Source organism: Amblyomma maculatum, chromosome 11, assembly GCF_055883805.1.
Source record: "Amblyomma maculatum isolate TAMU_Amacu chromosome 11, ASM5588380v1, whole genome shotgun sequence".
In the NCBI taxonomy this organism is placed as follows: domain Eukaryota; kingdom Metazoa; phylum Arthropoda; class Arachnida; order Ixodida; family Ixodidae; genus Amblyomma; species Amblyomma maculatum.
Genome location: NC_139354.1, coordinates 37,170,537 through 37,242,625, shown reverse-complemented (window position 1 = coordinate 37,242,625; position 72,089 = coordinate 37,170,537). Strand labels below are relative to the sequence as shown.

General features: G+C 44.5%; 2 protein-coding genes across 2 annotated transcripts; one reads left to right on the top strand and one right to left on the bottom strand.

The window, feature by feature from the left end:
* Nucleotides 1–18,733: 18,733 nt before the first annotated feature.
* On the bottom strand, nt 18,734–25,002 carry LOC146173519 (TNF receptor-associated factor 3-like). Its single transcript, XM_084584796.1, has 2 exons — nt 24,566–25,002; nt 18,734–20,061 (listed from the first exon to the last, which is right to left on the bottom strand). The coding sequence occupies exons 1-2, from the start codon at nt 24,848–24,850 to the stop codon at nt 18,904–18,906; spliced, it is 1,443 nt and encodes a 480-aa protein (XP_084440922.1). The 5' UTR covers nt 24,851–25,002; the 3' UTR covers nt 18,734–18,903.
* A 30,986-nt stretch (nt 25,003–55,988) lies between these two features.
* On the top strand, nt 55,989–68,031 carry LOC146173518 (endothelin-converting enzyme 1-like). The gene is made up of 3 exons (XM_084585214.1): nt 55,989–56,381; nt 60,390–61,082; nt 67,063–68,031. Exons 1-3 carry the CDS (start codon nt 55,989–55,991, stop codon nt 68,029–68,031), a joined length of 2,055 nt encoding a protein of 684 aa, XP_084441340.1.
* The last annotated feature ends 4,058 nt before the right edge of the window (nt 68,032–72,089 follow it).

Below are 72,089 nucleotides of genomic sequence, written 5' to 3'. Positions count from 1 at the left end.
ATATCCGTCAAACTGTCGGCTAGAACATCACCCAGGTTTTTCATGCAGTTCCTATCCTTGATGAGGCTAATTACTGTTAATTGTGCGTCAGTAAACCATAGGAACATCTAAAGGTGTTTCGTTTCCTTTTCGCTATGACCAGCGAGTGCGCTTTATCTGCAATGTATCAGCGGTCAAGAACGTACGAATATCCGTCAAACTGTCGGCTAGAACATCACCCAGGTTTTTCATGCAGTTCCTATCCTTGATGAGGCTAATTACTGTTAATTGTGCGTCAGTAAACCATAGGAACCTCTAAGGGTGTTTCGTTTCCTTTTCGCTATGACCAGCGAGTGCGCTTTATCTGCAATGTATCAGCGGTCAAGAACGTACGAATATCCGTCAAACTGTCGGCTAGAACATCACCCAGGCTTTTCATGCAGTTCCTATCCTTGATGAGGCTAATTACTGTTAATTGTGCGTCAGTAAACCATAGGAACATCTAAAGGTGTTTCGTTTCCTTTTCGCTATGACCAGCGAGTGCGCTTTATCTGCAATGTATCAACGGGCAAGACCGTACGAATATCCGTCAAACTGTCGGCTAGAACATCACCCAGGTTTTTCATGCAGTTCCTATCCTTGATGAGGCTAATTACTGTTAATTGTGCGTCAGTAAACCATAGGAACCTCTAAGGGTGTTTCGTTTCCTTTTCGCTATGACCAGCGAGTGCGCTTTATCTGCAATGTATCAGCGGTCAAGAACGTACGAATATCCGTCAAACTGTCGGCTAGAACATCACCCAGGTTTTTCATGCAGTTCCTATCCTTGATGAGGCTAATTACTGTTAATTGTGCGTCAGTAAACCATAGGAACATCTAAAGGTGTTTCGTTTCCTTTTCGCTATGACCAGCGAGTGCGCTTTATCTGCAATGTATCAGCGGTCAAGAACGTACGAATATCCGTCAAACTGTCGGCTAGAACATCACCCAGGTTTTTCATGCAGTTCCTATCCTTGATGAGGCTAATTACTGTTAATTGTGCGTCAGTAAACCATAGGAACCTCTAAGGGTGTTTCGTTTCCTTTTCGCTATGACCAGCGAGTGCGCTTTATCTGCAATGTATCAGCGGTCAAGAACGTACGAATATCCGTCAAACTGTCGGCTAGAACATCACCCAGGTTTTTCATGCAGTTCCTATCCTTGATGAGGCTAATTACTGTTAATTGTGCGTCAGTAAACCATAGGAACATCTAAAGGTGTTTCGTTTCCTTTTCGCTATGACCAGCGAGTGCGCTTTATCTGCAATGTATCAGCGGTCAAGAACGTACGAATATCCGTCAAACTGTCGGCTAGAACATCACCCAGGTTTTTCATGCAGTTCCTATCCTTGATGAGGCTAATTACTGTTAATTGTGCGTCAGTAAACCATAGGAACATCTAAAGGTGTTTCGTTTCCTTTTCGCTATGACCAGCGAGTGCGCTTTATCTGCAATGTATCAGCGGTCAAGAACGTACGAATATCCGTCAAACTGTCGGCTAGAACATCACCCAGGTTTTTCATGCAGTTCCTATCCTTGATGAGGCTAATTACTGTTAATTGTGCGTCAGTAAACCATAGGAACCTCTAAGGGTGTTTCGTTTCCTTTTCGCTATGACCAGCGAGTGCGCTTTATCTGCAATGTATCAGCGGTCAAGAACGTACGAATATCCGTCAAACTGTCGGCTAGAACATCACCCAGGTTTTTCATGCAGTTCCTATCCTTGATGAGGCTAATTACTGTTAATTGTGCGTCAGTAAACCATAGGAACATCTAAAGGTGTTTCGTTTCCTTTTCGCTATGACCAGCGAGTGCGCTTTATCTGCAATGTATCAGCGGTCAAGAACGTACGAATATCCGTCAAACTGTCGGCTAGAACATCACCCAGGTTTTTCATGCAGTTCCTATCCTTGATGAGGCTAATTACTGTTAATTGTGCGTCAGTAAACCATAGGAACATCTAAAGGTGTTTCGTTTCCTTTTCGCTATGACCAGCGAGTGCGCTTTATCTGCAATGTATCAGCGGTCAAGAACGTACGAATATCCGTCAAACTGTCGGCTAGAACATCACCCAGGTTTTTCATGCAGTTCCTATCCTTGATGAGGCTAATTACTGTTAATTGTGCGTCAGTAAACCATAGGAACCTCTAAGGGTGTTTCGTTTCCTTTTCGCTATGACCAGCGAGTGCGCTTTATCTGCAATGTATCAGCGGTCAAGAACGTACGAATATCCGTCAAACTGTCGGCTAGAACATCACCCAGGTTTTTCATGCAGTTCCTATCCTTGATGAGGCTAATTACTGTTAATTGTGCGTCAGTAAACCATAGGAACCTCTAAGGGTGTTTCGTTTCCTTTTCGCTATGACCAGCGAGTGCGCTTTATCTGCAATGTATCAGCGGTCAAGAACGTACGAATATCCGTCAAACTGTCGGCTAGAACATCACCCAGGTTTTTCATGCAGTTCCTATCCTTGATGAGGCTAATTACTGTTAATTGTGCGTCAGTAAACCATAGGAACATCTAAAGGTGTTTCGTTTCCTTTTCGCTATGACCAGCGAGTGCGCTTTATCTGCAATGTATCAGCGGTCAAGAACGTACGAATATCCGTCAAACTGTCGGCTAGAACATCACCCAGGTTTTTCATGCAGTTCCTATCCTTGATGAGGCTAATTACTGTTAATTGTGCGTCAGTAAACCATAGGAACATCTAAAGGTGTTTCGTTTCCTTTTCGCTATGACCAGCGAGTGCGCTTTATCTGCAATGTATCAGCGGTCAAGAACGTACGAATATCCGTCAAACTGTCGGCTAGAACATCACCCAGGTTCTCCATGCAGTTCCTATCCCTGATGAGGCTAATTACTGTTAATTGTGCGTCAGTAAACCATAGGAACATCTAAAGGTGTTTCGTTTCCTTTTCGCTATGACCAGCGAGTGCGCTTTATCTGCAATGTATCAGCGGTCAAGAACGTACGAATATCCGTCAAACTGTCGGCTAGAACATCACCCAGGTTTTTCATGCAGTTCCTATCCTTGATGAGGCTAATTACTGTTAATTGTGCGTCAGTAAACCATAGGAACATCTAAAGGTGTTTCGTTTCCTTTTCGCTATGACCAGCGAGTGCGCTTTATCTGCAATGTATCAGCGGTCAAGAACGTACGAATATCCGTCAAACTGTCGGCTAGAACATCACCCAGGTTTTTCATGCAGTTCCTATCCTTGATGAGGCTAATTACTGTTAATTGTGCGTCAGTAAACCATAGGAACATCTAAAGGTGTTTCGTTTCCTTTTCGCTATGACCAGCGAGTGCGCTTTATCTGCAATGTATCAGCGGTCAAGAACGTACGAATATCCGTCAAACTGTCGGCTAGAACATCACCCAGGTTTTTCATGCAGTTCCTATCCTTGATGAGGCTAATTACTGTTAATTGTGCGTCAGTAAACCATAGGAACCTCTAAGGGTGTTTCGTTTCCTTTTCGCTATGACCAGCGAGTGCGCTTTATCTGCAATGTATCAGCGGTCAAGAACGTACGAATATCCGTCAAACTGTCGGCTAGAACATCACCCAGGTTTTTCATGCAGTTCCTATCCTTGATGAGGCTAATTACTGTTAATTGTGCGTCAGTAAACCATAGGAACCTCTAAGGGTGTTTCGTTTCCTTTTCGCTATGACCAGCGAGTGCGCTTTATCTGCAATGTATCAGCGGTCAAGAACGTACGAATATCCGTCAAACTGTCGGCTAGAACATCACCCAGGTTTTTCATGCAGTTCCTATCCTTGATGAGGCTAATTACTGTTAATTGTGCGTCAGTAAACCATAGGAACATCTAAAGGTGTTTCGTTTCCTTTTCGCTATGACCAGCGAGTGCGCTTTATCTGCAATGTATCAGCGGTCAAGAACGTACGAATATCCGTCAAACTGTCGGCTAGAACATCACCCAGGTTTTTCATGCAGTTCCTATCCTTGATGAGGCTAATTACTGTTAATTGTGCGTCAGTAAACCATAGGAACCTCTAAGGGTGTTTCGTTTCCTTTTCGCTATGACCAGCGAGTGCGCTTTATCTGCAATGTATCAGCGGTCAAGAACGTACGAATATCCGTCAAACTGTCGGCTAGAACATCACCCAGGTTCTCCATGCAGTTCCTATCCCTGATGAGGCTAATTACTGTTAATTGTGCGTCAGTAAACCATAGGAATATCTAAAGGTGTTTCGTTTCCTTTTCGCTATGACCAGCGAGTGCGCTTTATCTGCAATGTATCAGCGGTCAAGAACGTACGAATATCCGTCAAACTGTCGGCTAGAACATCACCCAGGTTTTTCATGCAGTTCCTATCCTTGATGAGGCTAATTACTGTTAATTGTGCGTCAGTAAACCATAGGAACATCTAAAGGTGTTTCGTTTCCTTTTCGCTATGACCAGCGAGTGCGCTTTATCTGCAATGTATCAGCGGTCAAGAACGTACGAATATCCGTCAAACTGTCGGCTAGAACATCACCCAGGTTTTTCATGCAGTTCCTATCCTTGATGAGGCTAATTACTGTTATTTGTGCGTCAGTAAACCATAGGAACATCTAAAGGTGTTTCGTTTCCTTTTCGCTATGACCAGCGAGTGCGCTTTATCTGCAATGTATCAGCGGTCAAGAACGTACGAATATCCGTCAAACTGTCGGCTAGAACATCACCCAGGTGTTTCATGCAGTTCCTATCCTTGATGAGGCTAATTACAGTTAATTGTGCGTCAGTAAACCATAGGAACCTCTAAGGGTGTTTCGTTTCCTTTTCGCTATGACCAGCGAGTGCGCTTTATCTGCAATGTATCAGCGGTCAAGAACGTACGAATATCCGTCAAACTGTCGGCTAGAACATCACCCAGGTTTTTCATGCAGTTCCTATCCTTGATGAGGCTAATTACTGTTAATTGTGCGTCAGTAAACCATAGGAACATCTAAAGGTGTTTCGTTTCCTTTTCGCTATGACCAGCGAGTGCGCTTTATCTGCCATGTATCAGCGGTCAAGAACGTACGAATATCCGTCAAACTGTCGGCTAGAACATCACCCAGGTTTTTCATGCAGTTCCTATCCTTGATGAGGCTAATTACTGTTAATTGTGCGTCAGTAAACCATAGGAACCTCTAAGGGTGTTTCGTTTCCTTTTCGCTATGACCAGCGAGTGCGCTTTATCTGCAATGTATCAGCGGTCAAGAACGTACGAATATCCGTCAAACTGTCGGCTAGAACATCACCCAGGGTTTTCATGCAGTTCCTATCCTTGATGAGGCAAATTACTGTTAATTGTGCGTCAGTAAACCATAGGAACATCTAAAGGTGTTTCTTTTCCTTTTCGCTATGACCAGCGAGTGCGCTTTATCTGCAATGTATCAGCGGTCAAGAACGTACGAATATCCGTCAAACTGTCGGCTAGAACATCACCCAGGTTTTTCATGCAGTTCCTATCCTTGATGAGGCTAATTACTGTTAATTGTGCGTCAGTAAACCATAGGAACCTCTAAGGGTGTTTCGTTTCCTTTTCGCTATGACCAGCGAGTGCGCTTTATCTGCAATGTATCAGCGGTCAAGAACGTACGAATATCCGTCAAACTGTCGGCTAGAACATCACCCAGGTTTTTCATGCAGTTCCTATCCTTGATGAGGCAAATTACTGTTAATTGTGCGTCAGTAAACCATAGGAACATCTAAAGGTGTTTCGTTTCCTTTTCGCTATGACCAGCGAGTGCGCTTTATCTGCAATGTATCAGCGGTCAAGAACGTACGAATATCCGTCAAACTGTCGGCTAGAACATCACCCAGGTTTTTCATGCAGTTCCTATCCTTGATGAGGCAAATTACTGTTAATTGTGCGTCAGTAAACCATAGGAACATCTAAAGGTGTTTCTTTTCCTTTTCGCTATTACCAGCGAGTGCGCTTTATCTGCAATGTATCAGCGGTCAAGAACGTACGAATATCCGTCAAACTGTCGGCTAGAACATCACCCAGGTTTTTCATGCAGTTCCTATCCCTGATGAGCCTAATTACTGTTAATTGTGCGTCAGTAAACCATAGGAACATCTAAAGGTGTTTCGTTTCCTTTTCGCTATGACCAGCGAGTGCGCTTTATCTGCAATGTATCAGCGGTCAAGAACGTACGAATATCTGTCAAACTGTCGGCTAGAACATCACCCAGGTTTTTCATGCAGTTCCTATCCTTGATGAGGCTAATTACTGTTAATTGTGCGCAGTAAACCATAGGAACATCTAAAGGTGTTTCGTTTCCTTTTCGCTATGACCAGCGAGTGCGCTTTATCTGCAATGTATCAGCGGTCAAGAACGTACGAATATCTGTCAAACTGTCGGCTAGAACATCACCCAGGTTTTTCATGCAGTTCCTATCCTTGATGAGGCTAATTACTGTTAATTGTGCGTCAGTAAACCATAGGAACATCTAAAGGTGTTTCGTTTCCTTTTCGCTATGACCAGCGAGTGCGCTTTATCTGCAATGTATCAGCGGTCAAGAACGTACGAATATCTGTCAAACTGTCGGCTAGAACATCACCCAGGTTTTTCATGCAGTTCCTATCCTTGATGAGGCTAATTACTGTTAATTGTGCGCAGTAAACCATAGGAACATCTAAAGGTGTTTCGTTTCCTTTTCGCCATGACCAGCGAGTGCGTTTTATCTGCAATGTATCAGCGGTCAAGAACGTACGAATATCCGTCAAACTGTCGGCTAGAACAACACCCAGGTTCTCCATGCAGTTTCTATCCCTGATGAGGCTAATTACTGTTAATTATGCGTTAGTAAACCATAGGAACATCTAAAGGCGTTCCGTTTCCTTTTCGCTATGACCAGCGAGTGCGTTTTATCTGCCATGTATCAACGGGCAAGACCGTACGAATATCCGTCAAACTGTCGGCTAGAACATCACCCAGGTTCTCCATGCAGTTTCTATCCCTGATGAGGCTAATTACTGTTAATTATGCGTTAGTAAACCATAGGAACATCTAAAGGTGTTTCGTTTCCTTTTCGCTATGACCAGCGAGTGCGTTTTATCTGCAATGTATCAGCGGGCAAGACCGTACAAATATCCATCAAACTGTCGGCTAGAACATCACCCAGGTTCTCCATGCAGTTTCTATCCCTGATGAGGCTAATTACTGTTAATTATGCGTTAGTAAACCATAGGAACATCTAAAGGCGTTCCGTTTCCTTTTCGCTATGACCAGCGAGTGCGTTTTATCTGCAATGTATCAACGGGCAAGACCGTACGAATATCCGTCAAACTGTCGGCTAGAACATCACCCAGGTTCTCCATGCAGTTTCTATTCCTGATGAGGCTAATTACTGTTAATTATGCGTTAGTAAACCATAGGAACATCTAAAGGTGTTTCGTTTCCTTTTCGCTATGACCAGCGAGTGCCTTTTATCTGCAATGTATCAGCGGTCAAGAACGTACGAATATCTGTCAAACTGTCGGCTAGAACATCACCCAGGTTTTTCATGCAGTTCCTATCCTTGATGAGGCTAATTACTGTTAATTGTGCGTCAGTAAACCATAGGAACATCTAAAGGCGTTCCGTTTCCTTTTCGCTATGACCAGCGAGTGCGTTTTATCTGCAATGTATCAACGGGCAAGACCGTACGAATATCCGTCAAACTGTCGGCTAGAACATCACCCAGGTTCTCCATGCAGTTTCTATTCCTGATGAGGCTAATTACTGTTAATTGTGCGTCAGTAAACCATAGGAACATCTAAAGGTGTTTCGTTTCCTTTTCGCTATGACCAGCGAGTGCGCTTTATCTGCAATGTATCAGCGGTCAAGAACGTACGAATATCTGTCAAACTGTCGGCTAGAACATCACCCAGGTTTTTCATGCAGTTCCTATCCTTGATGAGGCTAATTACTGTTAATTGTGCGTCAGTAAACCATAGGAACATCTAAAGGTGTTTCGTTTCCTTTTCGCTATGACCAGCGAGTGCGCTTTATCTGCAATGTATCAGCGGTCAAGAACGTACGAATATCTGTCAAACTGTCGGCTAGAACATCACCCAGGTTTTTCATGCAGTTCCTATCCTTGATGAGGCTAATTACTGTTAATTGTGCGTCAGTAAACCATAGGAACATCTAAAGGTGTTTCGTTTCCTTTTCGCTATGACCAGCGAGTGCGCTTTATCTGCAATGTATCAGCGGTCAAGAACGTACGAATATCTGTCAAACTGTCGGCTAGAACATCACCCAGGTTTTTCATGCAGTTCCTATCCTTGATGAGGCTAATTACTGTTAATTGTGCGCAGTAAACCATAGGAACATCTAAAGGTGTTTCGTTTCCTTTTCGCCATGACCAGCGAGTGCGTTTTATCTGCAATGTATCAGCGGTCAAGAACGTACGAATATCCGTCAAACTGTCGGCTAGAACAACACCCAGGTTCTCCATGCAGTTTCTATCCCTGATGAGGCTAATTACTGTTAATTATGCGTTAGTAAACCATAGGAACATCTAAAGGCGTTCCGTTTCCTTTTCGCTATGACCAGCGAGTGCGTTTTATCTGCAATGTATCAACGGGCAAGACCGTACGAATATCCGTCAAACTGTCGGCTAGAACATCACCCAGGTTCTCCATGCAGTTTCTATCCCTGATGAGGCTAATTACTGTTAATTATGCGTTAGTAAACCATAGGAACATCTAAAGGTGTTTCGTTTCCTTTTCGCTATGACCAGCGAGTGCGTTTTATCTGCAATGTATCAGCGGGCAAGACCGTACAAATATCCGTCAAACTGTCGGCTAGAACATCACCCAGGTTCTCCATGCAGTTTCTATCCCTGATGAGGCTAATTACTGTTAATTATGCGTTAGTAAACCATAGGAACATCTAAAGGCGTTCCGTTTCCTTTTCGCTATGACCAGCGAGTGCGTTTTATCTGCAATGTATCAACGGGCAAGACCGTACGAATATCCGTCAAACTGTCGGCTAGAACATCACCCAGGTTCTCCATGCAGTTTCTATTCCTGATGAGGCTAATTACTGTTAATTATGCGTTAGTAAACCATAGGAACATCTAAAGGTGTTTCGTTTCCTTTTCGCTATGACCAGCGAGTGCGTTTTATCTGCAATGTATCAGCGGGCAAGACCGTACAAATATCCGTCAAACTGTCGGCTAGAACATCACCCAGGTTCTCCATGCAGTTTCTATCCCTGATGAGGCTAATTACTGTTAATTATGCGTTAGTAAACCATAGGAACATCTAAAGGCGTTCCGTTTCCTTTTCGCTATGACCAGCGAGTGCGTTTTATCTGCAATGTATCAACGGGCAAGACCGTACGAATATCCGTCAAACTGTCGGCTAGAACATCACCCAGGTTCTCCATGCAGTTCCTATTCCTGATGAGGCTAATTTTGGCAGCGATAAACAATATCCCCTCCTCACCGTTAAAAGAACTGAGTTACCAGTGTCACCTGCGGTAGCACTCTTACCAAACATCTCTTCTTGCAGAGCAGGGCTTCCCCACTCCGCTTGCCGAAGGTATCGAGCGATCTACGCAAACAAGTTTTACACAAAAGACAAAAAAAGCAACATTGAAACCGATTGGGTTTCCGAATTGCACTAACAGAACTTACATACAACTGACTGCAGTTGGAAGCGTTATTCTAGTCCAGTCGAAAATTACTATTGGATAGTCCATTAAGGGTGGTAGTCCGATTCTTATATCAAAGAACACTTCCTTGAAGCAATGTCTATAGAGAAGAGCCCAAGGACTTCTTATATGAATAACGATGTTCCAAATGAACCCGATTCCCTCTATTGTAGATATAAGTCTTATACACTCAACATTTTTTTTTGTCAAACTGAGTTCAGTGGGTCCACTGAATGTTAAAAATTTACATAACTCCCTACTGATGCATGGTTATCACAAGATTACAGTACATAAATTTATAATTCGACAGTTCCTGCGAGTGGTGTCGACTGCCGTATGCGTTGTAACTTGTAACAACATCCGGCGGATGCAATCATATTGCTCTTCGTTTGCTGTGCGTTTGTTACCACCGAACACCTTTGTGTATTCGGAAACAAAGCTAATACTAACATAAATGGTTATTATAATAATTTCCCGGAGCAGCCTAATTTCTAAGCTTTGTTCATCATTTTTCTGTTCCTGCAGTACAAAAAATCAAAGTACCTGTTTGCAATATGCGAATGCAGGGAACTTAAAAGCAGGGGAAGAAGTGAGTTATTTGAAATATATTTAGCTTATGTTATTGACTTTCGAGTGCATAATAGGATACAAAATTTCAGATAACAGAACACAGGTACAGTTGATAACAATATGCAAAGACACAAAATGTCATTCATTACTACAGTTTAATTAGCAAATAATCGAAAGGCAGCGAAGTTTTTGAACTTCTAATTTCGATTTATGATTGGCTTCCCTTTTAGGTGAGAAGGAAATTTAGAAGAGCGCATTATTTTTGTAAGCAGCTCTGACAATTTTGGTGCTCTGATTGGTCGAGGCGGGATGACGTCATATAGATCTCGACCAATCACAGAGCACCACCACAGTGTGCGCGAATGCGTGCATTATATGGCCATAGGACAATGAATGATCAATCACTAATTATTATTGAATAACAAAGGGATTTCTTTCTTGCTATCTTTCTTCCTTTTTTGCTTCCTATCTTTCTTTCTTTGTTCTTTCTTTTTCCTTTCTTTCTTTCTTTCTTTCTTTCTTTCTTTCTTTCTTTCTTTCTTTCTTTCTTTCTTTCTTTCTTTCTTTCTTTCTTTCTTTCTTTCTTCGTTCCAGTAGTCCTATAGAGAAATTGTTAGTGGCTCAAATGTGGCGGGAGGCGCATCCGCGTCACTGGTGCAAGACTTCACGCAGTGCCGCACTTCGATGCCAGCTCACGTTAAAAGACCCTGCAGGCAGCAAACGGCATTCCGGAACCCTCCCTTCAGGAGTACTTCATCGATAATGTCTCGATTCAGGTCGTTAGGCCCTAATAGCTACTAGCTGTTACATCCGTGTCACGTGAAATTGTTTGTAATTGTGAATTTTCATGTCATCAACGCATAAAAAGGTAATTGTGATCTACATTTTATCGTGAAAAATGATTCTTTCCGTGGAAAAGCTACGTCTGGATCAGTAGTTCGACAATACCAGTTGTTGGGCGAGTTGGTGTGCACGGTGATCCATAACAACAGCGCGACAGACGGGACGTGTGTGGTCGTCCTTTCTTCCACGTCCCGTCTGCCGCGCTGTTGTTATGGATCAGTAGGTTTTGGCGACGTTACATGCGGTACCTTCTCTGATCTTACATGTGCATTCAAAGTCTGGCGCCAAATTTTGGAGTTCCCATCGTTAAATTCACTGACTCAAAGCTGATACGTTCCCCAAACACATCGGTGGTCGCAGTTTTCTTATTTTCCCGGATGAGTTCTTGGATAGGATAGGAAATACGTTAGTTTCTCTAGGAAGGTCTTGTGCTAGTAGCAGAAGAGGTCCATCTTCCGTCTTCTCACAGGGTCGGTGCCCCTATTCCAGGGCTCCGCTGAGCTTCGCTGCTCGCTGGGCGTGCTGGATCGTGACCTAGTTGGCAATCCAGATCGCCGCTGGAGAGCCGGCTCTCCCACTGTTCCGCACTCGGGTCTTTACGAAAGCTATCGTTATTTCTACATTGCCAAGTGATGTGGTATAACGAAGGTTTGCTACCACATCATGGGCAGGTGTCCCGATATTGCGACGGGTAACTCTTGCGAAGGATATGCAGGTTTGGGAATTTTTCTGTCTGCAGTCTTCAACAGTGCACTGCCTCTTGTTGATTTAGATCACGATGAGGCGGCGGATAGCGGATCCGTACCCTCTTATAGTAGTTCAGAATGTCTGAGTACGTAGGGCCGACTCGCTCGGGTAGATCGTCCGATTGGGAGGAAGCTCGGCTCGTGTACCCTCGAGCTACCTCGTCGGCGCGTTCGTTGTCCGCTATGTCGGTGTGTCCTGGGACGCAGTAGATGTAGTGTGTGACTTTTGATGGGGTCGCGCTCTGGAGGAGCCTGAGCGCGGCGCGTCCTATGCGGCCGTTCATGTAGTTAATTACGGCACGCTTCTCTCGAATCTGTAAGAATGGTAAGGGACGTGTTGCTTCGATACCCGGCTACCACCGCTAGAGCAACGGCTAGCTCCTCCCCTTCGGTTACCGTGCAATCCCGGAGCTCTTGGAGACTAACCTTCATCTTTCGGAGGGGATGCAATGCATGCTATTCTGAATATGGCCTGTCGTCCTCGTCGCTTTCGCCAGGCTGAACAAGAGAGCTGCCTGTCATCAATCTTTCCATAGGATTGCACATGTTCTATCGCAAGAAGGGGGGGGGGGAGGGATTTATGATAGCGCCAGTATGTATCTTGTAGGGAGTAGGGTAAATATACGCAACAAAATCCAGGACATCAATAGCGTGAGGTACCTATCCCATGCCGACATGTGTGGGGGGGGGGGGGAGGCGTCACTGCCACCTCCCCTTTTTCTTCCTTCTGTACAAGGCTATGGATGTACCGAACATTTTTCACCATTCAACGTTCCAGAACCTTTGGCGAAAATCCCAATGTGATAGACCTTGTGAATGCAAGCTTATAATTACGCGCCGATGCTATGGCTTATGATGATGATGATGAACTGGTGGCCATGCCCTTTGAAGCGGGTGGACACTCACACAGTATCCGGCCAGAGTGAAAAAAAAAAAGAGAGAAAAAAAAAAGTTACACACTGAGTTGCGGAGTTACACACACACGCGCACATAGATCACATCGGTCACTCACACAAGCACACACACAAGCAGTAGCTGCCACCAAACACCTCCTATCGGCGGCGCACAGTCTTCCACCACTCGGCTAGGCGCTTCTTGGTGGTCTCCACAGCTCCCCCTCTGACGCTGCCGCCCGCGTCCTCTTCCTGCGGCTGCTTGGCAGATGTGGTCGAGAAGCCAAGCGCTTTCAGGAACGTGGCTCCCTCTTGTTGTGGCGGCTGGAGGCCCTGGCAGTGCATAACCAAGTGCTCTGCGCTTTCGTCCGCCGCACCACACACTCTGCACGCCGTGTCGTGTATAGTTGTGTCGAACCGGCTTTTGTACACCAGGGTCCGCAAAGCCCCCGCTCTTGCCTCGAATAGGAGGCTACTCCCGACACTGTTGTCATACAGTGTTGCGGGCTTGGGAGCTAATTTATGGCGGCTGTACAACGCGAGCGTGGTCTTCTTGCTCATTGCGTCCCGCCACATTTCGCTCTCAGCTGCCCCGACACGCCGACGGACCTCCGCTGCCCATTTTGTTGCGGAATCGGTGTCAATATGGTTCTGGAAAGAGCCGTACTTCTTTTCCAGCTGGTACAGGCGCTTAGTCCACTGCGTGCGGAGACAGGTGGCAGCCAGGTAGTCAAACACCTGGCGAGCCCAACGCGCACGAGGCATGCAGCGAAGACGCCCGTAGAACGCCAGCTTGCTGTACGCCTCTCGAGCCTCGAAGGTGGACCAACCTACGTCTCCCTGTACTGCCTCGTTTGCCACCTGGCCATGACATCCAAGCGCCGTGCGGCCAACCTCTCGCTGTTGTCGCTCCAGCCATTCACGGGTATCCGCTGCCAGGCACACAACTGCGTTCGCAAACGTTAGACCTGGGAGATGGACCATCTTCCACAGGTCGCGTACCATCACGAACCGGTTGCAGCCCCAGAGGCACCGACGACGCAGGATGCATTGGGCTCGCAGTGCAGTCTGTCGCAACTTGGCCTCGTGCCGGGAATACATGGCTGCAGAGTCGCAGAGCTCCACTCCCAAGTATTTGGTGCCCGAGCTTCGGATAAGGAGCTCTCCTCCAAGCGTCAGCTCAGTCTCCGCACCGTCAAGTCCTGCCAGCTGGACAACCGTGGTCTTTCTAGCGTTGAACCGCAAGCCCAGGCGAGCGATCTCATTTTGGCAGATATCCAGAAGACTCTGCAGATCCTGGGGTGTCTCCGCCATCAAGACAAGGTCGTCCGCGAAGGCCAAGCCCGGTAGTCGGCGAGTGTCGTCCATGCCAAGGGGAGAGTACCTCAGCCGGAAACCGATGCCTGACCTGAGCAGTTCTTGCTCGATGATTGCTGCGTACAGGATGTACAGGAGGGGTGATAGGGGACACCCCTGCCTCAAGCCCCTCATCACGGTGATGGGCTCCGATACAGCAGGACCGAACTGAACGACGACCCTATTGTCCTCGTAGAGGCGTCGGATGGTCTGCACCAGCCGCTTCGGAAGCTTCAGTCCCCCTAAGCGGCTGAACAGCTCCTCATGAGGCACGTTGTCGTAAGCCTGCTCAACATCCAGAAAGCAACACCACAGCGATCGCCCCTCCTTCCTCGCTATCTCCGCGCACTCCGTTATTATGAACAGATTGTCATCCAAGCGGCGACCGGGGCGAAAACCGTTTTGGAGCTCGGTCAGGAGGCCAGCCGATTCTACCCAGCCACTCAGCCAATCCTTCAGGATGCGCGCAAACACTCTGTACATAACGCTGGTGACTGTAAGGGGCCTGTACGATTTCAATTGATCCGCTTCCCCATCTCGTTTTGGGATAAGGATGACATTCCCTGCCCGCCAGTCATCAGGAATTTGCGCCCCTGCAATGACACTCGTCAGCAGCTCGGCTAGTTGTTCCTTAGCCTCAGGACCGAGGATCTTGACCACCCGTGCTGGCAGTCCGTCTGGCCCCGTAGCAGTGCTGGCACTCAGACGCGTCAAGGCCCGATCTAGCGTACGCCCTGAGATGGTCCACTCCGGCTCCCTTGTTTCCGGTAGGTCTGCGATAGGGCCAATACACGACGGTGACGGCCCACTCAAGGCTTTGTCTTCCAGAGTTGTTGTCCCCGTGCTGCCATCTGTCGCACAGTAACAAAACTAACTCATCTTTGGCGGGAACATTCAGTTTGGTCGTCTTGGACGAGGATCGTGTAACGGGAGACTTAATTCCAGTAGTACTCTAACTGCCGATTTCTTAGAAACCAACAGAAAAAAAAATACCCTCATCACCTCATTGTTTTGTAGAATATTTAAATTCCCGCACCGCACAAACAGGTTTTGCTGATTCCCTGATGTATCCGCTTTTCTTTTCAGCAGCGCAGAAGAAGGAATTAGCATCAGATCAGTTGAGCTGGAGCTAAAAGTTTTTTTTTTTAACAACATTCCCGGTATGGCAATTAAGTTCTTTATGACAAGCAACACCAGCCAGCCACGCGGAAATTTATAATTTGGTGTTGCTTATCATAACAGTGCAACATTGGCGACAGTTAAAAAAATAAAATAAAACGACACTTTTCATAGCTCTAGCTCCGATACTCTGGCGCTAGTTCCTTGTACACCCCCTGCTGAAAAAAAACAACAACAACAACAAAAATGGCGACATCAGGGGAATCAGCGCAAATTCGACGTGTTTACTCGCATTTGTGGTATTCCGCCGGTTTGTGAAGTGTGGGCTAGCTGCGACATATTTTGCACACACAACGCGAATGTAAAGTATGTTACGCACTGCATAGAGTTTTCTAGTTGATGGCTTTATTATTGGGCTCTCTAATTCAAATTGGAAAAGTCATAGCTGCAGTATTTCAGAGTAAAAAGCTCACGGGCACTTAGTCGAACTATTTGCTCCACTTGCAGACACTTTGCTCGTTTCTGAGATCACGAGATGTGCAGAACAATCTTGTCATGAGACTGAACTTCACTTTCGACGATTATAAGGCGAAAGGCTCATGCTTTCGTGGACAAAATGTGTCCTGCTTTTGCGGCGGCTCTGATTGGCCGAGGCGGGATGAGGTCATAGAGGTCTCGACCAATCACAGAGCACCACCACAGTATGTGCGAATGCGTGCCTTATATCGCCGTATGTCAATCAATGATCCATTACTAATCAATTAATTACAAACTGATGACTATTTAAGGAAATCACTAATTGACTAATTAATTATTATATTGATAATTAAACACGTACATAATGATGAACTAATCACTAAATAATTATTTAATTATTACTAGTGCCAGTTGCTTAGCAGAATGCGGCACTCAGGCTTTCGCCTTTCATTACTTTAGTCGCTAAAGTCCCACGTAATATTGACGAGTAGTCGGTTGCGAAAACTTTAAAGAAACATAAAAGCGCGAGCGTTGCGTATACATGTGGCCGCCCTGCTTGGCAGTCCAGTGCCATCGTTTCACTGCGGCAGCTATAGATGGCTCTACAGCTCTCTCAAAATGACGATGTTCAATTTATTACTCGGGGACAGCCTTTTAAAATTTTGTGCATTCTTATCCATTTTTTCTTGCTTACTGCCACTGTTCTTTCCCTCAGCGGCTTCCGGCGGCCTTACGCTAGTTAAGAAGAATTACGTGCTCGTTCTCAAGAATTCGGCGTAGAGCAGTCGTTTGCGTGTTCGGTTGGGGTACGGATGGGGGTTAGATTCCTTGTTTGGACAGGATTTTGTTGCTCCTAATAATGATTGACAGTTCGAACAGAGACGTTATGCCGACGCGCTCTGATGATACGCTCTGCCAACCCTCTCCGTCCACGTCACGCCAAAAAAAAAAAAAAAATCAATACAAGTGTTTTGCTTGCCTTGTACTTTTTGAAATGCAATTCCGCATGGATTATATTCCCTTTTCACTTTGTGGACGAGAGATGTATCGAGCTCAACATTCTACCCAAAGTAAACTCGTTTACTCTCTGATAGAGCAGCCCTCAGGTATCCCTTTACAAGGTGCAAAGCTGGACTGAGCATGAACATTGAAATATCTGCTTCTCCTTATCACTTCCTTTGCTTCGCGCTTCTTATCAATCCGAGGACGCGTGAGTAAACAAATGTTCGAGGACAAGTACTGACGAAAGAAGTCCACTGCAAGCAGAATCTAGAGCTGCTGTATGCTTGGAACCGTACGTATCGCAACGGATTGGCCGCAGTAAGAAGCTGCGCTTTAAGGAAAGAAATGAGGACATGCCCTATATGAGTACAAGTGCATAGTATATAAGAGAAATGCGCAACAACTTCAACAGGACACAGGAAGAAACACACAAAACAGTTCACGAGCGCGCTTGTTTTGTGTGTTTCTTCCTGTGTCCTGTTGAAGTTGTTGCGCATTTCTCTTATATACTATGCAGAACCAACTAGCACGACAACACGCTCTTCTGAGTACAAGTGCTTCTATGGGAAGTCTAGACAACGATGCTGGTACCGGCTATGCTAGACAATAGCGCAATGCTCAAGATACTATTAAATTTATGTGCATTGTCAGCAGCATATGCAGTCTAGCTACGCTGCATTAATAGACGCGAAAGCCGCAACAGCTTCCGTTATCCATGCTTTCAAAAAATCAAATGGAAGACCAGCATAGAAAAGGGAGCATCGAAGAATATTCCTGAGGCTTTATAAGCGGGAGGTTATGAGCAACGAGCTTTAAAGGGGTGGTTTAATGTACCCTGGTACATTAACAAATAACCAACGCATTTAATAGAATATTGATTTTCTTTATTCAGACAATAACAGTCTTGGATACAAGGGCAAAAAACAGATGAACCCTGCATGACGTGACCCAAGGACCCGAACACAATGCACAGAACAAGTAGCAGAAGCAAGAACATCATACGTTCACATTACGCAGAAAGCCAATATTTTTGAAGAAAAAAATTGGTAGCAATGTGCATACTTTTTTTTTTTACATTGTTATACACTGAACGTTTACAAAACATATTTGGAATAATAAATATAAGAAAGTTCACACAGTTAACGGAACATCAAAGACATAGGGAGCTGCTGCATGACAACCATTTAATCATTCGAAAAAGAAAGGAGATAAGCTATAGCATCTTTTTGAAGGAGTTCTGGGAAACACATTTCTGGATAAGTTCCATGATATATTTATCTTGATTCACACCATTGTTAATTAAAAACGAAAGCACTGTTATCCCATAGTCCGCCCAAGTGGTACTATGTAACTGAAGTGCCTTAATTTATAAGGCACTACTTGAATATAATTGGGCACATTTTGCGTAACTAAGTTTGAGATCGTTAAAGCCGGAACAAAGCAATTTCAATTCAATTAATTTGTTCACATTTAGGACGGAATGCTCAGAGAAGTGCAGACCTTTATCATCACTGTATGCAAGGTTTTCGACATACCGTATTGCTTTCTTCAACATTATCAGCCTCGCGAGGTTAGTTTTTGTTGCAGACCCCCATGCCATTGAACAATAATGAAGATGTGGACGAATTAGGGTAAAATATAGGTGCCGCCTCAGCCAGTTCGAAACAATGTCTCCAACATTGTATAGCGCACAGAGTGACCTTGGTATATTAGCATTAATCTTATAAATATGCAGGGCCCAACTCCAGTGTTCTTCAAAAATGACACCTAAAATGTGTAAGAAGAAACACGTTCAGTTACACTGTTTTCAAATGCAAGCTTAATTTCGATGTCATCAGGCTTGCTGCGTGCCTTCAATACTATAAACTGTTTTATTATCATTTATTTCTAGTTCATTTATGTTCAACCACAAATATAACTCATTAACCATGCATGCAGTATGATAATCATTGCATAGGACGGATTAGCAGCGGAGTGGGGAAAGTCTGCAATATTTCCAGCTGAAGTAAAAATACACCACCTTCAGTAATAGAATATTTGCCGTTTACTTATCAAGATTGAATCAGACCTAATAGCAAAGCAGTTTTATTATTTTGTGCAAAGTAAGTCACAACAACATGCGGAGAACCAAGTCAAGCGATCGAAGACTCTGGTGGTTTCACGAAAAAAATAAAGAAGTGGATGTGTAATGGACGTTGGCACCAGCGACGCTGTTACGATACTTCTTGTTCGCACTGAATCAAGCTTTAATCAGGTTAGAAAGAAGCTCAAATTTCACCAGAAGCTGATCGTTTTCCACGTAGCCGTCACTGATGAGATTTGTAATGTGCAGATATTCACCTAACCAATCTTTGGTTGCAACATATTGGCCGTTTCCATGTCTATCTTTCAGCACGCGATACATCGGCGTACACCTGGCACGCATCGTGACCCGTGATCCTCCCTTTGGATGGAAGGCGGTAAGTCTGATTGTTGGCGTTAACGGCCACTGAAGAATGTCGTCAAAGACGCCCTTGTGTAGGTAGAGGTTAGGACTCAGCCATCCTCCGCCGTTTATCAAGACAACAGGGGAAATGCAGTAGCCTCGAAGGTATACACGGTCGCCCTCATATAGCCTCTGGCCTCTCTTGCATGATTGTTCTAAGAGTGAAGACACAACTTTTACGACAAACTTACACTCCGAGGCCACCAGGTCAGCTTGGTTTAGCAGCGGCTTGATGACGCGGTCAATCGTATTCTTAATTTCTGCCAGTTTGGAAGTGTCTTCGGCGCCACCTGCGGTTTGTGGATCATTGTCCCTTTTTTGTCTGGCATCTTTTGAAAACTCTTCTCTCAGTAGAGTTTCAACTAAACCTATCTTGTTCCCAATGCCTTGGATGGCATCCCTGCGTTCAATCGAACGTTCTTTTGATTCTTCTCTAAATGCGGTTATTTCATCCGGGCATTTTTTCACCCAGCCACGAAGCTCCGCTATCAATTCTACTTCCTGCCTCACTGTATCCTTCACGCTTCTGAGTTCTTCTCTAAGCGTTTCTTGGGAGTTGTTTATACCGTGACAGATTTCAGTGAGGCGGTCGCTGTTGGCGCCGCTTGCTGCCAGCAGGCGCTCCATAAGTGCCTTCAGTTCACCTGCCTGCTCTTCAAGAATAGCTCTGAACGATGTCAGGTGTGCAGTCTCTTCTTTACGGCTTGAATTTACTTGGCATTTCGGTTCAGAAGACGTCGCATCAGTAGAGCATTCAGACTCCAAGTGCTCACACACTTCGAGGCAAAGAACTGTGCCAGAACACCTGGGACATTGAATGGAGTGGTGGCGACACTCGCGTTGGTAGTGCTGGACGATTCGCGATGCAGGCAGAACCGCTTGACAGCCATTTCCCTCGTTCCAGCACTTCACCTGCAAAGTTAAATGAACGTTAATTTTCAAAACCGTCGTTCATGTCACTATTTGTTTTATCTATACACGCGCTATTGGCGACAAATAGTGAAGTACAGAGCCCCCATTCATCATGTGCACCTTAGCTAACGCCGCACATTAGAAACGATCGTTTCTAGGCGCACGCCTCTAAAGTAGGTCATTTATTTATTTCGCGGGAAGAGGCATTCATTGGACATTTCACCAGTTAGGTGGTGCGATCAGTCACTTCCAATGGTCACGTGACTTATCACTGAAAGAACGCCGAGCCATGTGCACCATGCAACCTTTGTTGCCATTGCTTCGCATTTGCACGATAACGATAAACACCGCTTGTATACAATGCAGGCAGACGAGAAGAGAGTGTCTATAATCCACGAACGAAATGATGTTATGTAAAGAAGTGAAAGTTAAATATACGGAATTATATTCTATTCTTTTGTTTTGCTTGAAATTGCCGCTGAAGCAGTAAATAGTTTAGCCTGCGAAAATGTTAGCACAACCACCGACTGCAAAAAAAAAAAAATATGCTCACAATATTGGGACACTTTGTAGGAAAGAGTCTTTAAACGTAATGATATCACATGTTGCATAATACAATGATAGCAGTCCATATAGCGACATATCATCCTTCGCTATGCTCCTAGTTTTTGACATTAATGCTCGAGAATGCGCCCGAAATTGATTTCAACTTTGGAATCGGAGTTAATTATTATGGACGCAGGAGAAACTGCAGAAGCAGAATTTTGCTGAACATCGCAGGCTTAGGCCATTTATTTCAATATGTTCACAGAACGCATCTTAAAATATGCCACACGTGCCTCTCAATTGATTTGTAACATGGAGGCCTTTGGTTTGATATGGCAGTTTTAGTTACTTGCTGCGAAAACAGGAAATATTCAGAAAGAATCTTCGCCATGCGTCGTAAGGTTAGATCGTTCCTATTCCCATGAGTATAAAAGTATATTATGCTTCACGGTTGTCTGACAATTAAAAGGAATCCCAGATTTCTCTATTTGTGCAAAATCCTTCATACAATGTCGTTTGTGCGTGTCACCTTGAGTTAGGAACCTACTTGCAGCGATCACTAAACAACTTATAAACCACTCGAAACCTGCACACGTTGCACCTGCGTAAGCGCCCTTCAAGCGCTAGGAGATAGATGGAAAGAACTGGAGAGAGAATTTGAAAAATTTCAAAAGAAATCTGAGTCGAAAACAAGTGAAGCGTAAAAGCTGGTATGATTTGTTGAGTTTAACGTCCCAAAGCGACTCTGGGTACGAGAGACGCCGTAGTGGAGGGCTCCGGAAATTTAAACCACCTGGGGTTCTTTAACGTGCACTGACATCGCACAGCACACGGGCACCTCGCTATTTGCTTCCATTTAAAAAACGCTGCCGAGGCCGGGATTCAATCCCGTATACTTGAGCGAAGCGTAAAGTTTGTTCGAAGAAACGGCTTTGTTTCTCCTAGTACTGTTCGGTTATAACCTAAAGTATTTGACCAAAGCCAAATACTTGAGGTTATGGGCATGACCTGCGTTTGTCTCGTCGCATTGTTTGAGCTCTGCAACTTCATATAGATGAAAGTCATTTCCTTGGGTGGTCAGTGACACAACTGATGGCATGATATTGAGCAGACGACGAACTCGATCTGTTGTTGACCACCTGGAGCGTCGTGCTGCTGACGTGCCCCGTCATCTTTACAGATCTCTTTATTTGTTCTATTTGCGTAATGGTGTGTTGTTCAAACGGGACTCAAGTAGTGGAACTCGACCCTATCTTCTCGTTGTTCCTTATGACCTGCGTGACGACATCCTTCTCGCTTGTCACGACAAACTATACGCCGGACATTGTTTTCTCCCGCACGCTTGTTCGAGTTCGTCAGGCTTACTACTGGCCGAAACTTGATGTCACTGCTCACCAGTACTTCAGGGGCTGCCGCCAGTGTCAACGTCGTAAGTCACCACCGCTGAAGCCTGCAGATTTGCTGCAGTCAATTACACCACCTGCCAAGTCGGTATCGATCTTCTGGGCCTTTTCTATAGGTCTGGAGCCGGTAACGAATGTATGATAGTTTTAACAGATTGTTTAACGGGGTGTGCAGAAAGAAAAGGCGATGGAACGGGGGTGCTTCTTCCGAGATGGCCAATTACTTCATGCAAAAATCGTCTTGAGCCTTGGTGCTCCATCGTTTGTGATTACTGACAGAGGCACAGCGTTCACAGCACAGTTCATTCGAGATGTGTTCGCACTCAGCCACACAAGCCACTGCAAGACCACGGCTTATCACCCTCGAAGCAATGGGCTGACGGAAATATTAAATAGGACCATCGCCGGTATGATCTCGTTGTATGTGGATGCGCAGCACAAGAACTGGGATGAGATCGTTTCTTATATGAAATACGCTTATAACACCGTTGTGCAAGAAATGACTCGGTTCACTCCGTTTCGTCCAATCTACGGAAGGGACGGCCAGACGATGTTGGACGCCATGATACCGTGCACTTCTGAAGACAAGCTGTTGGCGCTGGAAGCGGAGCTTTTATCCCAACGCGCTGATGAAGCGCGCCAACTTGCACGCCTCAACATTATTCTTTTCAATAGTCTGTGGGTATGCGCCCGGTACAATTCCTTCGGCACCGGCGCGTCAGTTATGCACCTGGGGAACAAGTTCGGGTTTGGTCCACTGTGAGACGCCTGGGATTCTCGGAAAAAATGATGGGCCGATACTTCGTTCCCTACAGAATACTACGCCGTGTAACGAACGTCACATATGAAGTGGTTCGCGACAGTATAACCAACTTAGTCGTCATTAATCTTACTCCGACGTTGTGAACATTGCTCGACTGAAACCATACTTTATCCGGTAATTTGTGATGCCGTTGCGGAACTGTGGCGAGGTGTGATGCCGTGGTGTGACACCGCGCGTTGATTACCGTGTAGTGTAACAACTGACGCTTCCGTGATCTTTTTTTTTTTGGGGGGGGGGGGGGGGGGGGAGGAGATAAGGCCACCTGGCGAACGAAGAAAGAGCACGCGCAGTTGGGTTCTACGAGCGCTGACCAGAGCGGTCAACTAAGCTGTCTCTATTTTGGATATTTGTAACAATATTGATCAAGGGGATAGTTTATGGTGCCTTTCAGAAGCCATCTGTGCAGGCTGTCATTAACCATAGAAGCTAGTGGCCTGCACTAACCCCTACCCCTAACGCCCCACACCTTTCCTAACTTAATTACCTTCTTCTGACCCGCCGTGGTGGTGCAGTGGTTAGGGAGCTCGACTACTATGCCCAAGGATGTGTAATCAAATCCCGGCTGCGGCGGTTGCCTTTCAATGCAGGCGAAAAGCTAGGCGCCCGTGTGCTGTGCGATGGCAGTGCACGTTATAAAGAACCCCAGGTATTGAAATTGCCGGAGCCCTCCACTACGGTGTCTCTCATAGCCTAAGTCACTTTGGGACTTTAAACCCTACAAACAAACCAAGCCAAACCCTTCTCCCCTCCGCACCCCTAGACAGAGGCCCGATCGTGTTCACGGCACAAGGACACGATTTGAAGGAAAATCCGTCAAATCCCTAACCTTGGCTGCAGAACCATAGAACGTTGTTCGGAGTGTATCTTAATGCTTTCTGGGAATCAGTGTCTAGGTGAAAAGGTGAGAAAAGGAAACTTTCTGTCCAAAAAGTGAGTCCGGAATGCCACACTCTGAGCACTTGTGCGGTGTGCCACGCGCGCAATTGATTGGTTTTGCAACCAAGGCCAACCAAGAAAGTAAATAAGGACAAAAGTTTGCTCCCAAAAAAAAGTCAGCTCTGCGTTTTCACTATTTCCTTACAGATTTTCCTGAGGAAACGTATGTAACACCAGTTTCCAGAAGCAAAGAAATTTTCCCGCATTTTCAATGATTTCAAGAAAAATTACCTTTCTTCCTTAGTAGCTCGGATATCCCACGATTAGGCAACACTGCATATCTATGCTATGCGCCTTCATGTGGCTTAGCCATGCTCCGCAAACGTAAGAACACAGTCGATGCATTGTACGCGCCTCATTTTTTTTTAGCAAAAGAGCGAGAGTGAGAGTGAGAAGTAACGTCGCCTGCTGTACCCTCGGAGCTGACGAACGCCGGCAAGCACCAGCAAACGCGACGCCGCCGCGTAGCCGCGCTCCCGTTCTAGCAGCATTCGGAGAAGCCTGGTTACTTTTGGCAAATGTGGCACGTGGGTAGATCCTGCAATACTCTACACACTGCAACGCTATTCCTTAAAACGACGTGCCCATTTTAGCCGCTTACAGGACTTATGTCCACAGGCACACAAATATATTATTTACATAATTATTAGCTTGGTATCGATGCTGCAAACCCTGCTTAACGGAACAATCGTGCTTCATTCGATGGAAACCCTCGACAATATGACAATTATAAAACAACAACGTTCCCAGTAAATTAAGCACAAAACACAACTGCTCCTCCAACATAAAAGCTTACCTCTCTCTTCAGGAGCTCTTGAGCGGGAATCTCTCTGAGGTCGCCGTCTCCATCTTCGCACGGTTCGCTATCCAATGGACAGACGTGGCAGCCATCACGCTCGCTGAGCTCGTAGCAAGACTCGCAAAGTGTGTGCAGGCAAGGGAGTACGGCTACCCAGTTGCGCACCAGACCACAGGTGTTGCACACCCAGTGAGCTGGAATGCGCTTCACGAATATCAAGGGCCTCCAGTCCAGTTCTTGGGCGAAGCCAACGAGGGTGTATGTTACGCTCCCAGGAGGCATCGCCGACCGCGTTCGCTCGCCCCTTGACGATCTGCACGAACTGGCATTCCCACCCCCTTGACAGCGCGCTTATCGCTACTTCTCTGTCCTAAGTTCCGGCCGTTGCCAAGGCTACAATCGCACCGATAGCTGCCGTCTCCAACGTTGATCACATGGTAGCGGAATTTGCAGACCGCACATGTTGACGACTGAGTGAGACATGAGTTTCTTTGAATCACCACGCCGCCCGGAGAACTGTTCTAAGTACTAGTGCTAATAATAAAACAACAACTTTAGAGCATGGCGTTTTACTGACGTATGGTCGGCGCGGATTTTGAAACATTTCTTTTGTAGACTACGACGACAGCAACGAAGAAGACTGAATGATGCTCGCAGAAGTCGGCAAAAAAATTGATACCGTTACTGTTTGGGCATCTAACTGGACAGAGAATTTGGCTGGAAAGTTAAGCCAGCTTCCGGATGTTGAACAGGGTCAACACTTAGCCGATGTGTGCAAGCATCGTTTAGTATCCGTCGTCGTTGGCCTTTTCTTTGAACGTTATGTAACAGCATGCTGGGTTCCCTACTGAAAAACGAAAAGTTCTACGGGGCAATGACCTTACACAATCTCATCAAATCACATGGACTCTCATACGGCGCACATGATTATCATAAAATATCTTCCATAATTTATGTTAATGTACAAGAAACTATGAGATCTTACGCAATTATATGCGACTTGTATGCTATTTCTTACGTGAAATTAGTGAGACTGTGCGAGAAAATGTGAGGTTATTGCCTCATACACAGTAAGGAGCTGAAATTGCATGCATGAGCCTAATTAATGACAGATGCGTGGTAGTGCTCGCACACCACGAAGAACACAAAGGCAACATGGAGTGCCGGAGAAGCAACAGCACATTAATGTCAGCTTTCTGAGGTGTCCAAGCAGCAACTGTGCAGTGAATGGTGCAGAACAATATGAAATATACAGCTTCAATAGTAATTCACAAAGTAAAAGGATGCTGCAGCAGTACGCCCAAATTTTGAAGATGAAAAAGACACATAAAAAAGCGTGTGCTGTCGCGCATATATTTTTTTCCTGTGTAAAGTTATTTACAAGATAAATTGCAATATTACAACGCAAAGGCTTGGCATCCAGCTGCAAGTAATGTGGCCTTGCACGGTCGCAGCCAATATGTAGAATGTGAGATAAAGTTTGATAAAACCATTTAAATGAAGCTAATATTTTGTACCAACCAACCAAGAGAGTTCTACTTAAGTTGAGGACAACCCAGAGGGCTATGGAACGAAAAATGGTAGGGGTAACATTAAGAGATAGAAAGCGTGCAGAGTGGGTCAGAGAAATATCTCAAGTTACCGACATTCTAGTGGAAATTAAGAAGAAGAAATGGACATGGGCGGGACATGTAGTGCGAAGAGAGGATAAACCGATGCTCACTGAGAGTAACAAATTGGATTCCAAGGGAAGGAAAGCGTAGCAGGGGGCGGCAGAAAGTTCGGTGGGCGGATGAGATTAAGAAGTTCGCAGGGGTCAAGTGGATGCAGCTAGCACAGGACCGGGTTAAGTGGAGAAATATGGGAGAGGCCTTCGCCCTGCAGTGGGTATAATCAGGCTGATGATGATGATGATGAATATTTTGTAACCATGACGAAAATTGTTGCACAGCGATGTGCGTGTGGACTACACTTCTCAAGGCATATAAGTAAAGGAGAGCTCCGGCATGGAAATAAACAGGTCGGATTCTCCACAGCAAACAACGACAGCTCTATGCACAAATACACTATTACAGGAAAGCGTATTGTATTTGGAGGAATTCTTTGTTCACAAATAACAGTCAGTTTACACGAATCATGCCAAAGCAGTAAGATTCTTATCGACCCAAATATTACGCAATTGAAGTTTGTGCATGTCACAAAACAACCCTACACAATTCACCACAATAAAACGCCGGACAACCGAACAGACCTGTGTCACATGTAGTGCACAGATGGCTGTTGCAAGAAGTCGTTTGTGTATGAAAGATTCAAGCGAATTTAGTGCAGACACCTACAATGGCATCTGCTCAAGTTGCGTGGCATTCGAAAGACGTAAGTGGGATCTATTCGATGTAGAGGTCGGTATTGATGGTTGGATCATACCACAGAGAGCGCTGCCATCGCCACGATTCAGTGGCTACAAGTCTTGCTGCATCTCTTCGCGAGAGTGGAATTGCAATTATTTTTGATGAATCTTCTGGTACTAGTTTAGCGGCGGCGTCGGTGTAGTCATTGTCCGCGATACAGCAGTGAGCAGGCAATCACTGTAGACAATCAGCTCGTAGGTCCCAGTGTGCAGCTTATTTAAGTCAATGGCTGATGACTTAAATAATTGAAGTGCAGCGAGACAATCACTGAAGATAATATATTTGTTCGAATTACTTCATTTATTAATTTACTTGTGTCGAAAGGTATTGGTAGGGCCGCTAAAAGGGCACAGACGCTGGCCTACAGGGGGCCATGGCTGCGGGCTACTGCTAGGATCGCTATGTAGATACATGCGCTCCCCTCATGACCTGAGCATAAGCAGCGCAGTTAGTAGATGTGCAAAACCTAACGACTGACTAAAACTCGCCTGGTCGGGTAGTAGATTCTTCTAGTAAAAGCCAATCCGATAGAGAAGGACTTCCCGCTCCCCGCACACTGCAGCAACCACTGCCATGGTTTACCAACCTGCAGCAACCATTGCGAAAAGCCGTTTCTACGTGATGTTCTGCATGTTGATGTTCGCGTATACATGGAACTATAATTTATGACAGAAGAAACATCAACTCTGGCCCAGACAACAACGCACAAGTATTCCCCAAAAATGAGATCGCGCCGACACTATACAGGAAACCTCGCCGCACTGGAAAGCTGATTGTTCACATGTACAGCGCTGAGTGGATTCAATTTGCCGAGGTGCTTTTTGCGGCCACTGTCATAGAATGTGATAGTGTATTAATGCATGCGCCACTAACTGTAAATGATTTCCGGAAACCGAGGAAAGTATAAGGGATTTCTGATATGTGTGTGATGTTAATAACGGTAAATTAGTAGTGTAATTATTTTGTTTTGCAGTGCGAATAAATTTCACCGTGTGAGAGAACTTTTACAAACTTGACAGAATTTATAATAATCAGCGATTAAGTTTCAGTAACGTTAGAGTGCCAGCTACGAATTACTCGCTGTGAAGACATCGTTATAAACTGCGCATGGGCACTGTCATGTTCTGGGAAGCAATTTTACAGGCTGAAAATTTCTTTATCACTAATTATTTAGCAGTGACTAAATCTTATGCGAAGTAAAATATTAGGGTTGCTTGCAAAACAGATGCCGGATATAAAACTATTCCGAAAGAAATGGAGGTCATCTTATCATGCGACTATAAAAATGTATTTATTCCCGAACTAAACACTGATATTTGAGCCCGCATGAAGCTGTTTTACTCCCCTTGTCAGAAATGACGAGTTTTGTCGGAAGACAGCACTTGGACGAAAAGAGATTATAATGATTATAATATGCTACCAGTAAAGTACATTGATCTAGGTGTATTATGTAATATTTAGGGTAACAAATAGGTGCGGGGAATATGTTTCCCAAACATTCGAGCATTTCTCTAAAGCAAAATGTGCTCACTAAAACTTTTACGGATGCACAGAAGCCTTCAACAAAAACAAACAAAAAAAAAAGAGAAATGCATATTGGCTCGGGTTTAACGCACGAAAGCGGCATCGGCTATGACGGATGATTGCAGAGGCTGGTTTTGGTGTCGTTTTTTTTTCTCATTATTAACACCCCATTTACCACGTGAGATTGTTTATTGTGCAGTCAAATCCCACAGCAGGGGAACGCCTTTCGAAACGGTTGTGATTGAATCCCCCATTCTCGAAATTAGCAGTCGAGCGCCCTTACCATTGAGACACCGCGACAGAGGTTTAAAAGCCAAAAAAAAAAAAAAAAAAAAAACTACTCACACCACTATAGCGTGCATACAGACGGCATAGTAGGCATAGAGTGGTCTGTTCACACTGCATTCTGCTATATAAAGCAGTCTGCGGTGGCATCTGTTTTAGTAGCTGCGGTATTCCAAACAGAAACGGGAATATGCGATTTCTGAGCGTTTGCATTAACTTTTATTGACGGCAACGACCTTTTTTGCTTTGACACGGCGGTAACGACAGTACCACTTCGTTTTAGACATTGCATGTCAAAGGATCTCAAGCGCCGAAGACCGCGATGGATGATGTCTTTATCCAAGCATGACATGCTCGATACGGACAAGTATTTTCTTTTTTAATGAAGCGTGGGGTTATAGACTGTTCATATTTATTTTGCAAGAGGATATAGGTAAGCAAAAGCTCACAGGAACTGCGAAACAAACAAAAACACTCCTGTACACGCCGCATGCGCGCGCGTAAATCACTGCAGGCTGGCACGCGACGTGACTGAAAAGGTTTCGCCGCTGAGCCGCAAGGTGGCGACTCTGCTCGATCTCGAGGCCAATACCTCTATGACCTCATCCCGCCTCGGCCAATCAGAGCCGCCGCAAAAGCAGGACACATTTTGTCCGCGAAAGCATGAGCCTTTCGCCTTAAAATCGTCGAAAGTGAAGTTCAGCCTCATGACAAGATTGTTCTACACATCTCGGGATCTCAAAAACGAGCAAAGTGTGTACAAGTGGAGCAAATAGTTTGACTAAGTGCACGTGAGCTTTTTACACTGAAATACTGCAGCTATGACTTTTCCAATTTGAATTAGAGAGCCCAATAATAAAGCCATCAACTAGAAAACTCTATGCAGTGGTAACACACTTTACATTCGCGTTGTGTGTGCAAAATATGTCGCAGCCCACACCTCACAAACTGGCGGAATACCACAAATGCGAGTAAACACGTCGAATTTGCGCTGATTTTTCTGATGTCGCCGTTTTTTTTTCTTTTTTTTCTTTTTTTTTTTTTAGCAGGGGGAGTGCAAAGAACTAGCACTAGAGTATCGGAGCTAGAGCTATGAAAAGTGTCGTTTTATTCTACTTTTTAACAACTGGGTTGGGGGGGGGGAGGTGTCGCCGATGTTGCACTGTTATGATAAGCAACACCTACAAGTTAGACATTTCCGCGTGGCTGACTGGTGTTGCTTGTCATAATGAACTTAATTGCCACGCCGGGAATGTTGTTAACAAAAAAAGACACTTTTAGCTCCAGCTCAACTGATCTGATGCTAATTCCTTCTTCTGCCCTGCTGAAAAGAAAAGGCTGTGGCTAAAGGTACGTCGGACGGACCCGATCGATGGTCTTAAAGGTACGTCCGACGGACCCGGTGCGTTTTTCTTCGGGATACGACGGACGGATCCGGGAAATATTTTTCAGAGGTACGGCGGACGGACCCGATCGGTAGGGTTCTTCCGATGGACCCAGCGCATGTTTCTCCGATATGGGCCTTGGGATCCGTCGGGAAAGCCGGACGGATCCGAGATCCCCAGATGTGGTTGTAGCAACCAGTAACGTTGGTAGCAACAACATGGTAACCATATGTAGCCAAATCGAAGTTGGTATGAGGTGTACGTGCGAGGTGCAAGAAGTATGTATAGTATGTACTACATACTGCATGCGTCAAATGTGAAATTACAAAGAATAGTGCAGTGGCAAGAGTAGTGCCTAGAATGGGTGATATACTACGTGATGGCATGATGATAGGTTTACGTGAGTTGAACCGCGGCAGGGTGGCAAGCACGACCAGAGCGCAAGCGCATGTAATCGCGGTGTTGACGGCCAGCCCGCACGCCCGCTCATTTGGTCCTCGTTATCATGTGGATTAACCTCTACGACGGTCGTTATGTAGTTTTGATTCTTCGAAGTTTCGTCACTTCCATCTGTGATGAGATGCGTCACGTAACGCATCGCTTTCTGCTCGCATTGAGGTTTGGTGCTGCAAGTTCTACGTAGTACAATACAAGCGGCGCTGAAAAAGCTGGGTGCCGCCGGCGTGTCTCTAGCCCAAGCATCGCGTCATTCGTGTTTGTTGGAGGTGTGGTTTGTGCTTATCGTGAGATGCTGTAATGTACGGATTACGTCCTACTAGAGTGCTGTGTGAGACTACGAATAGTGCTGTGATAAGTGCGCCGATGTCCGGACGGACATCAGTGTGTCCGTTTATGATCAGCGATGTTGAACGTGCATGTCAGTGTTTATTAGGTGCAGTGGTAATTTATTTACACGCGCTGTGCAACAATCAGACGAAAATAAGTCGACAATTTGTTAGCCTGCACTACAGTGCTCAAAACTCGGAAAACGGGAATGCACATGATGCAGTTTTTGCATGTTGGAGTGGACCGAAAAATAAGTGCCCAGCCCACACCGCCGGGATGCGCATTACTACAGGTGAAGTGGTTCAGGTTTCTGTAAAATAGCTGCCTGGCACAGCAACTATGGCTATGAGGAACACAATAGTTGAGGGCTCCGGTATAATTTCGACCACCTGGGGTTCTTTTACATGCACTGACACCGCACGGTGCATGATGGCCTATTGTTTCGCCTCTATTGAAATGCCCCTGCTGTGGCTGGAACCAAATCTGCATCTTTCGGTTCAGCAGCCAAGCACTCTAACTACTGAGCCAGCACAACGGGGCGAAGTATCAAAATGCATGCCATTACATTTCCTTCTAGCCGGTGGTTTTCTTCACAGAACTAATGTATACAAGGAAAAGTAAATAGCAAGAAAATACTAGTTTTATTGCACATTATATTCACATTTCAGCAAACATTCTCTAGGAAAAAATTTCTCATAATGTTTGCATGGAAACCATGAACTTCTTACAAAAACAAAACAATGCACTTACTCCACTCCAATTATTAATGGGCAAGGTTGCATCTATGCTACTAACCACAAGCCCCATCTGCTTTGGCCAATCACTTGATGAAACTAACGGAGCCAGATGTCGCACACCACAGACTGGTCGTCTCGCAACATATCTCTGCATATGTTGCATTTCAATTTCATGCCTTTCCACTTAGCTTCAACTGTTGCCAGCATTACTAGTCATCCATCTTTTCTGAAGTTCCTTTTTACGCTGTTGGGATCAGCATCCTTGTTAACGATGGTCTCGGGAATTTTCGATGCTATCATTTTCACATCTTCCTCATCTGGAAGAACAAAGGAAATGACAAGCTTTGAGCAGAAAAAAAAAATTAGGGAGACTCCTAATCTCCACCTGTAAGGGTATGGTGTGCCCGCGGTAATGGTTCTTGTCTGCAGATCCCACTGCGGATTCCCGTTAATTTACATGCCCTTTGCTACAAACAATTACTAATTCCTTAATTCATGTCTCTGTTATCTCAGATATACTCATTAGCATACGGTCGTAGGCTGCCCTGTTAGGTGATAGACAACCTGGCATAGACCTCTGTAAGCCTCAACCTTTCTTAATTGGAGCTGAAACGTCCCAGAACATATTTCAAATATAACTTTGTAAGCTTGACTTAACAGCTCCTGCCATGTCGTGTGGCCTCGTGACACTTGGCTCGTGGCACTTTTGGCTTGCGCACAGGGGTCATCTGTTAAATACTGGTTAACATGCATGAAAAATACATTTTCACACAAACTGGTGGCAAATGGTCAAGTGGTGCACTGCAGATTCTGAAATGTATACCTATATGCATGCAAGGATCGCATCATCACATAACATGATCAAGAGTTCTATCAGTACCTGTAGTTACATAGCATTTAAATGCCCATTAAAGGACCACCTCAGACAATGGTTGCTGTTACCACAAAGCCTTTTCTAACAGCATACTGACACCATTCCACTGAGCGATGGACATGTATATGCATACCCTAGATAGCTCATGATTGTGGATCTCATTTATTTCTATGACTTCCAAGGCGTTCCTGAAATAAGAAACCCTACACTTTATGAAATCGGGACAGCTGTCTTGAAAGGTGATGAAAAGAAATAACCACGTTACCTTGACGCAATGCTAAATTACAGAGGGTGAATATGCTGCATGAAGATAACAAGAAGCTTGTACAAAGAAAAGTGAGAGTGAAATGGCAGGATTTTTGAAACATTGAAATAAACTACAAACTATACTTGTCAAACCTGTCATTAAGGAATGAAAATCATGCAGTAATCAAAAACACAACATGGAGGCCATTTTAGGTCATCTTCACAAAAAACATACCCACACCTCACACACAGCTTCATACTTATGAAAGAGGACAAACCAATATGCAAGGAGTGTGGGGATGAACTAACAATAAACCATATCTTACACGTGCGCCAGAGTCGAGAAAAGAGGAAACATTTTGTACAATTTTGCAACAGATCCCTTTCCATCCCAGCATGATCCTAGGAGAGACGTGCAAATTTCCTGCATTTTTGGTTTCCTAAAATGTTCCTAAACAAGCTACATCCTAACGAACATTTTAGTCATTACACACAAAATAAATACATTAAACCTTGTTCTTGGTGCATGGCAGCATTAGTCGCTTATGCACCATAAAAATCAACACAATGCTGTAAGTTTAGCTATGTTATATGAGACAAGCTTTCGGTCTGGTGTGGTCCTTATTCACGTGACAGCGCTGTCATGAGGGTCTATGTCCCAGCGATCAGAAAGTGACCTATTCCAATAATTTTACAAACTGAAAGCGATTCTACAGATTTCTAAAGACTGGAGTGCTCAAATGTTTTATCATTTGAGCCTGGAGTGAAACTGTTGAAGAGAATACATTTTTGTACATTTACCGTGTTTCTGAAGGCGTTGCTTTCAATTACGGGGCCCACAAAAAGCAGCTGAATGTCAAACGCCGCCTAGGTAGGCTTTCTAGCAAGACAGCGGTGTAGCGTGGAAAATCGCTCCGCCGGTCCATCGCAGACGCCGCTAACTTGACAGGCGAACTGTTCAAACTGACCACACCTGAAACAATAAATTGCGCATGATCAAGGCAGAATTTCTCTAACACTGAGCACTGGTAGCTATATTGTGAAAGTCTGTACTCTCTTCGATCATTGATACGTCCACGGTTGAACATTTATGCGCCTCGGGGTAGGCCAGCCGTTGGAACATGGATGCGTGGTTGTAGCAACGATCACTTGCATGGCACACTCTGAAAAATTCCAAGAGTCAGCTTCTGCAACGAAATGTGCAGCGCACATTTTCTACCGCGTACCTAAGTCCGGCGATGCATGCATATCGATCCCGATCGTTTCAAAGCTGCGCGGCCGTTCAGTCGGGTCACGCTAACCTCGAGCATGCGGGGGTTTAAACTACATGTACGCAAAATTCAACGACAAGAAAAAGATGCAGGCTAAGCACTTTAGTCTAGTCTTCCCCTAAATACCAAAGAACATTGCTGTTCACAGGGAATTCGGATCATTCGCACTTCCGGCTTTCCGGTTGTGCACTCTTGTGGTGCGGAGTAGGTCTTCCCCTCAACGAGTCGATGTGCAGCTCGCCGCAGTAGCAGCGCAGGCCTCTAGTAGATTCGGCATGTCTTCTGCCACGGCTCTGAGGTAGAATTTAAACGAAGAATTACGAAGAAACGTACACAACCCTACGTGAAGACCGTGATCTATGTTAGAACGTGGATGCACTCTTCGTAGCACCTCATCGAGAGTTGCGGCTAGCTGATATATCATAGAGGACAAGATTCATTCACGCGTAGCAAGCGGAATGTGGCCGTGTTCGACGTGCATATAACCATGAGCCATATCGACGTCCGCCGTATCTTTACGAGAATCGAATGGATACGTCGGACGTACCTTTAGACACTTCGAAAAGAAAAACGGATACATCAGGCAATCAGCAAAACCTGTTTGTGCGGTGCGGGAATTTAAATATTCTACAAAACAATGAGGTGATGAGGTTTTTTTTTTTCTGCTGGTTTCTAAGAAATCGGCAGTTAGAGTACTCCTGGAATTAAGTCTCCCGTTACACGATCCTCGTCCAAGACGACCAAAACTGAATCTTCCCGCCAAAAATAAGTTAGTTTTGTTGCTGTGCGACAGATGGCAGCACGGGGACAGCTATAAGCCATAGCATCGGCGCGTATTTATAAACTTGCATTCACAAGGTCTATCACATTGGGACTTTCGCCAAAGGTTCTGGAACGTTGAATGGTGAAAAATGTTCGGTACATCCATAGCCTTGTACAGAGGGAAGAAAAAGGAGAGGTGAGAGTGACATCTCCCCCCCTCCCCCCCCCCCCCCCGCCCAATGTCGGCATGGGATAGGTACCTCACGCTATTGATTTCCTGGATTTTGTTGCGTATATTTACCCTACTCCCTACAAGATACATACTGGCGCTATCAAAAATCCACCCCCCCCCCCCCCCCGCCCTTTTTGCGACAGAACATGTGGAATCCTATGGAAAGATTGATGACAGGCAGCTCTCTTGTTCAGTCTGGCGAAAGCAACGAGGACGACAGGCCATATTCAGAATAGCATGCATTGCATCACCTCCGAAAGATGAAGGTTGTCTCCAAGAGCTCCGGGATTGCACGGTAACCGAAGGGGAGGAGCTAGCCGTTGCTCTAGCGGTGGTAGCCGGGTATCGAAGCAACACGTCCTTTACCATTCTTACAGATTCGAGAGAAGCGTGCCGTAACTACATGAAAGGCCGCATAGGTCGCGCCGCGCTCAGGCTCCTCCAGAGCGCGACACCATCAAAAGTCACACACAACATCTACTGGGCCCCAGGACACACCGACATAGCGGACGACGAACGCGCCGACGAGGTAGCTCGAGGGTACACGAGCCGAGCTTCCTCCCAATCGGACGATCTGCCCGAGCGAGTCGGCCCTACGTACTCAGACATTCTGAACTACTATAAGGGGGTACGGATCCGCTATCGCCGCCTCATCGTGATCTAAATCAACAAGAAGCAGTGTTCTGTTGAAGACTGCAGACAGAAAAATTCCCAAACCTGCATATCCTTCGCAAGAGTTACCCGTCGCAATATCGGGACACCTGCCCATGATGTGGTAGCAAACCTTCGTTATACCACATCACGTGGCAATGTAGAAATAACGATAGCTTTCGTAAAGACCCGAGTGCGGAACAGTGGGAGAGCCGGCTCTCCAGCGGCGATCTAGATTGCAACTAGGTCTGATCCAGCACGCCCAGCGAGCAGCGAAGCTCAGCGAAGCCCTGGAATAGGGGCACCGACCCTGTGAGAAGACGGAAGATGGACCTCTTCTGCTACTAGCGCAAGACCTTCCTAGAGAAATTAACTTATTTCCTATCCTATCCTATCCTATCCTATCCAAGAGCTCATCCGCGAAAATAAGAAAACTGCGACCACCGATGTGTTTGGGGAACGTATCAGCTTTGAGTCGGTGGACTTAACGATGGGAACTTCAAAATTTTGCGCCAGACTATTGCTTTGAATGCACATGTAAGATCAGAGAAGGTACCGCATGTAACGTCGCCAAAGCCTACTGATCCATAACAACAGCGCGACAGACGGGACGTGGAAGAAAGGATGACAACACACGTCCCGTCTGTCGCGCTGTTGTTATGGCAAACGGCATTCCGGAACCCTCCCTTCAGGCGTACTTCATCGATAATGTCTCGATTCAGGTCGTTAGGCCCTAATAGCTACTAGCTGTTACATCCGTGTCACGTGAAATTGTTTGTAATTGTGAATTTTCATGTCATCAACGCATAAAATGGTAATTGTGATCTACATTTTATCGTAAGAAATGATTCTTTCCGTGGAAAAGCTACGTCTGGATCAGTAGTTCGACAATACCAGTTGTTGGGCGAGTTGGTGTGCACCCATAACAACAGCGCGACAGACGGGACGTGGAAGAAAGGATGACAACACACGTCCCGTCTGTCGCGCTGTTGTTATGGATCACCGTGCACACCAACTCGCCCAACAACTCGCCCAACAAAGAAAGAAAGAAAGAAAGAAAGAAAGAAAGAAAGAAAGAAAGAAAGAAAGAAAGAAAGAAGGAAAGAAAGAAAGAAAGGATGAAAGAGAGAAAGAAAGAAAGAAAGAAAGAAAGAAAGAGAGATAGGAAGAAAGATAGCAAGAAAGAAAGAAATTCCTTTGTTATTCAATAATAATTAGTGATTGATCATTCATTGTCCTATGGCCATATAATGCACGCATTCGCGCACACTGTGGTGGTGCTCTGTGATTGGTCAAGATCTATATGACGTCATCCCGCCTCGATCAATCAGAGCACCAAAATTGTCAGAGCTTACAATGCGCTCTTCTAAATTTCCTTCTCACCTAAAAGGGAAGCCAATCATAAATAGAAATTAGAAGTTCAAGAACTTCGCTGCCTTTCGATTATTTGCTAATTAAACTGTAGTAATGTATGACATTTTGTGCCTTTGCATATTGTTAGCATCTGTACCTGTGTTCTGTTATCTGAAATTTTGTATCCTATTATACACTCGGAAGTCAATAACATAAGCCAAATATATTTCACAAAACTCACTTCTTCCCCTGCTTTTAAATTCCCTGCATTCGCATATTGCAAACAGGTACTTTGATTTTTTGTACTGCAGGAAAAGAAAAATGATGAACAAAGCTTAGAAATTAGGCTGCTCCTGGAAATTTTTATAATAACCATTTATGTTAGTATTCGCTTTGTTTCCGAATACACAAAGGTGTTCGGTGGTAACAAACGCACAGCAAACGAAGAGCAATATGATTGCATCCGCCAGATGTTGTTACAAGTTACAACGCATACGGCAGTCGACACCACTCGCAGGAACTGTCGAATTGTAAATTTATGCGCTGTAATCTTGTGATAACCATGCATCAGTAGGGAGTTATGTAAATTTTTAACATTCAGTGGACCCACTGAACTCAGTTTCACAAAAACAATTTTGAGTGTATAAGACTTATATCTACAATAGAGGGGATCGGGTTCATTTGGAACATCGTTATTCATATAAGAAGTCCTTGGGCTCTTCTCTATAGAAATTGCTTCAAGGAAGTGTTCTTTGATATAAGAATCGGACTACCACCCTTAATGGACTATCCAATAGTAATTTTCGACTGGACTAGAATAACGCTTCCAACTGGAGTCAGTTGTAAGTTGTTTTAGTACCATTCGTAAACCCAATCGGTTTCAATGTTGCTTTTTTGTCTTTGGTGTAAAACTTTTTTGCGTAGATCGCTTGATACCTTCGGCAAGCGGAGTGGGGAAGCCCTGCTCTGCAAGAAGAGATGTTTGGTAAGAGTGCTACCGCAGGTGACACTGGTAACTCAGTTCTTTTAACGGTGAGGAGGGGATATTGTTTATCGCTGCCAAAATTAGCCTCATCAGGAATAGGAACTGCATGGAGAACCTGGGTGATGTTCTAGCCGACAGTTTGACGGATATTTGTACGGTCTTGCCCGCTGATACATTGCAGATAAAACGCACTCGCTGGTCATAGCGAAAAGGAAACGAAACACCTTTAGAGGTTCCTATGGTTTACTAACGTACAATTAACAGTAATTAGCCTCATCAGAGATAGGAACTGCATGGAGAACCTGGGTGATGTTCTAGCCGACAGTTTGACGGATATTTGTACGGTCTTGCCCGCTGATACATTGCAGATAAAACGCACTCGCTGGTCATAGCGAAAAGGAAACGAAACACCTTTAGAGGTTCCTATGGTTTACTAAAGTACAATTAACAGTAATTAGCCTCATCAGAGATAGGAACTGCATGGAGAACCTGGGTGATGTTCTAGCCGACAGTTTGACGGATATTTGTACGGTCTTGCCCGCTGATACATTGCAGATAAAACGCACTCGCTGGTCATAGCGAAAAGGAAACGAAACACCTTTAGAGGTTCCTATGGTTTACTAACGCACAATTAACAGTAATTAGCCTCATAAGAGATAGGAACTGCATGGAGAACCTGGGTGATGTTCTAGCCGACAGTTTGACGGATATTTGTACGGTCTTGCCCGCTGATACATTGCAGATAAAACGCACTCGCTGGTCATAGCGAAAAGGAAACGAAACACCTTTAGAGGTTCCTATGGTTTACTAACGTACAATTAACAGTAATTAGCCTCATCAGAGATAGGAACTGCATGGAGAACCTGGGTGATGTTCTAGCCGACAGTTTGACGGATATTTGTACGGTCTTGCCCGCTGATACATTGCAGATAAAACGCACTCGCTGGTCATAGCGAAAAGGAAACGAAACACCTTTAGAGGTTCCTATGGTTTACTAACGTACAATTAACAGTAATTAGCCTCATCAGAGATAGGAACTGCATGGAGAACCTGGGTGATGTTCTAGCCGACAGTTTGACGGATATTTGTACGGTCTTGCCCGCTGATACATTGCAGATAAAACGCACTCGCTGGTCATAGCGAAAAGGAAACGAAACACCTTTAGAGGTTCCTATGGTTTACTAACGCACAATTAACAGTAATTAGCCTTATCAGGGATAGGAACTGCATGGAGAACCTGGATGATGTTCTAGCCGACAGTTTGACGGATATTTGTACGGTCTTGCCCGCTGATACATTGCAGATAAAACGCACTCGCTGGTCATAGCGAAAAGGAAACGAAACACCTTTAGAGGTTCCTATGGTTTACTAACGTACAATTAACAGTAATTAGCCTCATCAGAGATAGGAACTGCATGGAGAACCTGGGTGATGTTCTAGCCGACAGTTTGACGGATATTCGTACGGTCTTGACTGCTGATACATTGCAGATAAAGCGCACTCGCTGGTCATAGCGAAAAGGAAACGAAACACCCTTAGAGGTTCCTATGGTTTACTAACGTACAATTAAAAGTAATTAGCCTCATCAGAGATAGGAACTGCATGGAGAACCTGGGTGATGTTCTAGCCGACAGTTTGACGGATATTTGTACGGTCTTGCCCGCTGATACATTGCAGATAAAACGCACTCGCTGGTCATAGCGAAAAGGAAACGAAACACCTTTAGAGGTTCCTATGGTTTACTAACGCACAATTAACAGTAATTAGCCTCATCAGGGATAGGAACTGCATGGAGAACCTGGGTGATGTTCTAGCCGACAGTTTGACGGATATTTGTACGGTCTTGCCCGCTGATACATTGCAGATAAAACGCACTCGCTGGTCATAGCGAAAAGGAAACGAAACACCTTTAGAGGTTCCTATGGTTTACTAACGTACAATTAACAGTAATTAGCCTCATCAGAGATAGGAACTGCATGGAGAACCTGGGTGATGTTCTAGCCGACAGTTTGACGGATATTCGTACGGTCTTGACTGCTGATACATTGCAGATAAAGCGCACTCGCTGGTCATAGCGAAAAGGAAACGAAACACCCTTAGAGGTTCCTATGGTTTACTAACGTACAATTAACAGTAATTAGCCTCATCAGAGATAGGAACTGCATGGAGAACCTGGGTGATGTTCTAGCCGACAGTTTGACGGATATTCGTACGGTCTTGACTGCTGATACATTGCATATAAAACGCACTCGCTGGTCATGGCGAAAAGGAAGCGAAACACCTTTATATGTTGCTATGGTTTACTGACGCACAATTAACAGTAATTAACCTCATCAGGGATAGGAACTGCATGGAGAACCTGGGTGATGTTCTAGCCGACAGTTTGACGGATATTCGTACGGTCTTGACTGCTGATACATTGCATATAAAACGCACTCGCTGGTCATAGCGAAAAGGAAACGAAACACCTTTAGAGGTTCCTATGGTTTACTAACGTACAATTAACAGTAATTAACCTCATCAGGGATAGGAACTGCATGGAGAACCTGGCTGATGTTCTAGCCGACAGTTTGACGGTACAAAAGTTCATGTCAAACGCAGTTATTTGAATTAGTTACTGACCTACATCATGCGCTACATATGTCCCTTGACACAGACGCAATTTTTGTCGATTTTTCAAAAGACTTTGATCGTGTTCCTCACAAACGTTTACTGTTAAAAACTAAAAATCTGCAGCTTGATGATAACACGGCCAGATGGATCGCTGAATTCTTGACTAATCGTTTCCAATCAGTTAAGATAAATGATTGCATCTCTAACCCTGCGCGTGTAAAATCAGGTGTCCCACAAGTTACAGTTCTCGGGCCTTTTCTCTTTTTAATTTACATAAATGACATAGCAAGTAACATCAACTCATCAATTCGCCTTTTTGCAGACGACTGCGTAATCTATAAAACAATATCTAACGCGGAAGATGCACATACTCTCCAGTCCGATCTAAACAGGCTATCTGAATGGTGCAGTACTTGGCAAATGGAAATTAATGAAGAAAAAACTAAACATATAAGATTTTCTTCTGTTCCAGGGCCGTTACTTAGCGTGTACACAATCAACGGTAAAGCTGTTGAATCTGTTTCTTCTATAAAATATCTTGGTGTTCATTTGCATTTTAATCTCTCTTGGAATACTCATATAGACTTCATCACCGGCAAAGCTTTCAGAAAACTTGGCATGCTAAGGCGCCGTTTACACCTCGCAAATTCTACCACAAGGCATCAAGCTTACACTACACTAATAAGGCCCACCTTAGAATATGCTTCCGTTATATGGCATCCTCACCAGGACTCCCTTTCGAATCTTCTTGAATCCGTCCAGAATAAAGCAGCAAGATTCATTACATCATCCTACTCAAGATTTCAGAGCGTATCATCAATTAAAGAAGTTTTAAACCTACCATCGCTCGCTTTCAGAAGGAAGTTTGGGAGATTATCATTTCTTCACACATTATACTATAGCAATTCGAAATTTGCTCGCTCCCATCTTCTTCCTGCTCCTCACGTCTCATCCCGGCTTGACCATGCGAACAAAATCCTCCCACTGTTCGCACGAACAAAAAAATACCAATATTCACCACTCTCTTTAGCAATAAATGAATGGAATGAGTTGGCGTCAAATATCGCTGTTTTGACGGAATTATCAGAGTTTCAAGCAGCATTGCTAGCTTCTTCAGACGCATCGTAGTCAATTTGCTCGGTTTTGTCGTTCCCTGTGTAGAGCTTCCTTTCCTTGATTCTTTCGGTGTAATCTGTGTGTCTGAGTCAGTGAGATCTCATATGTTTCATTTGTTATCTTTTTCTAGTTTTAGTTTCAGCTTTGTAGTGTCTGTCATGCGCGATGTGCATGTTTTTCCCTTTTGCTGAAATCGCTGCACATTTTTATCTTTTTAAAGTTCTCTTATTATGTTGAAATATTGCTTGCCCGACTATTTTTTCCTAGTTTTGTATAAAGATTACTATGACTAGTTATATACTTCCCTCACATACCACCCTAACATCATGTGTTAATCTGTTTTTGTTCTACCCTGATTTGCTTCCACATCCCCCCCCCCCCCCAATGTAATGCCCTATTAGGCCTTTAGGGTGTTTCAAATAAATAAATAAATAAATAAATAAATAAATAAATAAATAAATAAATAAATAAATAAATAAATAAATAAATAAATAAATAAATAAATAAATAAATAAATAAATAAATAAATAAATAAATAAATAAATAAATAAATAAATAAATAAATAAATAAATAAATAAATAAATAAATATTCGTACGGTCTTGACTGCTGATACATTGCGATAAAGCGCACACGCTGGTCATAGCGAAAAGGAAACGAAACACCGTTAGATGTTCCTATGGTTTACTGACGTACAATTAACAGTAACTAGCCTCATCAGGGATAGGAACTGCATGGAGAACCTGGGTGATGTTCTAGCCGACAGTTTGACGAATATTCGTATGGTCTTGCCCGCTGATACATTGCAGATAAAACGCACTCGCTGGTCATAGCGAAAAGGAAACGAAACACCTTTAGATGTTCCTATGGTTTACTGACGCACAATTAACAGTAATTAGCCTCATCAAGGATAGGAACTGCATGGAGAACCTGGGTGATGTTCTAGCCGACAGTTTGACGGATATTTGTACGGTCTTGCCCGCTGATACATTGCAGATAAAACGCACACGCTGGTCATAGCGAAAAGGAAACGAAACACCGTTAGATGTTCCTATGGTTTACTGACGCACAATTAACAGTAATTAGCCTCATCAAGGATAGGAACTGCATGGAGAACCTGGGTGATGTTCTAGCCGACAGTTTGACGGATATTTGTACGGTCTTGCCCGCTGATACATTGCAGATAAAACGCACACGCTGGTCATAGCGAAAAGGAAACGAAACACCTTTAGATGTTCCTATGGTTTACTGACGCACAATTAACAGTAATTAGCCTCATCAAGGATAGGAACTGCATGGAGAACCTGGGTGATGTTCTAGCCGACAGTTTGACGGATATTTGTACGGTCTTGCCCGCTGATACATTGCAGATAAAACGCACACGCTGGTCATAGCGAAAAGGAAACGAAACACCGTTAGATGTTCCTATGGTTTACTGACGTACAATTAACAGTAACTAGCCTCATCAGGGATAGGAACTGCATGGAGAACCTGGGTGATGTTCTAGCCGACAGTTTGACGAATATTCGTATGGTCTTGCCCGCTGATACATTGCAGATAAAACGCACTCGCTGGTCATAGCGAAAAGGAAACGAAACACCGTTAGATGTTCCTATGGTTTACTGACGTACAATTAACAGTAACTAGCCTCATCAGGGATAGGAACTGCATGGAGAACCTGGGTGATGTTCTAGCCGACAGTTTGACGGATATTTGTACGGTCTTGCCCGCTGATACATTGCAGATAAAACGCACTCGCTGGTCATAGCGAAAAGGAAACGAAACACCTTTAGAGGTTCCTATGGTTTACTAACGTACAATTAACAGTAATTAGCCTCATCAGAGATAGGAACTGCATGGAGAACCTGGGTGATGTTCTAGCCGACAGTTTGACGGATATTTGTACGGTCTTGCCCGCTGATACATTGCAGATAAAACGCACACGCTGGTCATAGCGAAAAGGAAACGAAACACCTTTAGATGTTCCTATGGTTTACTGACGCACAATTAACAGTAATTAGCCTCATCAAGGATAGGAACTGCATGGAGAACCTGGGTGATGTTCTAGCCGACAGTTTGACGGATATTTGTACGGTCTTGCCCGCTGATACATTGCAGATAAAACGCACACGCTGGTCATAGCGAAAAGGAAACGAAACACCGTTAGATGTTCCTATGGTTTACTGACGTACAATTAACAGTAACTAGCCTCATCAGGGATAGGAACTGCATGGAGAACCTGGGTGATGTTCTAGCCGACAGTTTGACGGATATTCGTATGGTCTTGCCCGCTGATACATTGCAGATAAAACGCACACGCTGGTCATAGCGAAAAGGAAACGAAACACCTTTAGATGTTCCTATGGTTTACTGACGCACAATTAACAGTAATTAGCCTCATCAAGGATAGGAACTGCATGGAGAACCTGGGTGATGTTCTAGCCGACAGTTTGACGGATATTTGTACGGTCTTGCCCGCTGATACATTGCAGATAAAACGCACACGCTGGTCATAGCGAAAAGGAAACGAAACACCTTTAGAGGTTCCTATGGTTTACTAACGTACAATTAACAGTAATTAGCCTCATCAGAGATAGGAACTGCATGGAGAACCTGGGTGATGTTCTAGCCGACAGTTTGACGGATATTTGTACGGTCTTGCCCGCTGATACATTGCAGATAAAACGCACTCGCTGGTCATAGCGAAAAGGAAACGAAACACCTTTAGAGGTTCCTATGGTTTACTAACGTACAATTAACAGTAATTAGCCTCATCAGAGATAGGAACTGCATGGAGAACCTGGGTGATGTTCTAGCCGACAGTTTGACGGATATTTGTACGGTCTTGCCCGCTGATACATTGCAGATAAAACGCACTCGCTGGTCATAGCGAAAAGGAAACGAAACACCTTTAGAGGTTCCTATGGTTTACTAACGCACAATTAACAGTAATTAGCCTCATCAGAGATAGGAACTGCATGGAGAACCTGGGTGATGTTCTAGCCGACAGTTTGACGGATATTTGTACGGTCTTGCCCGCTGATACATTGCAGATAAAACGCACTCGCTGGTCATAGCGAAAAGGAAACGAAAAACCTTTAGAGGTTCCTATGGTTTACTAACGTACAATTAACAGTAATTAGCCTCATCAGAGATAGGAACTGCATGGAGAACCTGGGTGATGTTCTAGCCGACAGTTTGACGGATATTTGTACGGTCTTGCCCGCTGATACATTGCAGATAAAACGCACACGCTGGTCATAGCGAAAAGGAAACGAAACACCGTTAGATGTTCCTATGGTTTACTGACGTACAATTAACAGTAACTAGCCTCATCAGGGATAGGAACTGCATGGAGAACCTGGGTGATGTTCTAGCCGACAGTTTGACGGATATTTGTACGGTCTTGCCCGCTGATACATTGCAGATAAAACGCACTCGCTGGTCATAGCGAAAAGGAAACGAAACACCTTTATATGTTGCTATGGTTTACTGACGCACAATTAACAGTACGGGAACAATGACGAATTTTTAGGCGAATAATATGGCGTGATAATCGGCCGTAGATCCTTGGCGTGGGCCGTCCTTTCTTTATTGTCCCGTGTGCGGTCTGAGTAGAAAGGGATTCCCTTTCATTGGCTCAAGTAGAGACATTGCTCCACTTAGTCTACCCTACAGAAAAAACTTGTATGAGGCAATAAACTCACATTTTCTCACACAATCTCATACGATTAACATAAAAATTCATATACAAGTCGCATATAATTGCATAACGTCTCTAGTTTCTTCCACATTATCATAAATTATGTACAATATTTCATGATAATGATGTGCACCGTATGAGAGTCTATGCGATTAGATGAGATTTTATGAGGTTATTGCCCCGTAGAACTTTTGGTTTTACAGTTGGGTGGTGCCAGCGTTAGGTGTGTCCACGAGCGGATTCGTGATCTTATCGCAAAACTTCCCATCAAGTTCACCACTTCAGCAGGGCTGGTTCTAACGATATTCGATGCATTAATGAGAAACTTTGAATGGGCAGAACGAGGGCACTTCGTCACACAAAATTTGGATACATAAGCGAGTGCAACATCTATAAAGTGTTAAAAATTTTAAAATGTATTAAAGAGCAAAATTAGTCCATATAGCAGGCAAGCTTCTCAACTAAAGCTTGGATTTGGCATATTAATATATGCTCATTACGCTTTATATGCGGAAAACAATGTATTCAGTAAAATTTAAAGTTTTAACGTATTCATGCGCCATAAAATGTCCATTTGTGAAAGGGAAATTCAGCTCTAAGCTTCTGTGGGAAGTACCATTAGCTATGAAGCCCTGAAACCTAAACTTAACGAGCAAAGAGAAAACACTTTTTTTTTTTTTTGCATTCCTCGTTGGAAAATCGGACATCCGTAGTGGAGGACTCCGGAAATTTCGACCGCTTGGGTTCTTTAACGTGCACTGACATCGCACGGCACACGGATGCCACTCCGTTTTGTCTCCATTGAAACGCAGCTGCTTGCCGTCGGGGTCGAACCCTGGTTACCTCCGACATTTTTGGTAACTACACATATCTCCACAAATATACATCATTGGCTGACACAATGCCACAGAGCCTTCGAGTGCCCCGCTTACCCTTTCCCTTCACAGCCATCGTTGGCTATCTCACTCGCCTCTAGGGCTTCTCCATTCTAAATGCCTTCGACATCATGCCGTCTAGGCCCGGCTATGGTGTCCTTGAGGTTCGCTGACAGGCATGGAGGAGTCGCACGCTGAGACCAGTGTTTGAGCTCCGTTTCCTCGACGTTGACAGACAGCCTTGGAGGGGTTAAACCGCTGCAAAGTGTCAGACTATGCTTAATCAAGCTTCTGCTCGGTAAACTAGGTTATCTATGTGAGCGCTATCGGTTGTTGTTATGACTGCAGTTTAAAATGAACAACTGCAAAACTCACGACAAGCTGACAGATTACTCATGACTCATGACAGATTACTCGAAAAACCTTTTAATTAGGAAGGGGAACAATCACTGTACTATTCGGAAGGTATTCGAGCTGGCTTAAGGCACGACAAAACTAGATGTGAACGGAGTTACAAGCGATGTATGAATTTTGTGATGTTCGGGTTCCGGTCAAACGATCGCCGGCTCGAATAGCGGCCGTGTAGGCATCGTTCTAACTGTTACGAAACAGTAAGCCGCCGTCAGTGGTCCCAGGAGCAGGCGGAAGGTTGGCCCCCAACTGCTGCATGAATGAGACCATCGATTATCGCTTACTTCCAGTAATCTCCTTGATACGACGCTGAGCGTTATATCCCGGTATCAGCGTCATCAGCAACATCAAGTAATGAAAGCTTGTAAACCCCTTTTGGTGTTGTGGTCTTTCAAGTGTCGTGTGATTCCGTTTCACGTCTATTAGTCATATCGGCCCTCCGCGGTGGTGGTCGACTACAGGGATGCGGGATTTGAGGTAAAAAGCAAGACGTGATGTCAGCGGGCGTTCAAAAACCCGAAGTGGTCAGAATTTCTAAAGCCCTCTACTACGGCTTCTCTCATAGTTTGAGTCGCTTTTGAGTGGTAAACTACATAACAAAACCAAACCTGTCATAACTTCCTATTTGAGTTACCCGTCCGCACTGCTCTTGAGCACGGTGTCATTGTTTTAGTTGCGGCAAGGGCTAAAAACGATTCTAAAACGTACAATAAATAAAAATAAAAGGTGCCCGAGCACGAATATTTAGATGCATGTTCTACACCTGTCGATCGATGAGTTGAAGTCACTTGTCGGAGAAGCTGGGAAAAACTTATTTAGCGCTTCCACGGGACCAACGCATTACGTGGAAAATGGATTTGCCTCTACGTAGATCCAGAGTAACCCTGCTCTACTTAAAGAGACAAAAGGGCCATTTCTTTAACCTACACCAGCTACAACAGTGAAGGAAATCTCCTATACCTACAATGGATTTTTGCTGCACTGGTGTCGGTAGTGTAGGTTAAAAAAATAGCCCTAAAAAGCCGCAAAAGCGCTTACACGAAACGCTCCGTGATGCGCACAAATACAATTTGGTGTAGAAACACTCTGCGAGAATTGTAAGACAGTTCCTTTTTGCAGACTATGTCAACGTTTCGGTGAATCATAGAGCAGAGTTTGTGAAGTTGAAATTTCGCTTTTCAGCTTACCTTATATGAGTTGCCATGAGCCGTGTCTGATACGCCCGTGTCGCACATATCACACAGCATACGCAACCTGAGAGTAAGGAGTAAGAAAGTGTAAACCAACAATAGGAGGCGAAAAAATTTACGAAATTCTTTCCCACACTGACGAAAATGAGAAATGAAATAGTATGCGTAACCAGGTTGAAAAAAAAATACATTTTTTCGTCGTAAGACTCACGCGTTCGTGTTTTCTGTTTGTGGTTTACTACTCTTGTCAAAAAGCGTGACCGAGGTAAAACTCCTGCTATTATAGCGATAGCATTTAAATCCTCGTCACCCAGAAAATACGGCACTGTGGGTGAAAAATCGCAAGCATGACAAGCACTGATTGGTCGGTGTGTCGTGACGTCGCAAGACCCCGTGACAAGTGCCCTCCATATTTTACAGGTCCTTTCGTAGCTGACGACTATAAACTAATCACTATATGCGAACTAACAAAGGCAAATTAAGAGATTATCGACTAGATGAATACCAAAGCACACGTATGGCATTAAAAATCTGCAACCGAAAGCTCGCTTTGGCGTGATATTTATTGAAGGTAGCCGGCAGCATTAAAGGCCATGTGGCTAGTAAACCGACGTCGGCGTTGTTTCTCCAGCTGTTAGCTTGCTGATGACCTGGACTTGCGCTGATTGGTCGTTAGGCTGTGTGACGTCGTGAAAAAACATGGCGTCGCCGAGTTAGCGGGCACTACCATACCAACTCAAGCTTCGCTTTTGAGAGAAGGGAGAGTTAGATCCGAATCCAGCCTTCCAGGACCCTTAGATTCATATACGAGCTACCCCTAGGCTACGCAATAACGCTTATATGGATTGGATAAAGTTAGAATTTTGCCTATTTCTGGTTGCATATTGTGGTATCTTACGAGTGTGTGCTGAGGAGTGTGTGTAGAGTAATACATGCAAAACTTGAAATATAGAGATCAAGCTAATAGCAATGCGCATCAAGGTAGCCGCAGACGGCATCCATTAAGGCTTTTGAGCGGTATGCCCTTAAAGTGAACTAATAATTAATATTAATAATTGGTTCACAGGAAGGGGAAGGCGCAGTATCTGTCACACCTGCTATGTGGACACCTGAACCGCGCCGTAAGGGAAGGGATGAAGGTGGGAGTGAAAGTGGAAAGAGAGAAAGGGGAGCCGTAGTGGAGGGCTACGGATAATTTCGACCACCTGGGAATCTTTAACGTGCGCTGACATCGCACAGCACACGGACGCCACTTCGTTTCGCCTCCATCGAAACGCAGCCGCCGCGATCGGGTGCGAATCCGGGAACTCCGGACCAAGACCGACTGAAATACAGACCTGCACAAAAAACAGGGTCCTATGGGACCTCGTGCGCCAACTTTCGTTACCTTTCTCCTCGTTGAGGGCGCTCGGTTGACCTGTTCGTCTGTCATTTTCATCATCATCAAATCACAAATTAATACAAATTAATATAAACAAACTGTACCCAAATTAGAAAAAAAAAAGATCTTTGCCCAAGTTATACTTCTAAAACTTGCCTTTTTTGTATTTTAGCGGAGAGTGTTTATTTTTATAATGTTTTTCCCTCGCCAGAAGACATACCGCGATTCCGCTTTGTGCGATGGCACTGCAGTTACTCGCTGCACATGCGCAGAACAGGTGCTTGTGCATTACAGCGTGGACAGATAAATAAACTATAACAACGAAGAAAAATGACAGAACTAATAGACCCTTCTTATTAACAGGTTTACAGTAGCGCCAGGTTACCCGTAGTGTTCGTTCCCTAGCGGCGAAGGCTATGAACTAGAAGGTGCGCGCTGGAGCAGTGCTATCTGTGCAGGTCTGTATTTCAGTAGGTCTTGCTCCGGACAGTAGTCCGGAGCAAGAGAGAAGGCACCCGCGTGCGGTGCGATCTCAGGGCACGTTAAAGAACCCCAGGTGGTCGCCCCGCCGGGGTGGTGCAGTGGTAAGACGTCCGACTACTGTGCCGGAGTACCCGGGTTCGAACCCGACCTCGGCGGCTGCGTTTCGATTGAGGCGAAACGAAGAGGCGTCCGTGTGCTGTGCGATGTCAGCGCACGTTAAAGATCCCCAGGTGGTCGAAATTACTCCGTAGCCCTCCACTACGGCTCCTCTTTCTCTCTTTCCAATTTCGCTCCCATCTTCGTTCCTTCCCTTACGGCGCGGTTCAGGTGTCCACAGAGCAAGTGTGACAGATACTGCGTCTTTCCCTTCCTATGAACCAACCAACCAACCAACCAACCAACCAACCAACCAACCAACCAACCATCCTCAAGCGTAGAGGGGACAAATATCTGAACTGCATACCAGGCACAAGCCCCACAGCATATTTCACGTACATTTATCCAACTTGTTCTAAAAGACCGAGACTGTTTTAAAGGGTTAGAATCATAGGAGCGATCGGAGGCAATTTCTTTTACTCTGAATTCTTTTGCACTTTTAACCAGTGCTTCTGCTCTCTTCTCCCGTCTCTCCTTGTGGTATTCTGGGTGCATGTTGCGGGGGAGAGGACGGACAATACTGCTCCGCCGGTGCCGGTGAAGTGACGTCATAACCACAGCTGACGCCATTTGCGCATGACTCTCCGTTTGTTGTGCGGAGAATAAGGAGCGCGCGGCCAGAATCCACCAACTATGGAAAAGGAGAGCCCGGCCGCTGCTCAGCGGCGCACAAGAGCGGAGAAGTTAAAGGTGTCATGACAGCTAACAGTTGAGCATAAACTGATTATTGCGTTTCACTCCAGATACGTTAAATTATAAATCCTAGAATTTTGAGCTTATTCGATGCAGTAGATAGTTTTAAAATGAATCTTTATTGTCAATATCGAAAGCAGCTTTCTGGTTCATTTTAAAAGATTCATTTTAAAACTGTTAAAGATTCATTTTAAAACTATCTACTATCTCTCACTCAACTATAGGAAACGGTTCTTAACATAAAAAAAGCAGCCTTTAGTTATCATACAGCTGCATCGAGTAGTTTTTGGTATATCTGTCTAATCGAAATATAGACATTACTTTCTCGTGGGTGTGAAAGATTGCTGCAATTTATATAGCGTCTAGATAAACAAACTGTGTCATTGGGGCCAACTAAAAATGCTTTCACAGCTTTTCCAATAAGATTAGGTTTCAATCATCAAACACGGCAGAAATTCAAATGTGTTCATAGGTATTGTAATCTTACAAGTTGTTTAAATTAGCGTGCGCGCTACCGTAGTTCGATTCAAGAACAATAAACTGGGGGACGCCCAAAATCAATGTTCATTGCGCGTGAAACAAACTTTCGTGCCAAAATATTTAACCATAGAAAAATAACAACGGGCATCGGCTGGCAATAAACAACATGTTACGCTTTAGGATCGTACTTTCTGACTGTTTTATGCCAATTTCTTTAAGCTATAATAGACCTTGTGAGGTAATTAAGCATGTAGTTCGGACTAGATTTTTTTTCTTTATTACCTGACTTCAGCACAATACACAAAACCCCTTACAGGGCAGAATGAGCATTCATTAATACAACAATCAGCCATTTGGGTTGTGGCGTCGTCATGCTAAAATTCTCTTAGGGTCACTATTGGCTCAATCTTCCGAGCCACTCGGGAGCTTCAGGAGCAAGTTTCTGAATTTCAGTATATCTATTCATGCCTTCCCGAAAATAGATCCGTGCTGGCCGTGCGTCAGGATCGCAATGGTATCCTGCCATTCTCGAGCGCCAAATACAGTGGAGGGCCATTAGCATAATAAGGTCAAATGGCACCCCATCCTCATTCTCTACTGGCAAGTACCTAATACCATGCGAGTCTAATGGAAATTCCTTTTTTAAAGTCCTTTGTAAAACATCCCAAAAGTATACCCCTTCCCAACAATGTAGGAAAACGTGGTCTATAGTTTCTGGCTGTTTACAAATTAAGCAATGCGAACCCCAAGGTAAAAATAAATTCTTCCTTTCCAAGAACTTCTTTACTGGCAGTGTTTCCGTGTGTAACTTAAAAAAAAAAGTTTTTGCATTAGTTTAGGTCAAGAAGGGAAGGCTAGGAGTGACTTCCAGATTGGCATTTCTTTAATGTGTGCTCAAAACCTGCTCCTCAAAGCTACAATTTTCTTCTGTGGAAACCCTCGCCCACTTGTGGACCTTGCAAAGGCATTTATACCTGAGAAGCCACCCAAGAAAAATGTCCCACGAAGAGGATGTGATATAATTTACTTCTATACGTGTTTTAGGTACCATGCAGGCAAAAGCAATAAAAGATACCAGAGATAGTTCAAACCACTCATACAAGAGCGTCACATTGCGGAGTACTAATACTCTCCGCGGCGGAACAATACACAAGCCCGATATTGGATAGTGTTGGTAGTTAAGTGGGCCTGTATAGGGCCGGATTTTTCCAACGCTGGGCCAATATTGGGACCGTGTCATACGGATAGAAGCGGCGAGCAGACGAGCAGCGGTGCGCGATCATAGGCATATCTTGCGCCTGCTCCAGCCACTCAGTTTAGTTTTGCAGCTGGGGTCGACCCCTCAATTCTTTGTGCTTCAGCGGCGACGAAAAAAGTTCCTAGGATATATTTTACGGCCGGGTATTGAAACCCTAAAATAATAAAGGCCGGAAATTAAAAATAGGTGAATATTTATTATTGGCTGGCCAGCCTGTCAGCTAACACCATATTATGAAAGAACGGAAGCACTGAGAAGCAATGACAAAATTGGACACACCCCTTTTCCATCCTGCACTGCGTCCCCTTGAGTCATTGTTTTAGTGGTTCAGTTTTTCCACGATAAATGTTTCTCAAATAGCTTAATTATCTGTCTAGCTGAGGTTAGCACCCCCTAGCCAATTTCCGTTGTTTGCCACCGCTGAATACGCAAATCGTAAAAGTAGTCTTTTTATTTTATTTTTCTTATATTTAGCTCTCGATGACAGCCTCGTGTGTCACGCCCTGTCCATTCCCCGCTGTCGCGTTGACAGCAGTGAGATTGAGCCTGGACAGACAAAGGCCCCGCCGGGATCGCGCAGTGGTTACGGCACTCGGATACTGTTCCCATGGATGCGGGATCAAATCCCGGCCTCGGCGGCCGCTTTTCGATGCAGGCGAAAAGAGAGGCGCCCATGTGCTGTGCGATATCAGTGCACGTTGAAGAACCCCAGGTGGTCGAAATTTCCGGAGTCCTCCACTACGGCTTATCTCATAGCTTGAGTCGCTTTGGGACGTTCCCCGCAAACCAAACCACACAGACGAAGCATGAGTCGTGATGAAAAGTGAAATCATCTGAATTTCATTCAAAAGGAGTTTCTAGTGCATGACTCTATGTATTCTTCAGACTTGTGTTTTTGAGAAAACAATAAGGGAGATAATTGAGAATAACGGTGACCAAACTAACTAGCAGGAGTCCTGGTGTCGCAGCTGCAAAATTTCAGTACGCAATATCAGAGAAAAATGGTTTCAGCAAAATGTTTGGCACACGCGATATAAATCGTCTCTTTTATAGGATTTTGCGCTTTATGCGTATGGAGCCGAGTCCGAAACCGTCAGATAGAAAGCATCTGCACTTGCAGTTTTGAAACGGCCCTCCAACTGCCGTGTGTTGAAATAAGGGGAGAAGCAGTGAGAAAATTGCTTTAGCGGGCAATTCTTTTCTTTTATTTACCTTTTTCGTATTTGGAAAGCAAGTCTCGTTACAATTTCTCGACACCAACCAATTACCAAGCTTCGACACCAATACAGATTTCCCAGAGCAGCTTTTTCAGACAGCCCGTTTCCAGTTACTAAGAAAGCGTCGTTGAAATCCAATTTCTTGCCCAGTTGCGAAAACATTCATTTCATGAGAGAAGCGAAAATTAACAGGAGAGCATGTTTTACTTCAGTTTCACAAGCCAAGGCGCGTATCTGAACCATGGACCTCGTTTACGGGAATGATACAAGCAGGAAGTACAGATTCCAATAGCACCTAAAGCTGAGGAAAATATTGCACTCGAGAACTCTAGAGCAACGTGAAGCGTATCACGTGATCTTCTTTTGTGAAACAGACCGTTTAGTATTCGGGAGAACAAAAAAAAAGCATTCTTTGATTCAGTTCCATCTGTGTGTCACGAACACCTTCTGCTGGAAATACAGGATTATTATATACCTGGAAAGTTACTGAGCTGGTAAAGAAGTTCGACAAAGAGTTGGGAGTCTCGTTCACCCACGTATCTGTTTTCTTTTTGCCCAGGCTCTCGAGCAAGTGTTTCTTCTCTTTATTCGGGGAGGGGGGGGGGGACTACAATATTATTCCCTTGAACGAATAGTATCACGAAAAAACGCATGAAACGATAACATCGTCTTTCCGCTGCGCTAAATTACTACCGACTTACAATATAAAACAGTTATCACAATACTATTTGATATGCGTACCCCATCAGCCCATGGTAAGCACGTACCTTATATTTAATACCGTTTTGATAATCTTGTGGCAACATTTCAGGCCAACAAATCCAAATTAATGCACAAGACTGGTTTCAATGCTAGTAGCTTTGCTTTTATTGCATGCAGACCTTAAGAAACATAAAATAAAATTGCTTGATTTTTGATGACGACATCGCATTGCCAGCATGAGTCAATGAAAGAACATCGGGCGCACAGTTCGCAAAGCTATAGCGGCTGCAGAATATCTCAAACCTTTAAAACTGGCGACAAGTTAGCAGGGGCATTGAGTAAGAGGGAGTCCAAAGACGGATTCCCTTCCGCAGCTGACTCTTCAGTAGAGAGATTTAGCTTACCGTGATCCGTGATCCGCTACCGTGACCTTCTACCGCGCGTGGGCGGGGCGCACAAGCTGATTGGCCCCGACGCGGCAGGTCTATGTGCCGACATCAAGTATGTGGCGCCATCTATCGGCGTCACGGGGATCTGGGCATGCGCAGTGGAAAGCACGGTGGCGGATCACGGTAGCGGATCGCGGATCACGGTAAGCTAAATCTCTTCATTTATGATGGTTTGATTCCGTATGTAGTGTTTAACATGCTAAACCGACTCAGTCTATGAGAGACGCTGTCGTCACCGTGTTTTCGCCTCCATCGAAAAGCGGCCGCCGCGGCCGGGATTTAGTCCTACGTTCTTTTGTTCAATCGTCTAGCGCCCTGTAACCAATGAGCCACCGCGGCAGGGTCTTTATTTATGAAACAACAGTAATAAAAATCCCACATCACAAGAGCCACTGCAAGTATATTTCGCAATAAACAAAGAGAACTTAGCGACCAGTGCTCCTAATTCACCAGCGGAAGAAAATATTTTTTTTTCTGTTTATTCTGAAAACAGCGGGAATTTCGAGCGCTTTTACAATCGCTGAGTCTGGTAGGTCTCACGGAGGGCAGCATGAAACATTTGTATAGCAGACACCACAAGCGGATGTCGATATTGGTTTACTTTACGCTCGACCATGCATTCTTATGCGAAATGTACTTGTCAAGCAAACATCCTGTGGCGGATGCGCCGGATATTGGGTTACAACGTTCACGGCCAAATTCACGGAAAGATATAACGAAGGAAACAATGTAAAGCTATAGGAACAGTGGGCTAAAAATCAGCCAATGCTTTTCCATTCATTTAATCATTTATTCATCCTTAATCTCATACCATACTGATGCTATGAGGCAATAAATATCGTCACAAAACATAATTGGCCGTGAGCATTAGAAATAGAAAATTTCGTCATGTAGCATCCAGTACACAACAGCTGCTTCTATAAGCAAATGTCAACTTCGAACAACGACAATTTTATTGGCAATGCTATTTCCATTGATGCGGTTATTCATTTTATTTCACTTTTTCATGCATGGGCAAAATATCTGCCTTCATATTTTCTTCTGGTGAACGAAGATGACCATGGAAGTCTCATGCATGTTCTCACGAGAAGATAGCGAAGAAGCAGAAGAAGAATTCGTCGAACCACACGGCAAGCATCAGAACAACCACGTCTTTTTCGACGGGGCCTTTCCACGGAGCCTTAGGCTCTCGATCATGGAGAGCACCCCAAACATCCATGTTGTTGTCCTTCTGGGCTTTCTTTACTGCGGTGTAAAGTACATCGTGGACCAGATATCATTCATGGCCTACCCATGGTGCGACCACCCCACACAGTGCTTCGACTACGCCCAGGAGCTACGTGATAGCTTGAACCCTGATGTCGACCCATGCGAGAATTTTTTCGAACACGTGTGCGGCCGCTGGGACCGGAACTACCCTTACTTTGTAGGAGTTTCTCAGTTCTACTTGCTACAGATGCGAGTGATCAGCTCCATTTTACACCATCTGGAACTTCCGCCAACTCATCCTCTGCCTGCGGTCCAGAAAGTTGTGCTGGCCTACCAGGCCTGCCTCAAGGTCTACAAAGAAGGACGAGAGGACACCAAGGTGAGAAAACAGCGCTCTTGAATTTCCTACTAGATAGAGTTACACGGCTCAACGCCGCAAAGTGACTAAGGCTATCAGGGAGGTCGCAGTGGACGAGCCTTTAACTTTCGACCCCCTATAGGGTTTTTCAAGTTGCACTGACGTCGAGCTGTACACGGGCTTTTTGTTTCAAACTCTGCTTTTGAAACAAAAAGCCGGTCTCCAAAGGGTACTCCCCTGATGGGGCTGGGACAGGTAGGTTACCGCTGCTTGCGGCGGAGGCTAGCCTGCCATAGAAGTTTTATCTGTTGTAGGCCGTCATTGCACCCGCCACCGTTTCGGTGGTGGACGACGGCCATTGTTGCGGCGCGCGTCTTTCTCTCCCTCTTCCTTTTCTTTCTTCTCTATTTTCTCTTCTGTCTGCACGAGGCAGCGGAGGTGGCTGAGCTACAAAGCCAGTAGCAGGCCCATGCATTTTCTTTTCCTTCTTACTATAGCCACCCACAACAACAACAAGTTGGTCTCCGTGTTTGTTGTGACCCTTGATCTTGGCTGACCCTAATAAGCCAGCATTGCAAAAGTCACTTCATGTCAGAATATGGATAACGGCGGTAAACAAATGCCACCGCGATTCACCATGGCGGCCGTGCCCACCGTTATGTCACGACCTTTGACCTTGCAGTCAGTGACAACCTCGTTGATATGACCACGTGAAAATATACTATATGTGAAGATTTACCACCACTACTAGAGTAGCCAGTTTGTATAACTTCTGAGTGGTGTACTTAAGGGCCTGTCACACTAGCGCGACACGACACCGACACAGACCCGACAACGACACCGACAGTCGGCGAACTCGTCGGCCGACCGTGTCTGCGGCCGACCAAGCTGTCACACTAGGCCGACGACGACACCAACACGACCGAAAACCAAATGTCTTCCCAGTGTGACAGGCTTTGAGGCCGGGGACACCGACAAAACCAGTCTGCCGACTGTCGGTGGCCGAGTCTTCGAGAGATCGGCCGCCGAGCAAAAACTTTCTCGAAACGCAAAACCGACTAGTACACCACGTCGACAGCGAATACCTTTCAGCACTAATATACGTAAAAAAGTAGAGTCAATGCATAATCCCTGACCGAAACGCGAGCGTGAGCCGCCAAAATACTCAAGGCCGCCGAATGCGTGTGGAATATCAACGGCAGCGTTTTCTTTTCGGGGCGAGTGAATTCGGGGCGCATAGATTTGTGGCGCTCGTCGGGACCGTGAGCAATCTTTCCGCTTTTCCGAACTGCACAGAATAGTGCAAAATGAACATAGCACGTGACAAAGAAATGATGAAAAGAAGCGATTATTTTCCTGAAGCCAGCAGAGATGCCGATCCTCCTGCGCACTTCGATCATTGTGTTTAACGTCTAGCCGCTGCGTCGCTACTTCGCAACCCAATTTCAACGCTATTTTACGCATCACGCAATAATTTTTTGTTGCATAATTCAATGTGTTTCAAGAATTGTGTGCGCAAAAAGCGCAGAACTTGCGTTTAAACTTTACAACAGAACCAACAGCAGTCGTGGTCCCGCGGCCGGCCCTGTGAAATCCGCCTAAGGTTTTAGAAAATCTGCCGAAAGTTTTACCTGCTACTGTGGCATGATTCAAACTATCTGCAGTTTACTCTCAGCAAGCTGGACAGTCAGTTAAGCGGTAAACGCTCCTGCTACCTTTGCAACTTTCACACTGCAAGACAGCGTATTAGCTAGAACCATATCCCAACCTCTGAAAGTGCCGGTTACGCCTAACTTTTGTGGTGCAGTGGTTAGCGCAGCTGGCTATCAAACAGGAGGTCGTGAGTTCGATCCCAAGGGTAGCGTTTTTTTTTTTTTTTTTTTTTTTTTAGCTTTGAATATACACTGTCTCTTATTCGCCGTGGACAGCTTTTGTTTTTCAAACACTGACGTCGTTCTGATCCGGCAACCAGAGCCGTAAATTACAGGGCACTATTCACTCTCGGCCCATAATCACGACTGTTGAGGCGCATGTTTTGGTATGGTCGAATATATGAAATGGAATTAAAATTAAGCGTTCCTTAAGTAGTTACGAGAATAAACCATGAAAAATAAAATAGGGAGTAGCTATACAAAAAGGAGAATTTCGCATTGTAAAAAAAAAAAAAAAAATAAAAGGATTAAGAAAATGAACGTATAATGACACGAGAAGAGAGTGAGAATGAGTGGGCCTGGTCGGTGGGGAGGTTTCCCACGTTGTCTGGCTAGTGTGACATAGGAGTTGGGCGACCGTCGGCCGACAGCCGTCTTGCGAGCGACGCGCCGCCGACACCGACTGTCGGCCGACTGTTTCCGTCGGCGCAGTGTGACATAGACGCAGACATCAGGAAGACGCGCTGTTGGCAGACCAAATCGGCGTCATGTCGTGCTAGTGTGACAGGCCCTTTACAGTTATCGCCACACAATCGCAAGCACACATGTCATTGGTTCGAATCCCTGTCGTAAAATAGTCCTTAATTTGGCTAGGAGATAGATGTTAAATGAGAAGCGTATTGGTACGAGACGACCCACAAGCGCTCCGTAAACGCTCGTGTCTACATTTTGACATCAGATAATAATAATAATAATAATAATAATAATAATAATAATAATAATAATAATAATAATAATAATAATAATAATAATAATAATAATAATAATAATAATAATAATTGGTTCACAGGAAGGGAAAGTCGCAGTATCTGTCATCTGGTTCTCGGGACACCTGAACAGCACCGTAAGGGAAGGGAGGAAATGTGGGAGTGAAAGTGGAAAGAAAGGGGAGTCGTAGTGGAGGCCTACGGAGTAATTGGGGATCTTTAACGTGCACTGACATTTCACAGCACATGGACGCCTCTTCTGAAGATTGTTTCCAACACGTTTCCCTTTCATTGAAATGCGAGGCTAAAGAGTCCACCATTTGTTTCCTGCCCGCCGCCTACTGTCACGACGGTTTCTCGGCGGAATGAGCTTTGTAAGCAATCACTTAAAATGATCAAAACGTAGCAGCGTTTCGAGGCCCCTTTGCACATGAAAAAGTTTCGAGTGCTTTGTTATTTTCCCCGTTACGGAATCGCCTTTCTGCGTAGGAAAACGTTTTTCTTATTGGTGAGGAATATTTGATGCGTTTTGTTAGTTTTCTATTCCTCCTCTAAAGGGCCGGCGCATTAAGCTTAGTTTCGGTGAAAATACAAACGTCTAAGCGGGCTCCTACTGTGGACAGCTCTTAGATAAGCGAGCGTAAACGATCGCTTCTCCGACGACTTTCTGCCGCCCTCGATAAACGATGGATTGAATATGCAGTTCAAGGCCGAACAAACTGGCATAGAAACATTTCGCGCAGTTGCACGTCACCAACTACAACGATAACCTTTGAATAATGGTCGCCCAGTGGTACACTGAGCCTCCCTAAGTCCTAAATTAATTTTTGAAATCAGTGCGCTTTATAGCGCGATTTGTCTGGTAACTCTGTTACCTGAGTGAAAGGCGAAAGATTAACACGACAGATTGTAGAGAGGCCTGAGCGATGTCTCCCCTGATGGGGCTGGGACAGGTAGGTCACCGCCGCTTGTGGCGGGGGCTAGCCTGTCCGAATTTTTATCTGTTGTAGGCCGTCATTGCGCCCGCCACCGCTTAGGTGGTGGATAACGGCTGTTGTTGCGGCGCGCGTCTTTCTCTCCCTCTTCTTTTCTTTCTTCTCTATTTTCTCTTCTGTCTGTACGAGGCAGCGGAGTTGGCTCAGCTACAGAGCCAGTAGCAGATCCGTGCATTTTCTTTTCCTTCTTCCTACAACCACAACAACAACAACAACAACCTGTGTGAATGCCCGTTGTGGATTTCATTAACTTCCAGTAGTTCGCGCGAGCCAAAGGAAGTCTGGAAACTATGCATAAAATTAGCATGAAATAGCGCGATTCTCGTTGCACACATTGAACGATGTTCCTTAGTTGTGCTGCGCCATTCAGTAACTCAATTTTTGACCATACCGCAGGCCCTCTTCGACATCTTCCAAGAGTTCAAATTCGAGTGGCCTTCCCTGAGTCTTTCCAGTGACTTCGACGTCATGGACATGTTGTTAGGCCTCCCTCTCGAGTACGATCTGCCAACGCCGTTTCCCTTGGGTCTGGAGCCGTACCTCAAAACAGACACGCGATACGGGCTGTCGCTGAGGTTTTTTGTCAACAGTCAAGAAAGTTACTTCCACCCCCAAGTGATGACTCGATGCCTTCCTAGCGTGGCCCCATCTCTAAACAAGAAACGTGCTGGTATCGTGGCCGAGCGCATCCGCAGGGTTTACACGAATATTGTTTCGAGCGTTATGAATCTCTATCCAACCCAACGATTTACGCGATTCTACACAGTCGTGAAGCATCTGGCGACCGCAACTGAGCCATTCGCTACGCTGGATACCTGGCTCAAAGTGATCAACAAGCATCTACCTCAAGATCGACAGATCACTGAACACGAGGAGATATTGATCTTTAACAATGTTGCCATCCTCCTGCGTGAAACGATTGCGGAAAGCCAACGTTCTGAACATGTGGACCTAGCACTCTTCGTGGGCTGGAGCATCATCGTCACTATGCAGGCTGGGCTGTCACACGCGCTCAGCGATTGCCTCAGTGTCATCAGCTTTGTGGCTCTCATTGGTTCGGCGGTTCAGTGCGTCAGTTTCGTCGACGAGGTAAGATGCTAGCAGATGAAGGGCTGGCGACTAACGCTGGCAATAAAGGTTGAATAAGCTAGGCCTAAACGCGTGCACCAGCTAGCGGGTGCGCGGAAACAAGCAGATTTAGGGTGTTCGTTCGAAAATTAAGTTATTTGTCCCTATTTGGAAATGTGTCGGGCGTTTGAGTCGGTATCCGTAGCCATCCGAGGTAAGATGCTAGCAGATGAAGGGCTGGCGACTAACGCTGGCAATAAAGGTTCAATGAAGCTAGGCCTAAACGCGTGCATCAGCTAGCGGGTGCGCGGAAACAAGCAGATTTAGGGTGTTCGTTCGAAAATGAAGTTATTTGTCCCTATTTGGAAATGTGTCGGGCGTTTGAGTCGGTATCCGTAGCCATCCGAGGTAAGATGCTAGCAGATGAAGGGCTGGCGACTAACGCTGGCAATAAAGGTTCAATGAAGCTAGGCCTAAACGCGTGCACCAGCTAGCGGGTGCGCGGAAACAAGCAGATTTAGGATGTTCGTTCGAAAATGAAGTTATTTGTCCCTATTTGGAAATGTGTCGGGCGTTTGAGTCGGTATCCGTAGCCATCCGCAACGTCGTCATCCGCGTGGGGACTCGGAGTGTAAAAATAGAGGAGAAAAGGTGACCATTTTTGTGTGTTCTTTCACTCCCTACTGTGATTCATCAGTGAAATGGTTCTACGGACATGTTAGTGCTTTGCACAAATCTGGCACAGATGTCGACACCATGAGAAAAACTATGACACGCTTATTAATAGGAAAATCCTGACAAGGGCTACGATCAAGAACATGTCAACATGTAATGGCCCGACCGAAGGGTTTACAGACACCAGTCAGCTTCAGGGCTGTGGAACACTGGCGAATACACGGCATTGCGTACCTTATATGACGGAGATCATAAATATGTTCTATGATGTGCTTGTGTTATGACAGTCTTTCGGCTGAAAGCCGCACCTGGTATAACGCATAGGTGAATTAGCATTAACCATTTCGTACGTCAAGACCAATGCTGTTATATGCTTATAGTATCAGCGGTCCTGTGAAAGCGAGTGTGTCAGGTTGATGGTATTGCTGCCACAATCTGCGGGAGGCTAAAGCTGTTCTCAAAGGCAGGGCACTGATTATAAAAACCAACGTGCTGCGTTTGGTTGTGCTCCTCCTTGCGGAAGCTCTGCACTGTTATTGGAACAACACAAGATGAAAGCAAGCAGACTATATGATTCAGTGGTCGGCCTCCGAAAGCGCCGCTGCTGCATAGCAGTGGAAAGGAAGATCGCGATGAATGTTGCCTGAGGTATCGTTAGTTTGTGATAGCTTTACGTTTCGCAACTTTCTCCGCTTATAACACAGTGGGCCAGCGGGAGAAGTCCAGCTGCACCTCTCTGTGATGCCTATCTTGTTAGGGGCAAATTACTCCGTGTTTATCTGAGCTCCCGAGATAGCATACATGCCTTAACCGGATACACACGCACATAACGTAAAAAGCCTTGTTTTCCTGTCAAGCCTGACATTATTAGCTTGGAATCGTACGGTGCGTCACTAATACAAGCAGGCGCTCCCGCTTTTCCGCTTGAATGCAGTTTAGCTCGTGGTTGCCTCTAAGTGAAAGCTGTTGTGCACAGTAACACCCGAGAAGCTCCTCACTTCACCGAGGTATCACGTTACGTAGTGTATTAAAATCGCACGCTGTCATGCCTGCCCCCGCAAGTCTTCCGGTCGATCCCGTTTTAAAGGGGCCCGAAATACCATTTAAATATGCGAGATATGATTTCTTGTGATCAATGAGACACAGAAACAAGAAAGGAGGGTGGAGCTACTGGTGAGTCTCCCTATTCTTGCTGCAGCCCATTTTGTCGCAAACTTTCTCAAGCTGTTAGGAGCAGCGTTTGGCATATCTACAGGACAAGCCATGGTCGCCTCTAAAATGTATCCCAATGCTTCTTGAAGCACGAAACAGTTTCAAGAATCATATATCTTTCTCTATTCGAAAGAACAAACGCTATTTCCCCATTTCACAATGTCCGGTTACTATCCGTTCCCATTCACACACTACCGCACTTGAGGTGGAGAGAGCAGCGTAGGCGCAAGGAACACGTCGCCTCGCATGCCGTAGGCATCCCACTGATTTCCTTCGGCCGCAGTCAGACAGCAGAACGCAGGGGTGCATATAGGGTCGCCAAAGAAAGATACCACTCAGCTACAACGTCGTAAGTTCAAAAGGCAGAATGTCTATGGGCTAAGGTGGTGCATTGGTGGTGCACCTGGTACTGTGCAACACTTACTCACCAGCAATCGCAGAGTCCAAGTTTTCGCTGTTCAACTAATCAAAAGTTCCCCGTTTTAAAACGTAATCGCGGAAAATGTTTCTCATCAGTCACCTGAAACTTCTCACAAGTAAATGCATTTTTTTGCGCGGGTAGATATACGAAAGGAAGGTATGAAACGGTGATTAGACATATTTGTTTAAGAAGCGAAGCTTTTCAAAAGACATGACAAGATTCTACAACTGAGAATGAAATATCAGCTCAACTTTAGTGAAAAATAAAAAGCCTCCCCAGAACAAGCTGCGCATAGGTTGTTAAGACGACAAGCTCAATGAGAAGTGGCAGAAAAGAAAAGTTAGCGAACCTTTCGCAATTGATCTAGAAAAAAAAAAAAACTTTTTCGAGCCCGTATAGTTAAACGGTGTCCTAATAAAGTCAGCTGAGGAAATACGCTTCGAGAACCTCGCGGTCGTGCATGGTCTTACTGCTGCCAAGCAAGCGAACATAGCCGTAATCCTGGGAACGACGAGGAAAGCTTGCTCTGTCGGCTATGCTAACGTTCGCACAGGAAGATACCTTTGTTTTCAGTAAAAAAAAGTGGTAATTATTTTAATTATTTTCTTCTAATTACACTTTACAGTAGCCAAGCAAGCGAACATAGCCGTAACTCTGGCAATGGCGAGGCAAGCTTGCTCTGTTGGCTATGCTAACGTTCGCACAAGAAGATACTTTTGTTTACAGTAAAATAAAGTGGGAATTATTTTAATTCTTTTCTTCTAATTACACTTTACAGTGGACAAGCAAGCGAACATAGCCGTAACTCTGGCAATGACGAGGCAAGCTTGCTCTGTCGCCTATGCTAACGTTCGCACAGGAAGATACCTTTGTTTTCAGTAAAATGTGGTATTTCGTTTCATTCCTCGCTTCTAATTACACTTTACAATGACCAAGCAAGCGAACATAGCCCTAACCCTGGCAATTACGAGGCAAGCTTGCTCTGTCGGCTGTGCTAACGTTAGCACAGGTAGATACCTTTGTTTTCAGTAAAAAAGTGGCAATTCTTTTAATTATTCGCTTCTAATTATACTTTACAATGGACCTTTGCACATATGTAAGGGCTCTGCTGTTACTCAGCGAGATATCTATTACCGTCTGGCGACTGCGAAGGCAAACTTTAGTTTATCAGTTTGAGGACGGCCTTGTTTTCCTCAACGCATTGTCGCAAGTCAGCTTCGCGAAGCAAAGGATGATACTCCTGGCTTTGTATTTGGGCTTGCCGCAGATTGTATTTGTTTTGCACCGTCTATCAGTAGTGGGCCATGATAGTTGCACAGGATTACGCAGCAGTACATTCCATATTGCAGCCATTATAGTGTACTGGTTATATTACCTGGGCTGTATTAGCCGTAGAGTTAGAGGAGAACATGAAGTATGTAATTTTATTGGTCATTTCATTCAAATATTCACCAGCATGGAAGAACAATCAAGCAGCGAAATAAATCACACTGCCACGTGGCGGCGCCACGCATGCGGTGGGGAGTGAAATGAGCTACTAAAACATTTATAATATAAGCAAACGCTAGCAATGCGGCGTTGAACTAATAGGCGTATTAACAAACCAGTTCCGGCTTTCAATGCTAACACTGTGATGTCCTTACGTTATCAAGATTTAATGAATCTTATCGATCGCCTTTGAGCTCATGCAGGAAAATGATCCATGTAAAAGCGATTCGACTTGAAAACAGGCTTAATTATGATTTCTCAAGATATTAGTATGCTAATAGTTCAACTGCTCAAAATAGGGCGGAATGGCGTGTAAGTACAAGCGCTTTGTCAGCAGACGAAAAAATGCTGCAAAGGGTGTCAACTCCTGCAAAGACTGTTCACAAGGAGATGTATTGGTACATATTTGATCGAAAAGACTGCAGAAGGGAATTAGCGGTTACGTTGGGGGGGGGGGGGGGGGGGGAATCAAACTCAGGACAGAGGCAGGGTTGACAACGCCTGTATTGATGAATGGTCGCGTTTCTCTCAACACTCGGTCCGTCATTCTGAATGCGCTTAAATTTTTTGAAGAGATGATTGACTGAATACATTGTTTTCTGGGCGATAAACAACGCCGTAGCTATTTAACGAGTGAATGTTACGACCAACGTTGCTTGGTATTTCATTAACAAAAATTAAGAACAGAAGTACATGGAGTGCATATTACTGGGGGCCGTCTGATGTTACTAGATTCAGACTGGAATGTTGTTAACCATGACAATCAATCAACAATAAGTAAAAAAAAAATACTTCTGCCTATTTTAGTATACGTAAATGCAGGCTGTAACGTGCTCGGCTTAGTAGTCAGCTTTAATGCGGTGCATGGACCAATGATATTAGATAATATAAGACAACGACGTTTGTGTGTAGGTTAGAGGGAGGGAAAATTATGCACAAAAGTGTACATACAGGTTCCACATGAGGAACTTTTCGAAAGCAAAAAGCGGCCAGAGTCGAATACGATCTTGACATTTGTGTAGGCAACCGGTTTCATGATTTTAAAGTCGAAGCTAGTAAGGATAACGGGCGGTGAATTAAGGGTGAAGAATTTTTACGCAGAAGACTGGATCAATCTTACGGCTTTTTTTTTTGCCTGCAGCTTTCCTGATAATAGTGAATGCGAAATAATTGAGTGTAGATAAAAGAACCATTTGTGTTTTCGAGAGCATCCATGCGTCTTACTGCAATAGCAATGTGAAATAATTGAGTGTAGATAAAAGAACCTTGCCTGTACTCACCTATGGGGCTGAAACGTGGAGGCTAATCAAGAGAGTTCTACTTAAGTTGAGGACAACCCAGAGGGCTATGGAACAAAAAATGGTAGGGGTAACATTAAGAGATAGAAAGCGTGCGGAGTGGGTCAGAGAAATAACTCAAGTTACCGACATTCTAGTAGAAATTAAGAAGAAGAAATGGACATGGGCGGGACATGTAGTGCGAAGACAGGATAACCGATGGTCGCTGAGGGTAACAAACTGGATTCCAAGGGAAGGAAAGCGTAGTAGGGGGCGGCAGAAAGTTAGGTGGGCGGATGAGATTAAGAAGTTAGCAGGGGTCAAGTGTATGCAGCTAGCACAGAACCGGGTTAAGTGGAGAAATATGGGAGAGGCCTTCGCCCTGCAGTGGGTATAATCAGGCTGATGATGATGATGAGATAAAAGAACCATTTGTGTTTTCGAGAGCATCCATGCGTCTTACTGCAACAGCAATGTGAAATAATTGAGTGTAGATAAAAGAACCATTTGTGTTTTCGAGAGCATCCATGCGTCGTACTGCAATAGCAATGTAAAATAATTGAGTGTAGATAAAAGAACCATGTGTGTTTTCGAGAGCATCCATGCGTCCTACTGCAATAGCAATGGGAAATAATTGAGTGTAGATAAAAGAACCATTTGTGTTTTCGAGAGCATCCATGCGTCTTACTGCAATAGCAATGTGAAATAATTGAGTGTAGATAAAAGAACCATTTGTGTTTCCGAGAACATCCATGCGTCCTACTGCAATATCAATGTGAATCGACATATATCATTCTGTAGCACCTTTAGTTCATTTGCACGATGATTGATTTATTATATGCGCTAACACATAGAATAAATAAATATTTGATTACTTATTGTGCTTTTGCAGATTTTTTGCAGAAGCAAAATGTGATTTAAAACGCAGGTTGGAGCTTTCGCCATGACTCGCTTTGTCGTGGACACCTTGGCGCTGTCCAGGGCCGTGCAAACCACGCAGACCACTTGGGCGGCTGTGCGGAACGCCACGAGGAATAGCTTCCGCAAACTCTTCTGGCTGGATCCGGCGACGGTCGCCGGCGCCGAGGACCACGTAGACAATCTTATATCCGTTGTACCACTTCCTGCGCACCTCGACAACAAAGACGCACTCGAGGCTTTCCATGACTACCTGCCCCCGTATTCTACAGAGCCATTCTTCGTATGGCTATTAGCTGCGCTCAAGAATCAATTGGACAAGAAAAAGCGTCTCCTACGAGAGGGCGCCAACGTCGTTGTGCATCGCGAAGACTTGGCTCTTAGCTCGACTGCCGTTAACGCTTACTATCTGCCTCTCAACCACATCATGGTTATATCAGCTGCTATTATGGGGCCTCCTTTTGTTTCGCCTGGAGTTTCCCGCGCAGTCGACTTAGGTGCAATCGGAAAGGTCCTCGGCCATGAGCTGACGCACTCTTTCGACCCATTGTTCAGCGACATCACCAGGACAGGAGAAGCGGCGACGTGGTGGAGCAAGCAATCTTACACCAACTTCACAGCCCGACTCGAATGCGTGAAGTACCAGCTGGCCAACTACGCCCACGATTCTGTACACGCCAAAAATGCTTTGTCGGAAACATTCGCCGACACGGCGGGCACAGAGAAAGCGCGTCTTGCGCTCGATGATCTGCCCTCTGGTGAGGAAATGTTGGGCTACACCAAAGAGCAGCTTTTCTTTGTCGCGGGCTGTTTCGAGTTCTGCGCTTCCGGGGGGTACGGTTACGAACGCACCGGAAACTACCCCGCGTTCGCTCTCCGGTGCAACCTCCCGGTGTCCAACCAGAAACAGTTTGCACGGGCGTTTAAGTGTACCGAATGGGATTCACTTAACCCGCGGGATCGTTGTACCTTTCATTGAACTTAACTTCCAAAAATCATGCGACTAGTTTGAAGGCAGGTCGCCTGAACTCTGCGTTGTGCAAATGGTAGTGCAATTTGTTGTGTATTTGATCGCTACTTTAGTTGCCACGTAGTAACATTCGTGCGACTCTGAAAACATAAATGCGGCAAACTTCAAAACAGCTTTTCCCATCACACTGTAACGCCATAAGATGTCCTACTGATAGACTTAAGAAACTCTGTAGGTTTGTGTTTCCTTACATTGTTCCTTTCCCAATGTTTGCTATATGTCAAGGAGCTAGGTCTCATGGTTTCCGCGTTTGGTTCTACTTTAAGGATATAATTTTTCTGCCTTTCTGGGTTTCTTTTTGTTTTGAAGCAAAAATGTTTCGCTACTGGGAACTTCGCTCAGTGCATGTGTTTAGGGAGTAACCGCTTACCATCTTTTGCCAAATGAAGACGGTCGGTTCTAGATTTTGAGATAATGCGTTCCATTATGCGTTCCATTATGATTTGCAATTCTAGGACTTTTCGCAGCAACAATGTCCTCATTTGTTTATAATGAAATGAGCTCATTCTAGTTTCGGACTATGGACGACTAAGCTTAAGACATTTACTTTTATTGCTGCCAAAATTATTTAATTTGTTGTTATGCTATGTGTGCTATGTTATAGTTATACTATGGTGTTTTGAGGGGTGTCCTTGTGCGGTCGCCAATAATACAGATCGGAATATCGCGTAAATGAAAGCTAGCGCATACGCCTAGCAAAGCTTGGAATGTCTTATCAAATGAGATCTTTGGGGTATTCAGATAACAGTAGAGGCATAGATTTCTCTAAAACTCTTCTAATAACGATCACTTGTACATGCACCAAGCTGTGTGCATGATGCCTCCTGATCGCACGACCCTTCACCTTAAAGCTTGTGATACCTGTGATGTCTATACAAATACACTATTGTACACTATTTTTTTAGCGCTGTAGGTCGCTTGGCTCACTTAACCCAACTTGAAACTTACGGATTAATAAAGGTTCTAAAACTTTAGCGTGGGAAACGGACTTTGTTCTCTTCGTGCACAAGGAGAGTCAGAATAGTGTAAGAGGTCTATGGGGAAGACCGGCCTATCTCGCACCACTGATGTCTCGCGAAGGTGAGGGGGCCACTATAGAATGAACAAAAATGGGTTGATGAAAAAAGAGAAGATGAGATTCCAAAATAAACAAAATAATGAAAGAAGGGATAAAGACCATGATAACAACAGATTAACGCGTTAAATTAATATATTTGTTCAAGACATGAGAACAACAGATATGGACTTGCACAATCATCGATAACAATTGAAGGGCAGCCCAGCCATCAAGCATGTTGAGCATTTCTCTCTCTTGTCTGAAGCCTTTGTACGCTCCAACTGCTTCCATAGGCATGCCACTGCAGAGGTTCTTAACCTGCTCTCATTATTGCGATTTTAGACTCCTCAGTGTATTTAAATGGCGAGCCAAGGACGTAATTATTTTGGTTGAATGTGATGCCAGTATTGTCTTAGGCATGCTTTGTTAAGGCAGGTAGACTGATGTTTATTAGTTTTTACCTCTAGAAGATATTGCAGTATTTGCCTCTCGGCCATCGTGTTTACCTTTGGCATAAGGATATGATTACTTACACCATTTGTTTTTTGTTATTTCCTTGGTTTTGCTTGCAACTATTTGTAGAGCGTCATGCATTTTTGATTCCTCGCCTCCTACTTACTATGTTGCTCCCAAGACACTCAGTTTGTCTTTACTTTAAAATAATTTCTTCTCTATACAGTCCAAAATAAAGTAGCCTCTGCGGTCTGTACCAGTGGGTTTTGCAGAAAGCTGGATAACATGCAACTGATCGAGATTAATTATTAGATAATTAATTAACCAAATGTGACAATATCTCATAAATGTTTTATATTTAATATTAAGGGGCAATATTATGACAATTCAAGGGCGCGAACATAAAAGGGGGGCCTCATTTAAAATTTTGTTAATTTGCAGTACGTACGAAATACCGAACGTCCAAAATACGATATTCAAAGCTCGTTGAGTTCCCTATATAGCATTGCACATTGAGAAACAACAGGGCCATTTGTTTAACCTACACCAGATACACCAGTGTAGGAAATCTATACCTACAATGGATTTTTGCTACACTGGTGTAGCTGGTGTAGATTAAAAAAATGGCCCTAACGTTTGTGCAATTGCTATTCATCAGATACAGACGTCGGTCATGGAATTGACGGAGAAGCTAACTTGGTTTTGCCATAATGACCACGTGCAGCATCGTCATTATATTGGGAATGAGGTAAAGCCTTCTCAATAAGATTTGAAATGAGTATTTTTGAATTTTGATATTCAGAACCACACTGTCGACGGAAGAAATTTAAAACAAGGCTCTTCTAGTGTTTACGGCCTCCCATTTTGCTAATTTATGCGTACCGTTGACCGTTTCAAGGAAACAAAAAAGCTATTCTGATTGGCTTTTGAAAATATTTGCGGGTTTCTTTTGAGTGCAATCTAATTATATTCGAAACCGATGATAAATATATCTAAAATACACAAAATGTGGCTCATTGCCTCCTTTATAACTTGGAGGCAAATATTTACATTGTTATTCACAACGTTTTTTTTAATGCTTCCATGCACCTATATTCACCACTCAGTCCCATGTTTACGACGCTTACGGAAACAGTTCCGGACAGCACTGAGACACAAATTTGGTAAGCATTATATAAAAAGGTTTGGACCTGTATCTTTTTTCATTTCTCACCCCGGCTTGCACATGTTTTGTTTGAGTATTCTGTAGCTCGTTGAGCTGGCGTTCTGAAGAGGGCTGTAGAGGAGTGTACGAGCTTACTTGGCATCACCAATGTTGACAAGCCTAAATACTTCTCTGGGCATATTTATTTGTATCTTCAAATATACCGCATATCGCATGTTCGGGGACTAGAAACCGAGAAAAAAGAGAAAAGAGAGAGTCTCTTTAAATGCTCAAGTACTTTGTAGATTATAGGCAATACTGATCATCCCTTTCTATCGTCAGTAAAAAAAAAAAAAAAAAAAAAAAAGATGTGCCGTAATAACCTCATACAGAATTTCTCATATCTAGCTCATTCAAATGTCATACAGTCTTTATATATTTCTCATATTTGGAATGATGTTTGAATGAGAAGGTATCAGATTTGTGCTAGTAACATATGAGAAACCATGTATGAGTTTATAAACATCTCATAGGTTTTTCTTGGCGTTAAACTACATCATGCAATGCTGCTGGGACACGCGTTATTCTGAAATATATAGTGCGAATGTGGAAAACATAATTAGAGTTCTAACTGAAGCGTGTCTTCAACAATTTTTATACCCAAATTACCACGGATAATTGCTAACGAATACCTACCATTTTTTTCGGAGTATAAATTGCTGACGTGCTACAAATTATTGCCTACATTCATGAAGCTAAGTCATAAGGTATTTAATGTCAGTAAAAATTGTGTTTTTTTTCTTGTGGAAGCAAGACATTGATATCGATATATACTTGAATAGAAAAGAGCAAGGCTTGATCAGTGAAATACATGATATATGTGAAGCGTAATATGCAAAGAGCTCATTCAAGAAAAGAAGGCGACTAAATATGCACTTCATTAGAGTTGAGATAACTGCACGCCAAATTACTTTGTGACCTCGTCTGAAGTGACTTCGTTACGTGAAAGCCCCCTTTAGAAGTAGGCGGAAAGCGGGCTTGATTGGGCCCGTTACCACACCGTCGTTCTGCATTCGATGCGCCGCTATTCCTTTACCCGTATTACGCCTAATAGGGACGCCAGAAGGCGCTGCCTGTCACAGACCAATTTCGCTGTCGGAAACCTCCAGAAAAATTGTGAAGAGCTTCTGCACACAATAGATCTAACCAACTCGCCCAATCAGCCGTCCTTCTACATATCTAATCAGGGCTGTCTTCGTAAGAAGCCGGGTTGTAAGGCGATACGAAATTCGAGAACATACAAAACAACCATGCGTTGATTGGCGGTTCCATGGAGTCCATGGCTCATGATGG

Coding starts and splice junctions, on each gene's coding strand:
- LOC146173518 (XM_084585214.1), top strand. CDS start 55,989: ATGGAGAGCACCCCAAACATCCATGTTGTTGTCCTTCTGGGCTTTCTT. Junction 56,382..60,389: donor AAGGACGAGAGGACACCAAG/GTGAGAAAACAG, acceptor ACCATACCGCAG/GCCCTCTTCGACATCTTCCA. Junction 61,083..67,062: donor GCGTCAGTTTCGTCGACGAG/GTAAGATGCTAG, acceptor TTTAAAACGCAG/GTTGGAGCTTTCGCCATGAC.
- LOC146173519 (XM_084584796.1), bottom strand. CDS start 24,850: ATGCCTCCTGGGAGCGTAACATACACCCTCGTTGGCTTCGCCCAAGAA. Junction 20,062..24,565: donor AAGAGCTCCTGAAGAGAGAG/GTAAGCTTTTAT, acceptor TTAACTTTGCAG/GTGAAGTGCTGGAACGAGGG.